The sequence below is a fragment of the Hordeum vulgare genome, chromosome 1H, assembly GCF_904849725.1.
Source record: "Hordeum vulgare subsp. vulgare chromosome 1H, MorexV3_pseudomolecules_assembly, whole genome shotgun sequence".
Taxonomy (NCBI): Eukaryota; Viridiplantae; Streptophyta; class Magnoliopsida; order Poales; family Poaceae; genus Hordeum; species Hordeum vulgare.
The window spans coordinates 510917493-510989581 of NC_058518.1; the positions used below are offsets into that span (position 1 = coordinate 510917493).

The 72089-nt window shown below is 47.3% G+C and overlaps 1 protein-coding gene across 5 annotated transcripts; it reads right to left on the bottom strand.

Moving 5' to 3' along the window:
* Positions 1–17834: 17834 nt before the first annotated feature.
* LOC123452170 lies at positions 17835–50446 on the bottom strand. 5 transcript variants are annotated; one of them, XM_045128782.1, is made up of 18 exons: positions 49886–50446; positions 49044–49419; positions 48886–48957; positions 48749–48811; positions 47664–47849; positions 45226–45613; positions 42214–42296; positions 40196–40906; positions 39706–39981; positions 39157–39312; positions 22030–22403; positions 21509–21923; positions 21101–21427; positions 19817–20627; positions 19660–19718; positions 18764–19201; positions 18365–18403; positions 17835–18274 (listed from the first exon to the last, which is right to left on the bottom strand). In XM_045128782.1, exons 1-18 carry the CDS (start codon positions 50260–50262, stop codon positions 18083–18085), a joined length of 5343 nt encoding a protein of 1780 aa, XP_044984717.1. In that variant the 5' UTR covers positions 50263–50446; the 3' UTR covers positions 17835–18082. The 5 variants fall into 5 exon arrangements, with proteins under 5 accessions (XP_044984717.1, XP_044984709.1, XP_044984738.1 ...); XM_045128774.1 differs by having other exon boundaries at positions 48707–48811; XM_045128803.1 differs by lacking the exons at positions 49044–49419; positions 49886–50446 and having other exon boundaries at positions 48749–48800.
* Between the last annotated feature and the right edge of the window lie 21643 nt (positions 50447–72089).

Below are 72089 nucleotides of genomic sequence, written 5' to 3' on the forward strand. Positions count from 1 at the left end.
AAATCTTGATCAGAGAGACCACACTTCTGAATACCATGGTGCAATTTGTATGCAACTTGGTGAAGGTGTTTGGAGCGGATTATCTGAGAGAACCAACTGCGAGGACACATAAAGGTTGATCGAAATCGAAACGGCAAGATGTTTTCCACGTATGCTTGATTCAGTTATTGCATGCATTGTCAAAGTAATGACTGCCCCAAAGATTTGGGCGGGCAGGGGCAACCATCGTACTTGCAGTGGCCAGTGGCATCGAAGAACTTGCTGATTTGGCATGTTTTCTTCAACATGCCTGATTCTAACAATGACATCAATATTCTACGACAATCTCCTTTGCCAAGATACTTTATGATCGGGAGACTCTGGCATGCAAAAACACCGTCAACAACAGGCACAACTACACCATGGGGTACTACTTGTCGATGGTATCTATCCTCAATGAAAGTGTTTGTGAAGATCATATCTAAGTCCCAATGGTAGGAAACAATTTTTCTTTGCAGAAATTGAAGAAGGTGCTACTAAGGATGTGGAGAGAGAATTCAGAGTGCTCCAAGCTCGTTGAGGGTATTGTTCGCCCAGCTACAATGATGTGGAACCGAAGACACTTTGTCAGCTCATGACACATTGTGTAATATTGCACAACATGATTGTGAAGGATGAGGACAAAGGGGCAGCATATGCACATGATTTTGGGAAGCCCGGAGTTCAGATCCGCTTCCAGGAACAAGAGACAGAGCATGTTTTCAACTTTCTTGAGGTGTATCAACAACTTCGAGATCAACAGATGCACGTGCAAGTTCTCAATAATCTTGTGGGCGTATGTGGATCTATGCTAGAAATTAATGAACTATGTATTTTCTATTTCAATTATGGACTGTGAACAAATTTTATGTTTGAACTATGTATTATTATGTATGAATAATTTTCATTTGTGTGAGCTATTCACTGTTTGTGTGTAATGATGGACGTGCATGTGAGCTATTCACTGATAGACACCCTCGTCGTCTATGCCCGCGCGATGTTCCTGAAGGAGGCCGCCTACCTCCATGCTAAGAGGCCACTGTGCCCGACGAACGAGCGCACCCATGCTACGCCACGGCCAACACCAGCACTGCCAGCTCCGGCGCAGCCCGACCTCGCCGCCGATGACGAGGATGTCTAGGTTTTTTTTTCCTTTTTCAATTATAATGTAATGGGGACGCATGGATTTTCACCGGTCTTCGTGGCCGGCTTTTAATGTTTAATTAATGCTTGATTATTATTTTTGTAAATGTTTTTTTCACGCGCTGGTAAAAATGAATCGGACCAGCGTTGGACGCATGCGCCGACCCAAATGCCGAAGCGGACGTTGATGTCCGTCAGACCGACCCAAAAGAACAAAAAGCGGACAAAATCGTTGTCCATTTGGGTCAACCCATTAAAGTTGCCCTAAGAGCATCTCTAGTGGATGGTGTAAATTTGAACGTGTATATCTTCATTTACACGTTCATATACACGTTGTTAAATTATACACGTTCCGGTTTTTCAGTGGAACGTGTAAATTATGACGTGTATATTCCAACGGCTATATTTCCAACGGCTATATTTGTAATGCAGCTATCAATAAACTAGCGGAAAGCATCAAATTGTTCTTACAACAACTAGCAGAAAGCATCAAATTATTCTTACAACAACTAGCAGAAAGCATTAAATTATTCTTACAACAACTACAGAACTTGTATTTGCCCATGCTGCTATGAGAACCTTGTCCTCGTCACTAGACCAATTTTTTCCTTTGTTGGATTTTCTTTTCTGTGTTATTGCAGAACGATGCTGAATTGATGGAGTTGTCTGCTCTCCAATTGGACTATCTGGTTGTGTTTGTATGTAACCAAAATCAATGATGTCCAAGAAGGTTTGGTCATCATTCATCTGCAAGCAATAGACAAATACAAATTTTAGACAGCTATTTTAGACATCAAATTGACAGCAATGGACAGCAATGAACAACAACAATGAACAGCAATGGACAGCAACAATGGACAGCAATTAACAGCAATGGACAACAACAATGGACAACAAATAACAGCAATGGACAGCAACAATGGACAGCAATTAACAGCAATGGACATCAAATTCTGCAATAGCAGCAATTAACAGCAATCCGACAGCAAATTCTGCAATAACAGCAATTGCAGCCCCGCCCCTGCATCTCGCCCCGCCCCTGCATCTCGCCCCACAACGCCGCCCCGCCCCTTCATCTCGCCCCGCACGCATCTCGCCCCGCAGCGCGCCCCGCACGCAGCCCCCCGCACGCAGCGTCGCCGCCCTCCCCCCGCACGCAGCGCCGCCGCCCTCCCCCCGCCCCTCTCTCCCCGCACTCCCCTCTCCATGGCGCGCGCCGCCGCCGCCAGATCTGGCCAGCGGTGCGGCAGCCGCCCGACGTCCCGCGCCTCCTCTCTACCGACGGGAATGGAAAATAGAAGGGAGGGAGAGAGCTTACCAGAGGGGAGTGGTCGCCGGCGAGCTTCGATGGCCTCTGGACGGAGGCGGGAGGATGGCAGGAGCAGGGCGGGAGGATGGCGGGAGCAGCTCGTTTTCGTCCACGAGCGTGGCCGAGGCGTGTTTATTTCCACGAGGAGTAGCCTCGTGGATGAACGTGTAAAACTTGCACGCCCGTATACACGATCCATTGAAAAGCGTTTTTCAGTTTGCATCGTGTATATTTACCATCCACCTTCATATACACCATCCACTAGAGATGCTCTAAGGAATAAAACGAAACAAACGAGAAAGGTTCCATACAGGGTCAAGTGACCAAATGAAGCATCGCAGTGCTAAACCGAGAGCCTCGACAAAAGAAGGTCAAATGAACACGGATAAAATCTACCGAGAGCCTAAGTTGCACGAAGGTACAGACCGATGACTCCCCTAGCCACCATAATCCTGTCTCGAGGCATCATGTAGGGCTTGACACTTCAACCGAAGCTTGTTGATGGGTCGATCATGTCGCAGTCGGCCGTGCTGTTTCCTAGCCATTCAGATAACCATGACCTTGTATCACGGTTGACTGACTCGACATATAATAAAAAAAATAACACGAATGCAACATCCATATAATCGGTCACTCCTTTACAATAACAAACATGACAAACCTATTCGGTTTGCACAACGAGCAACGGTCCAAACTGTAAGCGCGAAAATGGAACTCCTAGTCGCCCGCGATCACAGGAGACAAGTTTGGAGGAGAAATGGATGAACACAGAAGTTTTCCTGGCGCACAAACACCTTCGTCCGCGCATACGGCTTTTCTGTATTTTTCCTAGAGCACAAACTCCAACTTGACGCAGCGATACACAGGAGAGACTGGGAGCTCTTATACGCACGCACAGACACGCCACGAGCCTCCCACGATCCCCACGCTCCACACTCCCGGCTCGCGCGCCCGGCGCGCACGCACACGCCCGCACGGCCGAACCTGGCGCTCTGACGCGGTCACCCCTCCGAGCCGATCGCGGATGCTAACCAAACACACGCACGCACCCCCTAAGACGTACACACACATGCCCTAGTCCGCCCCGGCTGGGCTCTGTCACGCCCCCCGACGCGCGCACACACGCGCACCCGCGACGCAACACTCCGGCGCCCGAACGCCTCTCGCCAGCCATGGCTTATTTGCTCTATCATTCACCCCCTAAGGCGTGGCTTAGAGAAGTGCAGGACCGTCAAAGTCGTCACCGGCGTTCGCCAGCAGTGCCTGCTGCGCCGCCGCTGCCTCCTTCTTCGGCCGGGTGCAGTCGCGCTTGAAATGCCCCCTCTGGCCGCAGTTGTAGCAGCGACCTCGCCGTTCTCTTCCGCTGCCTGACGCCTCGCTCCTCTGGTCGTCGTCGTCGTCCCGAGCGCCGCCGTGTCGACGCTCCCGTGCTGCCCACTGCGCTGCCGTCAGCAGCAGCTTTTCGCCGCCACGCTCGCCGCCGTCTTGTCCACGATGATGAACCCGCTCTTCAAACGCACGCAGCCGCCCGAGTGCCTCGTCGAACGCCATGGTCGTCGTGTCGCAGAACTGGTCGATGCCGGCGACGACGGGGAACGGTCGATCCGGGACGGTGTCCAGCAGCTTCTTCACGAGCGCCTCGTCGTCCAACGTCTCCCCTAGGCTCGCGAACCGCGCCGTAATCCCTGCCAACCTCCCGGCGTACACGTCCAGCACCTCCCCGTCCGCCATCTTTAGGCGGTCGAAGTCCCCGCGCAGTGTCGCCAAACTCGCCGCGCGGACACGATCGGCGCCGACGAACCTCACCTTCAAGGAGTCCCATACCTCCTTGGCGGTGAGCTTCGTCGCCACCTGCAGCAGCACGTCCTCCGGCAACGCTCCCAGGAGCATCATGTGCGCCGCCTTGTCCTTCCTGGCGTTCACCGACACGTCGCCCAGCGCCACCGCCTCCCACACGGTGTGGACGTCGAGGATCGTCTGCGCCTTGATGGCCTACACCGTGTAATTGTCCGGCGTGAGCATCGTCATCGACACCGATCCGCCCGCGCCTCCGCCGTGTGGCACGATCGCCATTGTCGCCGGCGAGCTCCCGAACCGGAGGATCTGATACCAATTGTAAGCGCGAAAATGGAACTCCTAGTCGCCGGCGATCACCGGAGACAAGCTCGGAGGAGAAATGGATGAACACAGAAGTTTTCCCGGCGCACAAACACCTTCGCCGCGCATACGGCTTTCCTGTATTTCTCCTAGAGCACAAACTCCAACTCGGCGCAGCGATACACAGGAGAGACTGGGAGCTCTTATACGCGCACAGACACGCCGCGAGCCTCCCACGATCCCCACGTTCCACACTCCCAGCTCGCGCGCCTGGCGCGCACACACACACCCGCACGGCCGAACCTGGCGCTCTGACGCGGTCACCCCTCCGCGTCGATCGCGGCTGCTAACCAAACACACACATGCACCCCCTAAGACGTACACACACACCCTAGTCCGCCCGGCTGGGCTCTGTCACGCCCCCGACGCGTGCACGCACGCGCACCCACGATGCAACACTCCGGCGCCCGAAGGCCTCTCACCAGTCGTGGCTTATTTGCTCTATCACAAACAGAACACTAGAAGTTTCATGCTCGTGTGCTAGCATTAATAAGAGCAAATTTCTTTTGAAAGAACATTTTCTGTCAGCCAAATGCCGATAAACTGCACTTTTAAAATCAAGTTTCAGTGAACGAACTTCGATTACAGCTTGTTTGGAAAACGACACCGCTTAGCTCCACATATGAATACGCATCCAGGTTCCACCTTGCAGCGACACAATGAAGTAACATGCATGGAAGCATACATAACCAGTTCAACAAAAGGTACCAACAAAAAATTTAAAGAAGTATAGGCTCACATCAAAAACAAGATGTAGCCTTTTAAAACAATGCTTCCATGAGAAAATTATTACAGTTGACAATGAGTAGTCCATATTTAGACATTCAAATCGCAAACAAAGTAGGCACTCTCCATATGTATGCATATTCAAGAAGGGTTTCGATTCACATTGGATAACCCGGGTGATGCAAATGGTGATGAGTGGTAGGACTGTCATTAACATCAATGGCGAGGTCGACCCCTACTTCCCCACGGCTCAGGGCGTACGACAAGGGGACCCATTCTCCCCTTTCCTATTCAACCTCGTGGTTGATGCCCTGACCGCCATCCTTGACAGGGCCAAGGGGGCCGGACACCTCTCGGGTCTCTGCCACCACCTCCTTGGGGCTGGCGGAATGACACACCTCCAGTATGCTGATGACACGATCCTGGTGGTAGAAGGATCGTCTCGCGACATTGCCCATCTAAAATTCCTTCGGTTGTGCTTCCAGGAGATGTCCGGCCTAACAATTAGCTTCGCCAAGAGCGAAGTAATGGTCTTGGGTTATTCGGACAAGGAGAAGCTTAGTATAGCGAACAGACTTAACTGTCGTCTCGGGACCTTCGCGACCACCTACCTCGGCATGCCCATCAGTGACTCTCGAATCCTAGAAAAAGATTTGAGGCCCTCGGTGACCAAGGTCCAACACCGGGTGGAGCCATGGAAAGGACGTTGGCCGTCCAAAGCGGCTAGGGTTTTTCTGATCAACTCGTCGTTGACGAGTTTATTGATGTATCTGATGGGATTCTATAGTCTTAATGAATCCCTTCACCATGATATCGCCAAGTACCAGTCCCGATTTTTCTTGGCGGGAAAAGCGATAAACAGAAATATCACATGGTCAAATGGTCTGAGATATGTAAACCCAAGGACCCGAGCGGTCTTGGGATTATATCATCCAAACGGATAAATATTGCCCTCCTAGCTAAATGGCTATGGAGGATTGGCTCCGGTGAAGGAGGCCTATGGTTAGATATCATTCAGGCTAAATACCTTCGTGGACAGCCACTGGCGTTCGCCCCTAGGTATGGGGGATCGCAGTTCTGGCAATCCATTGTTTGGCTCATGCATGTTCTGCCGATAGGCTCCTCCATAGAAGTGGGACGGGGCAATTCCACTTTATTTTGGCTTGATCGATGGTGCGGCCCCCAGGCCTTCGCCACTTGTTTCCAGCCTCTCTTCTACATGTGCGCACAACAATTCATCTCAGTTGCACGCACTCTATCCAACCTAGCGGGTATCGCCTTCAGGAGGTCCTTCGGTCCCGCTGAGCGGGGCCTCTGAGATGAGTTAGTTCAGCGTGTGGCTCTACACTCTCTGTCCGTGGAGGAGGATGTAATCCACTGGCAGCTTAAGCCTAATGGAAGGTTTTCCACCAAATCTCTACGATCTTGCCAACTCTGGCACCGACCGAACTGAACTTTCTGTGGGAATTCAAGTTGCCGCTGAAGATCCGTATATTCCTGTGGTAGTTGGTGCGTGGTCGGCTCCCATCCGGGACAGAGGTGTTGAAAAGGCAAGGACCATCCGATGGGTTGTGTCCTCTGCGTAGGGTCCTAGAGGATTGCAACCATATCTTCTTCACTTGCCCGGCTGCTAGGTTCATGTGAAGCTATGTACGGGAGGTGATTGGGGGCAGTTGGTGCCACGACAACCTGCCTGACATGTTTGCCGAGGTGCTTGGGGCACACAGCGCCGCTGTGAGACCGACCTTCTGGGTTACCATCGGTGCCCTCCTGTGGACCCTATGAAATATTCATAATAAGCTTGTGATAGAGCATGTAATTCCTCTCCGTGCAACTGATGCAATTTTCAAATTGTGTGGCTTCCTACAGCTATGGCGGTCGCTTAGTCGGTGCAACGACCGACACTCCATCAACACGGTCGTCGCTGCATTGAGGGCCGTTGCCGCCCGCATGTCTTCCGCCGCAACACCGCTGCTTTCTTGGGATTGAAGTCTCTTCTACCTCTGAGGGCTTCTTTATATCCCAGGAAAAGTATATCCAGGATCTTCTTGCTCGTGCAGCTCTTACTGATGAGCGCATTGTTGAGACTCGTATAGAGCTCAATGTTCACCTCTCTGCTACTGATGGTGATCCCCTGCCTGACCCGACGCGCTATCGTCATCTTGTTGGCAGTCTTGTTTATCTAGCTGTCACTCGTTCGGATATCTCTTATCCGGTTCATATTCTGAGTCAGTTTGTCTCTACTCCCACATCGGTTCACTATAGTCATCTCCTCCGTGTTCTCCGATATCTTCGGGGCACGATCTCTCACCGTCTATTCTTTCCTCGCTCCAGTTCTTTACAGCTTCAGGCCTATTCAGATGCTACGTGGGCTAGTGATCCTTCAGATCGCCGTTCACTTTCTGCTTACTGTGTTTTTCTTGGTGGTTCTCTCATTGCCTGGAAGACGAAGAAACAGATTGCAGTTTCCCGTTCGAGTGCAGAGGATGAGTTGCGAGCGATGGCTCTTTTGACGGCAGAGGTGACTTGGTTACGATGGTTACTTCAGGATTTTGGTGTTTCTATCACAACACCTGTTGGGGAACGTCGCATGGGAAACAAAAAATTTCCTACGCGCACGAAGACCTATCATGGTGATGTCCATCTACGAGAGGGGATGTGTGATCTACGTACCCTTGTAGACCGTACAACAGAAGCGTTAGTGAATGCGGTTGATGTAGTGGAACGTCCTCACGTCCCTCGATCCGCCCTGCGAACCATCCCACGATCTAGTGCCGAACGGACGGCACCTCCGCGTTCAGCACACGTACAGCTCGACGATGATCTCGGCCTTCTTGATCCAGCAAGAGAGACGGAGAGGTAGAAGAGTTCTCCGGCGGCGTGACGGCGCTCCGTAGGTTGGTGATGATCTTGTCTCAGTAGGGCTCCGCCCGAGCTCCGCGGAAACGCGATCTAGAGGTAAAACCGTGGAGATATGTGGTTGGGCTGCCGTGGCAAAAGTTGTCTCAAATCAGCCCTAAAACCCCACTATATATAGGAAGGAGGGAGGGGAGGAGGCAGCCTCAAAACCTAAAGGTTTGGCCGAAATTGGAGGTGGAGGAGTCCTACTCCAATCCTACTTGGAGTAGGATTCCACCTTCCCACTTGGAAACTCTTTCCACCTTGTGTTTTTTCCTTCTCAAACCTTATGGGCCTTAGTGGGAACTTATTCCAACCCACTAGGGGCTGGTTTATCTCTTCCCATAGCCCATGAGACCCCTTGGGGGCGTGACACCCCTCCTGATGGTCCCCGGCACCCCTCCCGGCACTCCCAGTACACTACCGATGAGCTCGAAACTTTTCCGGTAATGCACGAAAACCTTCCGGTAACCAAATGAGGTCATCCTATATATCAATCTTCGTTTTCGGACCATTCTGGAAACCCTCGTGACGTCTGTGATCTCAACCGGGACTCCGAACAACATTCGGTAACCAACCATATAACTCAAATACGCATAAAACAACGTCGAACCTTAAGTGTGCAGACCCTGCGGGTTCGAGAACTATGTAGACATGACCCGAGAGACTCCTCGTTCAATATCCAATAGCGGGACCTGGATGCCCATATTGGATCCTACATATTTTACGAAGATCTTATCGTTTGAACCTCAGTGCCAAGGATTCATATAATCCCGCATGTCATTCCCTTTGTCCTTCGGTATGTTACTTGCCCGAGATTCGATCGTCAGTATCCGTATACCTATTTCAATCTCGTTTACCGCAAGTCTCTTTACTCGTTCCGTAATACAAGATCCCGCAACTTACACTAAGTCACATTGCTTGCAAGGCTTGTGTGTGATGTTGTATTACCGAGTGGGCCCCGAGATACCTCTCCGTCTCATGGAGTGACAAATCCCAGTCTTGATCCATACTAACTTAACGAACACCTTCGGAGATACCTGTAGAGCATCTTTATAGTCACCCAGTTACGTTGCGACGTTTGATACACACAAAGTATTCCTCCGGTGTTAGTAAGTTATATGATCTCATGGTCATAGGAACAAATACTTGACACGCAGAAAACAGTAGCAATAAAATGACACGATCAACATGCTACGTCTATTAGTTTGGGTCTAGTCCATCACATGATTCTCCTAATGATATGATCCCGTTATCAAGTGACAACACTTGCCTATGGCTAGGAAACCTTGACCATCTTTGATCAACGAGCTAGTCAACTAGAGGCTTACTAGGGACAGTGTTTTGTCTATGTATCCACACAAGTATTGTGTTTCCAATCAATACAATTATAGCATGGATAATAAACGATTATCATGAACTAAGAAATATAATAATAACTAATTTATTATTGCCTCTAGGGCATATTTCCAACAGTCTCCCACTTGCACTAGAGTCAATAATCTAGTTCACATCACCATGTGATTCCAACGAATCCAACACCCATATAGTTATGGGGTCTGATCACGTCTTGCTCGTGAGAGAGGTTTTAGTCAACGGTTCTGAAACTTTCAGATCCGTGCGTTCTTTACAAATCTTTATGTCATCTTATAGATGGTGCTACTACGTGCTATTCGAAAATGCTCCAAATATCTACTCTACTATACGAATCCGTTTCACTACTCATAGTTATTCGGATTAGTGTGAAAGTTTGCATCGACGTAACCCTTTACGACGAACTCTTTAACCACCTCCATAATCGAGAAAAATTCCTTAGTCCATTAGTTACTAAGGATAAATTTTGACCGCTGCTAGTGATTCAATCATGGATCACTCTCTGTACCTCTCAACAGACTTTGAGTCAAGGCACACATCAGGTGCGGTACACAGCATGGCATACTTTAGATTCTACGGCTAAGGCATAGAAGACGACCTTCGTCTATTCTCTTTATTCTGCCGTGGTCGGGTTTTGAGTCTTACTCAAATTTACACCTTACAACGCAACCAAGAACTCCTTCTTTGCTGATCTATTTTGAACTCCTTCAAAAACTTGTCAAGGCATGCATCTTATTGAAACTTTCATTAAGCGCTTTTGATCTATCTCCATAGATCTTTGATGCTCAACGTTCAAGTAGCGCAATCCAGGTATTCCTTTGAAAACTCCTTTCAAACAACCTTATATGCTTTACAGAAATTCTACATTACTTCTGATCAACAATATGTCAACCACATATACTTATCAGAAATTCTATAGTGCTCCCACTCACTTCTTTGGAAATACAAGTTTCTCATAAACCTCGTACAAACCCAAAATCTTTGATCATCTCATCAAAGTGTATATTCCAACTCCGAGATGCTTGCACCAGTCCATTGAAGGATCACTGGAGCTTGCATACTTGCTAGTATCTTTAGGATCGACAAAACCTCCTGGTTGTATCACATACAATGTTTGCTCAAGGAAACCGTCGAGGAAACAATGTTTTGACATCCTACGTGCAATATTTCATAAATAATGCAGCAATTACTAACATACTTTTAGCATCGCTACGAGTGAGAAAGTCTCATCATAGTCAACTGTTTGATCTTGTCGGAAACATCTTTGCGACAAGTCGAGCTTTTCTTAATAGTGACTTATCACCATCATCGTATGTCTTCCTTTTAAAGATCCATTTTTACTCAATAGTCCTATGACCATCAAGTAGTTCTTCCAAAGTCTACACTTTTTTTTCATACATGGATCCTCTCTCGGATTTCATGGCTTCCAGCCATTTGTCGGAATCTGGGCCCACCATCGCTTTCTCCATAACTCGTAGGTTCACTGTTGCTCAACAACATGACCTCCAAGACAGGGTTACCGTACCACTCTGTAGTAGTACGCGACCTTGTCAACCTACGAGGCTTGTAGTAACTTGATCCGATGCTTGATGATCACCATCATCAGCTTCCACTTCAATTGGTGTAGGCGCCACAGGAACAACTTCCTGCGCCCTGCTACACACTGGTTGAAGTGATGGTTCAATAACCTCATCAAGTTCTACTACCCTCCCACTCAATTCTTTCGAGAGAAACCTTTCCTCGAGAAAGGATCTGTTTCCAGAAACAAACACTTTGCTTTCAGATCTGAGATAGGAGATGTACCCAACTGTTTTGGATATCCTATGAAGATGCATTTATCCGCTTTGGGTTCGAGCTTATCAGACTGAAACTTTTTCACATAAGTGTCGAAGCCCCAAACTTTCAAGAAACGACAGTTTAGATTTCTCTAAACCTCAGTCTATACTGTGTCATCTCAACGGAAATACGCGGTGTCCTATTTAAAGTGAATGCGGTTGTCTTTAATGCATAACCCATAAACGATAGTGGTAATTCGATAAGAGACATCATAGTATGCACCATACCAAATAGTGTGTGGCTATGACGTCCAGACACATCATCACACTATGATGTTCCAGGTGGCATGAACTGCGAAACAATTTCCACATTGTCTTAACTGCGTACCAAAACTCGTAACTCAGATATTCATTTCTATGATCATATCGTAGACCGTTTATCCTCTTATTACGACGAACTTCACTCCGAAACAGAATTGAACTTTTCAATATTTCAGACTTGTGATTCATTAAGTAAATACTCTTGCATCTACTCAAATCGTCATTGAAGTAAGAACATAATGATATCCACTGTGTGCCTCAGCACCCATTGGACTGCATACATCAAAATGTATCACTTCCAACAAGTTACTATCTTGTTTCATCTCAATGAAAATAAGGCCTTGCTCATGTGGTATGATTTGCATGTCACTAGTGATTCAAAATCAAGTGAGTATGAAGATCCATCAGCATGGAGCCTCTTCATGCAATTTATACTAACATGACTCAAGCGGCAGTGCCACTAGTAAGTGGTACTATCATCATTACCTCGTATCTTTTGGCACCAATATTATGAACATGTGTAACACTACGATCGAGATTCAATAAACCATTGAAGGTGATTATTCAAGCAAACAGAGTAACCATTATTCTCTTTAAATGAATAATCGTATTGCAATAAACACGATCCAATCATGTTCATGCTTAACGCAAGCACCAAATAACAATTATTTAGGTTTAACACCAATCCCGATGGTAGAGGGAGCGTGCGATGTTTTGATCATATCAATCTTGGAAACACTTCCAACATGTATCGTCACCTCGCCTTTAGCTAGTCTCCGTTTACGCCGTAGCTATCATTTCGTGTTACTAATCACTTAGCAACCGAACCGGTATCCAATACCCTCATGCTACTAGGAGTACTAGTAAAGTACACATCAACATCATGTATATCAAATATACTTCTTTCGACTTTTGCCAGCCTTCTTATCTACCAAGTATCTAGAGTTGCTCCGTCTCAGTGACTGTTCCCCTCATTACAGAAGCACTCAGTCTCAGGTTTGGGTTCAATCTCGGGTCTCTTCATTAGTGTAGCAACTGTTTTGCCGTTTCACGAAGTATCCCTTCTAGCCCTTGCCTTTCTTGAAACTTAGTGGTTCTACAAACCATCAACTATTGATGCTCCTTCTTGATTTCTACTTTCGCAGTGTCAAACATCGCGAATCGCTCAAGGATCATTGTATCTATCCTTGATATGTTATAGTTCATCACGAAGCTCTCACAGCTTGGTGGCAGTGACTTTGGAGAACTATCACTGTCTCATCTGGAAGATTAACTCCCACTTGATTCAAGCGATTGTCGTACTCAGACAATCTGAGCACACGCTCAACGATTGAGTTTTTCTCCTTACTTTGTGGACAAAGAATCTTGTTGGAGGTCTCGTACCTCTTAACAAGGGCACAAGCATGAAATCACAATTTCATCTCTTTAGAACATCACTTATGTTCCGTGACGTTTCAAAACGTCTTCGGCGCCTTGCTTCTAAGCCATTAAGTATTTTGCACTGAACTATCGTGTAGTCATCATAAACGTGTATGTCGGATGTTCACAACATCTACAGACGACGCTCGAGGTGCAGCACGCCGAGTGGTGCATTAAGGACATAAGCCTTCTGCGCAGCAACGAGGACAATCCTCGGTTTTACAGACTCAGTCTGCAAAGTTTGCTACTGTCAACTTTCAACTAAATTTTCTCTAGGAACATATAAAAACAGTAGAGCTATAGCGCAAGCTACATCGTAATTCGCAAAGACTATTAGACTATGTTCATGAAAATTAGTTCAAACTAATCATATTACTTAAGAACTCGCACTCAAAAAGTACATCTCTCTAGTCATTTGAGTGGTACATGATCCAAATCCACTATCTCAAGTCCGATCATCACGTGAGTCGAGAATAGTTTCAGTGGTAAGCATCTCTATGCAAATCATATCAACTATACGATTCATGCTCGACCTTTCGGTCTCATGTGTTCCGAGGCCATGTCTGCACAAGCTAGGCTCGTCAAGCTTAACCCGAGTGTTCCGCGTGTGCAACTGTTTTGCACCCGTTGTATGTGAACGTTGAGTCTATCACACCCGATCATCACGTTGTGTCTCGAAACGAAGAACTGTCGCAACGGTGCACAGTCGGGGAGACCACAATGTCGTCTTGAAATTTTAGTGAGAGATCACCTCATAATGCTACCGTCGTTATAAGCAAGATAAGGTGCATAAAAGGATTAACATCACATGCAATTCATAAGTGACATGATATGGCCATCATCACGTGCTCCTTGATCTCCATCACCAAAGCACCGGCACGATCTTCTTGTCACCGGCGTCACACCATGATCTCCATCATCATGATCTCCATCAACGTGTCGCCATCGGGGTTGTCGTGCTACTCATGCTATTACTACTAAAGCTACATCCTAACAAAATAGTAAACGCATCTGCAAGCACAAACATTAGTTTAAAGACAACCCTATGGCTCCTGCCGGTTGCCGTACCATCGACGTGCAAGTCGATATTAACTATTACAACATGATCATCTCATACATCCAATATATCACATCACATCGTTCGCCATATCACATCACAAGCATACCCTGCAAAAACAAGTTAGACGTCCTCTAATTTTGTTGTTGCATGTTTTACGTGGTGACCATGGGTATCTAGTAGGATCGCATCTTACTTACGCAAACACCACAACGGAGATATATGAGTTGCTATTTAACCTCATCCAAGGACCTCCTCGGTCAATTCTGATTCAACTAAAGTTGGAGAAACTGACACCCGCCAGTCATCTTTGAGCAACGGAGTTACTCGTAGCGATGAAACCAGTCTCTCGTAAGCGTACGAGTAATGTCGGTCTGAGCCGCTTCGATCCAACAATACCGCGGAATCAAGAAAAGACTAAGGAGGGCAGCAAAACGCACATCACCGCCCACAAAAACTTTTGTGTTCTACTCGAGAATACATCTACGCATGAACCTAGCTCTGATACCATTGTTGGGGAACGTCGCATGGGAAACAAAAATTTTCCTATGCGCACGAAGACCTATCATGGTGATGTCCATCTACGAGAGGGGATGTGTGATCTACGTACCCTTGTAGACCGTACAACAGAAGCGTTAGTGAACGCGGTTGATGTAGTGGAACGTCCTCACGTCCCTCGATCCGCCCCGCGAACCGTCCCGCGATCAGTCCCACGATCTAGTGCCGAACGGACGGCACCTCCGCGTTCAGCACACGTACAGCTCGACGATGATCTCGGCCTTCTTGATCCAGCAAGAGAGACGGAGAGGTAGAAGAGTTCTCCGGCGGCGTGACGGCGCTCCGTAGGTTGGTGATGATCTTGTCTCAGTAGGGCTCCGCCCGAGCTCCGCGGAAACGCGATCTAGAGGTAAAACCGTGGAGATATGTGGTTGGGCTGCCGTGGCAAAAGTTGTCTCAAATCAGCCCTAAAACCCCACTATATATAGGAAGGAGGGAGGGGAGGAGGCAGCCTCAAAACCTAAAGGTTTGGCCGAAATTGGAGGTGGAGGAGTCCTACTCCAATCCTACTTGGAGTAGGATTCCACCTTCCCACTTGGAAACTCTTTCCACCTTGTGTTTTTTCCTTCTCAAACCTTATGGGCCTTAGTGGGAACTTATTCCAACCCACTAGGGGCTGGTTTATCTCTTCTCATAGCCCATGAGACCCCTTGGGGGCGTGACACCCCTCCTGATGGTCCCCGGCACCCCTCCCGGCACTCCCAGTACACTACCGATGAGCCCGAAACTTTTCCGGTAATGCACGAAAACCTTCCGGTAACCAAATGAGGTCATCCTATATATCAATCTTCGTTTCCGGACCATTCTGGAAACCCTCGTGACATCCGTGATCTCATCCGGGACTCCGAACAACATTCGGTAACCAACCATATAACTCAAATACGCATAAAACAACGCCGAACCTTAAGTGTGCAGACCCTGCGGGTTCGAGAACTATGTAGACATGACCCGAGAGACTCCTCGGTCAATATCCAATAGCGGGACCTGGATGCCCATATTGGATCCTACATATTCTACGGAGATCTTATCGTTTGAACCTCAGTGCCAAGGATTCATATAATCCCGTGTGTCATTCCCTTTGTCCTCCGGTATGTTACTTGCCCGAGATTCGATCGTCAGTATCCGTATACCTATTTCAATCTCGTTTACCGGCAAGTCTCTTTACTCGTTCCGTAATACAAGATCCCGCAACTTACACTAAGTCGCATTGCTTGCAAGGCTTGTGTGTGATGTTGTATTACCGAGTGGGCCCTGAGATACCTCTCCGTCACACGGAGTGACAAATCCCAGTCTCGATCCATACTAACTTAACGAACACCTTCGGAGATACCTGTAGAGCATCTTTATAGTCACCCAGTTACGTTGCGACGTTTGATACACACAAAGTATTCCTCCGGTGCTAGTAAGTTATATGATCTCATGGTCATAGGAACAAATACTTGACACGCAGAAAACAGTAGCAATAAAATGACACGATCAACATGCTACGTCTATTAGTTTGGGTCTAGTCCATCACATGATTCTCCTAATGATGTGATCCCGTTATCAAGTGACAACACTTGCCTATGGCTAGGAAACCTTGACCATCTTTGATCAACGAGCTAGTCAACTAGAGGCTTACTAGGGACAGTGTTTTGTCTATGTATCCACACAAGTATTGTGTTTCCAATCAATACAATTATAGCATGGATAATAAACGATTATCATGAACTAAGAAATATAATAATAACTAATTTATTATTGCCTCTAGGGCATATTTCCAACAACACCGACTCTGCTCTTATCTGATAGTACAGGTGTTATTAGCATTGCGCGCGATCCTGTGAAGCATGAGCTCACCAAGCATATTAGCGTTGATGCTTTCTATGTGCGCGCTGCTGTGCAGGATCAGGTTGTTGCTCTTCAATATGTGCCTTCCGAGTTACAGTTGGCGGATTTCCTGACGAAGGCCCAGACTAGAGCATAACATGGCTTTTATCTCTCCAAACACAGTGTTGTTCATCCACCATGAGTTTGAGGGGGGTGTTAAAGTTCTAATATAAGTCATGTGCCCTTTTGTATTTATCCCAATATATAAAGGGTTTCCTGCATATGGTCCATCACCTGTACATGTATATATACTGGCCTATGGCCTCATGGAAATACAAGTTGCGGAAGATCAGTATGTGCTGCTAGTTCTTTGGGATGGCGATCATACCAGGGTCAGTGACCATCGGGATTAGCACAAGCGTGTCCAAAGAGGCGTTGGGATTAGCCTGGTATACATCCTCCGTGCACGTGTACGTAGGACGTAGGCCTCTCATCTCCATTTCGGCGACGAGGTTGAAGAGATGCCGCTTCCTGGTGTCCATCTCCGCCATCTGTCGGGTTCTCTCGGGGTCAGGTAGTAGCTCAGCTTCGACGCACACAGGCTGGCCGGAGGAGGAGGACAGAGATCGCAGCAGAGGAAACGAGGCAGCTCGGCCACCGTGGGTGAGCAGCGGCGAGGCGACGACCTTACAGACCGCCGATGAGCTGTCAGACCCAAAATGGTCTGAACTCAACATGTTTCTTTACTAATTCAGAGGAAAGATTGACAAGTTCGAACACGTTATAGATGAACATGAGCCGGCAAGGAACACTGGCTGCGGAAGGGGGGAAACCCTAAAAACATCAAGATAAGATTTCACAGTCTATGGCACCTCGCTTTATAGCCTTACAAGTTACAACACGAGAGGAAAGAAGAAAAAGAGAGTAGAGTGGTTGTGGCACTGTTGCATTTTTGCCGGAAATGGTACAGGGATGCGCAAGTCCTTGATGACCGTTCGATGCGGGATCAACGGCTACAACGTCTCCATAATCCTGATGTAGCATCATGTCAGAAGTTCAGGTGTATTCAACTGATATTCTAAACTTTAAACGACCCATTGTCCAATAGGTAATGCAAACATGTTTCATGGTAACGTATCCTTCTAATAAACTAATGTCCATTGTTCCCATCTGTATGCTATAAAGATTATATCAGTCCGCGGTCTAAGTCGAATACTATATATATACAACCTCACTTGTATATACAGATATAATATGCACACAGAATCAATAATTCTAAGTTATCTCACATATATATGCAGCATACTATAACTTATTAAGACAAAACTAAAATGACGTACCCTCTCTGATCCATATTAATTGTCGCTGATTTAGTAAGCGATAGTTAATATGGATCGGAGGGAGTAGCATATTTTACAAGGGAGGGAGGGCACTAATAAATATAGAACAGGCCATCCATATATATCCTACAGCATGAAGGTGCTAAAATATATATAGAACAGGCCATCCACATATATCCTACAGCATGAAGGTGCTCATCGGATTAGCGAAGTAGCGCCGCCTTGCAGACCTGGAGCGTTCTTCATGGTGACCTTGCTTCAAAAGACCCCAGAGCATGGTGGGAGCACTAGGCACATCTTCATCAAACAATCCAACATGAACATATAGGTGTTTGTCAATTGTCAGCTTCCCCAGCAAGGTCCTGCATGTCTGCAGATGGATAGGGTAAACTAGTTACTAAAATTTGAATATCGAATGTATAGTACAAACATGATAGTATAATGTAGCCAACATACGTACCTGAGGATTCAGTACATCCATCCGACGGATTCCGTCCTCCTGATACACGTAACGGCATAGCAGAGCAATTTTTAATTCAACAATATTGACAGTTATAGGTAGAATCATGACTCCATAAGGAAATGCAAACATCTTTCAGTAACTAATAACATTCAGAACAACTGTCTGATGGATTTAGAAAACATTAAATATGAGTGTTTTAAGTGATATTATGATATGAAGTTTAGATTTGCAACACCCATAAATAAGATCTCCCTACAAGGTTGCCTATTTTGAAAGTCGATACAAGCGTACTTTCTTCATAGCATTAATACAACTGACCCAACAACTCACAAATCCAATTGCATATATAGACCTTCCCATAAGGAAACAAGCAGGTCTAAAAATAAACACGCTCACCTCAGAAATTCCTGGATATTGCATGACATATCCAATAATTCGACGACTTAAACTTTCATAGACAGTGCTATTCATACTGCCATCACCATTTATCCATGGTAATATTGGATGATAAATATGGCTTTTGCAAACATGACAGCAAGTAGATGGCCTTCCATCATCTCCAGGACTTCGACCGTGCAGATGAGAGCTTGACTTCCTTTCAGCATTAACAACTGTGACAGTGTGCCCCTCGCCAAGCTTCCTTACAGTTTGATACAAATTAATAGGCATCGTCGAGTGCTTCTCTTTCAGTATATTTCTGGTGTCTCCAGTTGATGCCATTTCAGGAGCAGGAGCTTGCAAACAGCTGCAATGGCTGTATTCAGCGAGTGTGGTTACATGATACTTTGGCTTATGCAATGAGTCAACAATCTGCACACCATCATATGCATTGACCTGCCATTGACCAAATTTAGACTCCTATGTGTTAATTGATGTCCTGGAAATAACAAATGTAGTCTTCAGAATACTTGATCTTCTACAACTTCTACACAATTTTGGCCATTTTTTACGACCTTATCCTTCCTTAATTGAATCACTAAGTTCTTCCACCATATGCACACCTTAGAGAGGACTAATTGAGGGTCAGATATTCTTAGTCGTTGTGCCCAACTCTAGAACAAGTACTGTGAAGCAAAGGAGTACATATTTAACAATGTTGATGCCAATTTTCAGTGAACAATACTCAATATAGAAAGAAAGGAATATCACTATCTGTCTGTTGAATTGATGCGGAACTAGGGATAAGAAAGGAAACAAAAGAAAGAATGTAAAACAACAGAAGTAAATTTTAATCAGTAATAAATAATAAAAATAGGTACACCAATCTACCATATACATATGCACAGATTTACCTTAATGGCCAGCTGAAATCTCTCAAGCATATCAACAACCAAACTGATAGATTGCATGCCTGCATGCAGTGGATAAAACCAAATAAAATGAATCATAGCAAAAAGGATGTAGATTTATACAACTTCTACAAAAACAACACCAGTTTTTAAAGAGTACCTAGTGGATGCAGTGCCTGTGACATTTCCCTCAGATTAACTCCTTGTTCACCAGTTTGACGAATAATACAAAATGCATTTCTGAACAGGTCAGATGAAAGAATGATCGGTTTACTTTTATTACAAGATAATGATGGTAACTGTTCGGCATATATTTTCATAGCATCCCAGGGCCATCCGCTATAAGAATTCTCCAAATGAGATGCAGACAATAAACAGCGACATGAATTCAGATCGTTTAAGTCTAGCAACATGTCATAGCTTTCTACCTGGGAATCAACATCCTTGCTGCCCATTTCCCTAGCTAAAGTAAACATAAGGCATTCTTTATGATGTAACACTTGCATGGGATTGTTTGCTTGAATACTCTCTTGATTCAAAGCCACTTGGATACCAGGGAAACCTTTCTCTCGGCGGCTATCTATATGGGGCAAAGGTTTGTGTCTCTTAGTCCTACTGCTTTCCAACTCTGTACCCTTGCGTTTATGAGTACAGTCATCCAAATCACTGGTATCCTCGATTAAAGGACTGAAGCTGTTAGGTTCATCAGCCTCACCAACTCCTTCACTTGGCAAAGAAGGTGAAATGAGTAGCTCTCCTGACAACACCAGAGAAAAGAGATGAACAATTTCCCCGCACTGTGGATCTGGATGCAAATAAACTGTACTGTCCACAATATTCTTTCGCTGCCCTACAAGCCATTTCAAAAATTCAGAAGCCTTTTTCCCTGAACCATATGGGAAGGGTGAATAAGAAGCATCAAAGAAGAATTTTCCAGAAAGGGTTACAGGTTTCATTCCATTTCCAGTAACCTGCAAAACAGGGGGTAGTATGTAGAAGTCAGAGACAGTGGTGCAGGAATGTAATTACACACATTTATACTTTGGCTTAACATAGTTCTAGCCATCCACATTAGAACCAACATCGATATCCACCATAGGCAAGCTTACAGTAGTGCGTCTAAGTTGTACAAAGCTAATCTCCTAATGATGATTTGTGATACGACCACGTTTCAGATATATATTATGTTTAATCCTATGAAAATGCAACCTAAATGTAGAAATCGGCCTCTCACGCAAAAAGAACAATCTTCTTTTTCAACTAATGAAACTCAACATTGCATATAAGATACTGATATTAAATTTTAATGATATTATCAATACATTTGATTTTTCAGATGCAGGTCTCAGCAAGGGGAGCTACTACATATCAAAACATATAGAGCATAGTGAAGAAATAAATAAAAGAGAACTGATATACTGATGGATAAATTACACATACTAACCAAGAAGTTCTTCCCTCTCAGAAAGGAAAGGGCAGTAAAAATTTCACTCTCTGAATAAAGCTGAAAGGTGGCTTTTAATGCAGCTTGTGCTTCTGAATCCGATGATGAACTCAGAAGAAACACCTTCAGGAGCTCCAATGCATTGGCAATTGCCAAGGATTTGCATACACCTCTTCTAGTAATTTCAGCTTTGTTGAGTCTAATGTCGTTTTCATGAACACTGCAGGGAATTGCCATGTTTTTACTTGGATGCATTGAATTGGAACGTGTACACAATTCCACATTCTCTGGAGCTACAATGCTTGTGCTGCTTGGACATTGCATGACCTGATTATTTGGAGGTGAAAAGTCAATATTAAATAGTTTATATTGGCTGAAGAGAAATGTAAAATTACTGACCGGTCATACCTGCTCAGTAGGAATTTCCTCAGGGACATCATCATTGCTCCTTTCATTCTCTGGACTAATCCGATTGGTCTGGCCCATGTTTCCTAGTCGAATGAATTCAAGGATTTCATCAAGTGCATTTCTTATTTCTGGATCATCGAAATTATCCCAATTGAATTGCTCAGAATCTGAATCTGCAGAATTCTCATAACTAGAATTTGATAATTCTTTTGCTTTTGATCTCTTATACCGTATTGCAAGAATGTTGCAGATTCGATTCACAGCTGTTCTTATGTTTGTTTTAGCTCTTAAGGTTGACATCCTTTTACAACATGCAGCTGGTAGAGCTGGAAGATCAGAAATAGAGTTCCAAGCTACACGGGATATTTTTGCTCCACGTCTTGTGCGGTATCTAGTGTATGCCATGAGCAATTTTCTGAAAATAATAAAAATAGATCAGGCCCCAAGCATCATGGAAAACTTTGAATCATTATCAAGTGTAACTGATTTTTTTTATATACAAGAATATGGATGGTCAATACCTGTCAGATTCGGATGTCCAAAAGAAAATTTTCTTTCCCATGCGTCTGCTGTCCCCCTTGTCTTTATTTGTATGCAAGAAAGTACCAACAATGTTGTTTGTGGGAGTGCTGCCAGCTCGATGACGTTGTTCTGGTAGGTCAGTGGGTGATGGAGAGATTTTCTCTGTTATTTCTTCATCCAGAATAGACTTGACTAACCTCTGTGAGGATGATCCACTAGCTTCGACTTTTTGCTTAATAAACTTCATGGCAATCTCATTAGCCGATCTTTTCCTTTTCTGAGAGGTTGATCTAGAATTAGATTTTTTATGTTGTGTATCAGAAATGCTTGCCTGTCCATGAAGCTGTCTATTCTTGGAGGAAGCATAAAGCACCTACATCAGAAAAACAAATCCGTCCAGTGAGTGATATTGAACAGCAACCATACAGATAGTATACAAAACTAAAAATACTACTCAAAGGAAAAAAGATTAAAACAACTAGGCAAAAATAATGAAAATGGGATGTTGTTCTTAATTACAAAAGAATGATCTAAGCAAACATTATAAATAGCTCATTCTGTTATGGAAACAACTTATTGTATTGCAAGTGTTAAGCTTCACTCACTAGCCAATGCAACCAAAAGTCCGAACTGATGAAAAGGGATAGGCAATCCACATATACTGTTCAACAACAAATATATAGTATACAAGACCTGAGATGCAAGAAAGGAAATATAGCCTAATAAGGACTCCTAGACCAACACTAATAATCCTGAACACTCCCCCCACCCCCACCCACCCACCCACCCAAATGGAAAGCCTGTGCAACAGCACAGCACTTGGAAGAAGTGTAACACTAGGGGGAAATGATAATCCAAAATCCATGACCAAGTCCCTCAGCTCTCCCAACTGGACACTCCCTTCTCTCCGCAGGAGATCCAGGATGCCTTTTTCCAAATGAACCCTCACGCTAGCCTCGGCCCAGATGGGCTGGAGCCAGGCTTCTATCGCAGATTCCAGCACTCAGTTAAACACTCTGTCCTTCCCTTTTTTAACGATTTCACCAACCTGCAGGTCGATGTTGAATGCTTCAACCGGGTTCACATGATCCTTCTGCCTAAGAATGATTCCGCCAGAACTGCCGACGCTTTCCGCCCTATCTCTCTGCAAAACTGCCCCCTCTAAAGCTATTGCTAAGGCCACACCATTAGGTTCAAACCCTTAATCCCTATGCTAGTGCATGACAACCAAACCGACTTCATCTCTGGCAGAAATATCGCAGAAAACTTTATCTACGCCGCAGAACTCCTTAGTGCCTGCCACATCAGAAAGGCCCACGCTATGATTTTCAAGCTCGACTTCCGGAAACTTTTGACTCCGTCTGTTGGGACTCCCTGCTGCTCATCCTCATGGCACGGGGTTTCCCACCTACGTGGGATGATCCTACAGGCTTTCAAACCAAATGATTTCTGCCACCCGATCTACCCTGACCGCCCTCCCGATGTTCTGCAATACGCTGATGACACTCTTATCATCACTCAGACCTCGTCCTCGGCACCACAAATCTAAAATCCGTCTTGGATGACTTCGCCCTGGCTACGGGCCTATCCATCAACTTCCACAAAACAACTTTCGTTCCCATCCATACCGAGCCAACGCTTGCTCAAAATATCGCACACACATTCGGCGTTGACCTTTCCTGCTTTCCCCAGATTTACCTGGGACTCCCCCAATCTCACACTCGTCTCCCCTCATCTGCCTTTGAACCGCTGGTACAACGCATTCTAAAGTACCTCACCGTCTGCGCTGCCCGCCTGCTCTCTCGGGGTGGCTGCCTAGCACTAATCTCCGTCACTCTCGACCCTCTTGCCCCTCTTCATGTCCGTCTTCAAACTCCCTAAGAAAATTATCAAAAGTTTAGAAGCGATTCACCGGTCCTTCTTTTGGGTTGTCGAGGAAACCTGCTCGAGCGCCAAGTGTCTTATCGTTTGGAAAAATGTGGGCAGGGAAAAAAGGCATGGTGGTCTAGGCATCAAAGATTTGCAGCTTCAAAACAATTGCCTTCTCCTAAAATTTGCTTGCAAACTTCTTAAAAAACCAGACTTACCTTGGGCTAGATGGTCCCTTCAACACCGCTCGCTTAATTTCTCTTACACCCTCAAACCCCTCCTTCATTTGGAAGATTATTAAAAACCAGATCAAAAATCTTTTCTCAAATTCCTTTGTTTTAATAAACAGTGGCACCTCCACCTTCTTTTGGTTTGACTCTTGGCTCACCAATACACCGCTAGCCCAAAAATACCCTAACCTTTTCTCCCACTCCACATACCCCTCCGGTTTAATCACAGAGGTTGTGCATGATGGCCTACTTACTAACATGTGGAACCGCCTAACCCATGCTGCTTCCGCCGAGCTTGCTGTTGTTCTATCTTTGCTGCAAGATGTCGCTACCAGGGATGCTTCCGATGATAGATTCTCCGCAAGGTGCACCTACTCGCTACTCTCCTATGCCGACGAGGTCGACATCCACGCCGTCAGCATTTGGAGTTCCCAACGCACCCATCAAGGTCAAGATTTTTGGCTGGACCCTCTTTTGGGATCAACTAAATACCAAGGTGAACCTGCACCACGAAACCATTGCTTCTAACTCTTCCTGCCCGAGGTGTGCCTACCACTTCGAGGGTGCCTCACCTGGCCATCTCTAAAGGGGAGGCAGCAGCGGGTATCGATCTGGAGGTGGTGACCTTGAGCAGGAAGACCCATGGGTTGTTGTGTATGTTGGCCGAACAAGAATGAATCGATCCAATTGGGAATAGATGGATGTGGGCCTTCCCACCTTCCTGGGAGAACGAAACGAGTCAACGACACGGATATAATCTGGAGGGGACTACAAGCTATCGCTCGCATAGGGACAAAAAAAATAGATCGAGATTGGATGAGCACGAGTTGTGCTTGTGGAAAAAAAGTGTGGCTTTAATACCATGTTATGGAAGCAACTTATTGTATTGTAAGGCATGTGGGGCAAATATATGGTACAGATTATCAGCAACGAAGGTTGACACTTCTTGTGAATGGGATGGCTCCGCTCTCGCTCCCGCTCCGCCCCTGCCCTCGCGCCTAGTCTAGCCTCGCCGCCCCCCGCCGCCGTTGCTCGCGCCAGCGCTCAGCCCGCTCCCGCCCCTCTCAGGGCCCGCGTGATGGCCGCCTTCGCCGCCGCTGTCCCTGCTGGCTCCCCAGAGACCCCCTCCGGCGAGCGCGTCTCCTACGGGGAGCACTTGAGCAGCTCGGAGGGAGAGACCTCGTCGAGGTCGTACAGCGACGTCGCGCGCTCGCTCCCCCCAGGCCCACCGGCCGCCGCCGCTCCCAAGCGCGCCGTCGCCGCCTCCGGACGCGCCGCGCCCGCTCCCCGACCCGCGGTGCAGGACCGCCTCGAGCCTCGCTCGGAGGTGCGCCGCGCGACGTGCGGGCCGGTGCTCGACGCTGACGGGTTCCAGCAGGCCCGCCGCAGGCACCCCCATCGCCGTCCGCGCCGCGACGCCCCGCCCTGCCCAGCATCTCCGACACCGCGCCGCAGCCCGTCCCCGGAGGAGGCCGCCGGCCTCTGCTTCCGCTGCCTCGACCCCAGGCATCACGTGCGCGACTGCCCCAACGACGTCCGCTGCCGCCGCTGCCTCATCTTCGGCCATGCCTCGCGCGCCTATGGCGGCCGTCGCACGGCCGACGTGGCCCGGCAGCCACCTCGCACGGACGCCGCGCAACCCCGCGCCAAGGACGCCCCCAGGCTGCCGCCTCGCGCGTCTGCGGCCGCACCGCCCCCTCCTCGCGGCGTGGTCGCCCGGATCCCTGCCGCCGCGCAGCCTCGCGTCGCTCCCCCGGCGCCGGCGCTCCTCTCGGCTCCTCCCGCCCCGTCGCCCGCAGATCGCCCCGCGCGGGTCATCATGGCGCAGACGACGGAGATGGACGATGCGGAGCTCGTCCTTGCCCGTGCCATGGTGGCCACCATCACGGGCAACCGGCCGCGCGTCTCTTCGCCTGAGGTGGTCGAGCTGCTCCTGACCTCGCTGGACCTTACCGAGGGCGACTTCACCGTGCACGCGCACCACCCAGAAGACTTTCTCATCATCTTCTCCTCCATGGCCACCAAGCGCCGGCTCAATGGCGCACGCCACCGCCGATGACCCCGGATATCGTGTCGAGCTGGAGCTCCGCGGCATTCCTGCGCCTGCGTGGCACCTCTCCGTGGCTGAGCACGTTCTCGGATCGAGCTGCTGGATCGAGCGGATGCACCCCCGCACGCGGTCGCGAGCTGACCTCGACGTCTTCCGCCTCTCCGGCCGGACTCACGACCCCGCCGGCATCCAGCACGCGGCGGTGCTGGCTATCGTCGAGCAGCTCCCGGCCCGCGTGCCATCTGAAGCCCCGGCCGTCCGAACCCTGTCCTACCCCATATCCATCGAGCTCACCGTGGCGGAGCGTATCAGGGGCACGCCGGACGTTCCTCAGGCGGCCGGCGGGCATACCGGCGACGACGCAGGCGAGGGCAGCAGGCGCGGCCAGGGCAACGGCCAAGGCCCAGCCCCAGGACGCGCGCGCCGCCGTGGCCGCAAGCGCAGGCGTGCCGACGAGGTTCCGGCCGGCCGCGCGGATGGCATGGCCATCGACGCGCCGGCATGGCGCGTGCGGCGCCCCGGCCGCGCTGATGGTACGGCCATGGCGGCCTCCTGGCCCGACGTGGCGGCGCCGTCGAGGGACCCCCGTCCTGCCAGACTGGGCATGCAAGCCTGGCCCAGGACGCTGGGACCTGCGCACCGCCGTCATCGCGTCAACAAAGGAGAGGGTGACCGCGTCACCAGCCTGCAAAAGGGAGGTTCGGCCGGGACCCGCGCGCACCTGCCTGCGCTACCCCTGATCCGCGGCAGAACGGCCCCACCTTCGGCGCCACCTGGCGCCCCGCCATCGGCTGGAGACGACCCAATTCCTCCTGCCGTTTCAAACCCCCGCGCCCCCACCACGACCAGCGCAGCCGCGCACGAGACAGCACGCCCTCCCGTACTGGAAGATCCCATCGGGGCCACACCTGCTTCGGCTGAGATCACGCTCGCCTGCCATGCGACGGATCCCCAGCCAGAGGCCCAGACCGCGCCAGTCTCGCCTGCCGCCCGGTCGGGCCAAAGCTGCGCAATCCCCACCGCGGCGCGGGCCCCGCCTGACGCCTTGGATCAGACGCCGCGGGCCAGCGCGGGCAGCGCTTTACCATGCGCGGGAAACCCTTCGGAGCCGAGGCAGCACGCCAGCGCGGGATGCGCCTCGTCGCTTGTCGCCATCCACCCAAGCCTGGCTCCGGGGCCCACAACAGGGACGCCCACCTCCGAGCAGGCCACGCCCGAGCCAGCTCCGCCTGGGCAGCCCTCCCCACAGGCCTCTCCTGCAGCGGCTGCCGAAGCCCCAGGCCGACCCGGCCCAGTCCCGATCACCATCCTGCAGCGGCCCACTCGGCCTGATCGGGAGGGCACTGATGCAGCGCCGCGCGTGACAGCGCCGAGTCGGTTTGCCTCGCCCCCGATCACCCTGCGCCGATTGCGCAGCCAGCTAGCCCCGGTTACTTCTTCCTGGACGCTGGGGCAATTCCTGTCTGCAGCCACGAAGCAGCTCAAAGCTGCCCTAACGTCCCCTGGGAAACGCCAGCGACCACCACTGAACTTCAGCCCGCGGAGGGGCCGGTCGGCTTCGGCTCACACAGCAGTGGCTACGCCACCAAAGGTCGAGAGGCGCGCCCAAGTGCAGATCCTCCGCACCCTTGGCATAGTTGGCATCCATCAGCCCATCTCCGTTGCGGCGATGAAGGCCTACGACGACCTATTCGCCACGCCACTGCAGATGTCGGTCTTGTAGGCTATCGCGGCCCTCGTCGACAGTGAGCTCCCGGCCTGTCTGACGGCCGTGCCCAGCACCGCGGCAGCCAGTGAGTGTTAGCAGCGCCGCTCGCCACGCGTCGACACCCTGCTCATGGATCACGGCTTGCAAATTGTTGTATGGAATGTTAGAGGCCTTAACTCACGCGCCAGGCGCTGCGCGATTCGATCGTTACTCTGTACCACCCGCGCATCTATTGTATGCCTGCAAGAAACTAAGATGGCTTTGATCTCGTCGTCTGTTGTGCTGGAAACGCTTGGGTCTGAATTTGATGGGTCAACTTACCTCCCGGCCGATGGCACGCGCGGCGGCATTCTCCTGGCTTGGAAAACCAGGGCTGCCACGCTCTCTGACCTTCAGTTCACGCAGCACGCGGTGACTGCAAAGGTGCGCGCGCCCAATGGCAACCCCTGGTGGCTCACCACGGTCTACGGGCCCCAAAGCAACCAGGACAAATTGCTGTTCCTGCAAGAGCTGCGCGACATTCGCGATACTAGCCCAAGCCCATGGATGTTGTGTGGGGACTTCAACCTGATATGTCGTGCCTCGGACAAAAGCTCGGGCAACGTAAACCACCGCATGATGGGTAGATTCCGCCGCGTCATCAACGACCTTGCCCTCAAGGAGGTTTACCTCAATGGGCGTCGTTTCACGTGGTCCAACGAGCAATCCCCTCCTACGCTCGTGCGCCTCGACCGGGTGCTCTGCACCACCGATTGGGAGGACAGTCATGGCGAGTGCCACCTCCGATGCCTGGCATCCGTTGTCTCCGATCACTGCCCCTTGCTCCTGGACTGCTCGCCCATGCCATCAGCTCAAAAGCGCTTCCACTTCGAGGAGTTCTGGATGCGCCTCGACGGCTTCCACGACACGGTTGCTGCGGCCTGGGGTTCGGTGTCCGACCCAGACCCCTTCAGGCGGCTGGTGCATCGCCTGCAGGCTACGGGCCGCGCCCTCACGAGCTGGAGCGCCAAGTCCACGGGCAACATAAGGGACAAGCTTGCCATCTCCCGCGAGCTTATCCTGCGCTTCGACGAAGCCATGGAGACCCGCACGCTCTCCCCATCAGAGGATTGGCTGCGCAAGCAGACCAAGCTTTCCTACCTGGGCTTGGCTTCGCTTGAGCGCACTATTGCCCGGCAGCGCGCTCGCATCTCCTCCCTCTCGGACGGCGACGCAAACACGAGCTTCTTCCACAGGCAATGCACTTATCGGCGGCAGAAAAACAGAGTGTACGGCTTGCTTGTAGATGGGCAGACGATCAGCGACCACGACGAGATGGCCCAGGCGGCCTTTGCCCACTTCGACGGCTGCTGGGCACAGCGGCTGACCGTGCCCACACGCTGGACTTTGAGCACCTAATCCAGCCAGCTGATCTGTCTGGCCTAGAGGCGCCGTTCAGCCCCGACGAGATATGGGAGGCTGTGCGGCGCATGCCGGCGCATAAGGCACCGGGGCCGGACGGCTTTACCGCGGAATTCCTACGAGCGTGCTGGAGCACCATTAAGCAGGACGTGCTTGAGGTGTTTGAGCAGCTCTATGCGCTGAGAGGGCGTGGATTTCACAGGCTCAACCAAGCACTGCTCACCTTGCTGCCAAAGCGCTCCGATGCTCACAAGCTCGGCGACTACCATCCGATCTGCCTGATACATATTGTGGCTAAGCTCTTTGCGAAGGTCCTCTCCCTGCGCTTGGCACCGATGCTCGACGGCCTAGTGAGCCGCTATCAGAATGCCTTCATTGCCGGACGTACACTCCACGACAACTTCGTCCTAGTCCGGCAATCCCTCAAGCTCCTGCACCAACTGGGCGCGCCGAGGATCATGCTCAAGCTCGACCTCACCCGGGCCTTCGACTCCATATCTTGGCCCTTCCTCTTTGAGGCCCTGCACCAATATGGCTTCGGAGCGAGGTTCCGGGAGTGGCTGGCCATCCTCCTCTCCTCGGCTAGCACCCGCGTCTTGCTCAATGGCGTGCCGGGACCCCCGATCTGGCATCGCCGCGGGTTGAGACAGGGTGACTCGACATCCCCGCAGCTCTTCGTGATGGCCGTCGACACGCTCAGCCGCCTCATGCAGCGGGCGCTCCAGGCCGGCATCCTCCGGAGACTCCACCCCCGTCGCAACATCCCGGCTATCTCACTTTACGCCGATGATGTGATGTTGTTCTGCCATGCCTCGACCGACGAGGTCCTCGCTGTGAAGGGCATCTTAGGGATCTTCGGCTCCGCTTCCGGCCTGCTCGTGAACTACGACAAGAGCTCCACCACCGCACTGCATGGAGATGAGTCGACAGCCGAATCACTGGCGATTCTGGGCTGCCAGGCAGCGGCTCTGCCCATCACGTATCTGGGTATCCCCCTCTCCACGCGCCGCCCCACCGTGGCTCAGATGCAGCCCCTAGTCGACAAGGTGGCCGGCCGCCTACCATCATGGAAGGCATGGCTCATGAACAAGGCCGGGCGGCTGGCGCTCGTCAAGTCTGTGCTCAGCGCCATCCCCGTCCATCAGATGCTCGCCCTAGCGCCCCCGAAGAAAGCTTTGAAGCAGCTTGAGAAAATTCAGCGTGGGTTTCTCTGGGCCGGGCGCGAGGCGGCCCACGATGGACACTGCCACGTGAACTGGCGACGGGTATGTCGGCCGCTGGAGTACGGCGGCCTCGGTGTCCGAGACCTAGAGCGCACGGGGCTGGCCCTTCGGCTCCGATGGCTGTGGCTCTCACGGACGGACACTACCCGAGCATGGCACGGCCTGGACCTGCAGTTCACCCCCGAGGAGTATGGCCTCTTCTATGCCTCCACCACCATGCAGATTGGAGATGGATCGACTGCGCTCTTTTGGGAGGACAGATGGCTCCTCGGCCTCTCCATCCGCGAGCACGCGCCCTCGCTTTACATGTGCATCCCCAAGCATCGCAGAAAGTCCAGGACGGTGGCAGCAGGCATAGCCGGCAATGCCTGGGCGAGGGACATTCACGGCACCATTGGCCTCCAGGAGATTGGGCAGTATCTCCAGATTTGGCTGTTGGTGTCCCGCATCACCCTATCCGCAGAGCCGGACACGCTCTCCTGGAAGTGGACAGCCAGCGGCAGCTACTCTGCCAGGTCCGCTTATCTTGCCACCTTCCACGGTTCGATCACTTGCCGGTCCTGGAAGTTGATCTGGAAGGGTTGGGCCCCGCCTAAGGTCAAATTCTTCCACTGGCTCGCCAATCAGGACCGCTGTTGGACTGCGGAGCGCCTTGCTCGGCATGGCCTAACGCATCACCCTCGGTGCCTTCTTTGTGACCAAGAACCGGAGACGATGCAGCACCTGTTGCTCTCCTGCCCATTCGCGAAGCAGGCCTGGCACGGGATCATATCCTGGCTGCGACTACCGGCACCTGTGCCCGACCAGGACGCCTCGCTGCAGGACTGGTGACTACGCGCTCGCGATGCCACGCCTCACCCGCTCCGCAAAGCGCTGGTCTCGATTGCGCTTCTCGTGCCGTGGATGATCTGGAAGCATAGGAACGCGTGTGTATTCGACCATGTAACCCCATCGCTAGTAGAGCTCGCCGATGCGATCAAGGACGAGTCCAGGAATTGGGCGCAGGCAGGGGCCAAGGGGCTTAGGGTCACCCTGCCACCCACCTGGGACGTGCACTGATCTGGTTGTAACACCTTTGTACTAGCCTCCTAGGAGGTTGTCTTCCCCTCTTTTCAATAGAATGAAACGCAAAGTCTTTTGCGTTTTCTCGAAAAAAAATATATGGTACAAAAGACTTGAGTTACAAGAAAGGAAATGGACTCCCAGAACATTACTAATACGCCTTAACATATTCATATGAGGGCTGGAGACAAAGATAAGCCTGGAGACGTAAAGTGTCAGCTAAATATCCCAACAATAATCATCAGGGGGGGGTGTACTTAGCTGGATCACCAGATGAGAATCACACAAGGGTTTACCCGGGTTTGGACCCTCGTGGAGGTAACACCCTACTCCTGCTTTCGTGTATAGTATATGACCAGCCTCATATGAGAGCTTGGATTTGAGTACAATGGTCAGCTTGCAAGGATCGTGTAGGTAAGATAGAGTCATTGAGAGAGGACCATAGACATGCCTTACATATGGGACAGTGCTAGGGTTCCTGGTGGTTACAATCTAGCCTAATCCGGATAGGACACTAATAGATCTCTAGGACGATAGTCTTTTTCATAAGTTGGTGATACGCCTCTGGTGTACATCGTCAGTCGGGCAACGGGCTTGGGCCGCCTCGTGGCCTTATGGGCCAAGTCCTGGCCCGCTCATACACCCAAGGCCATGGCACCACCAGTAATTCCAGGATCCAAACTAAACGCACCGTCTTGGATTGCATAGTGAGGTCTTGATGGACTCCTGGAACTGTTGAATAACAATTAAACCCAATAGCATTTACCCGAAGGGCAGGAATGGCAGGATTAGTAGTGTGGAGGCACCCATAGGTGAGGCCAGCTGTGCGCACGTAGGACATGCTCGGCAGCCAAATCATTTGCCTTGTCGTAGTTGTACCAAGGGCCAACCCATAACGAGCCGACCGCTCTATGCAACAAAGAGCACCCAACTCAATCAAGCTTGGTCGAGGCCACACAGGAAGCATGAAGCGCCGTGAATCTTTGATGAGGTCATCACCAATGTCATGGCTGGTCAGGGTCAAGTCCGATCTGACTATCGTCAAGGAAAAGATGGCCAAATCCATATACTCGGGTCATCATAGCTCAAAAGGGTGCACAAGCGCGCATGTCCCACCGCCTGCCACATTAAGTAGACGACACAACGGGCGTACGGAGAAGAAGCAGGAAGCAAAGAAAAAAAAGGACTAAAGGAAGCTTGCACTGTTGTTGTTGGCTATTGCTTTGGTGAGTCAGTTGTTGCATCCCTTGTTGTTGTTGCTAACTAGGGAGGGGAAGGTGGAGCAACTGGAGCAGGTGGCGCAATAGCAGTAGGAGCAGAAGAGGTGAACACTGTCATGGGGAGCGAGGGCAGAGCTGCTGCGTCAAGGCGGCATGAAGGCACATGTGGGCTGCGGTGGCGTCGAGGGGGGGTGAATGCGGCTAGAGGCCATGACCTGAAGAGGACATGTGCCAAACGGTTATGAGTTGCGCGAGGTAGAGGAGGCGGCGATGAATGGCATTGGTTTGCTACAGACATGTGCAACAAGTATGTGGCAGCAGGCGTATGTTGTTGCTTTCCCTTAACAACAGGGTAGCTTTGTTGCTTTCTAAGCAGGGTCGGCCCTGAGGGGGGCGGGAGGGGCAGCCGCCCCGGGCCCCCGGGACCAAGGGGCCCCATCCCAAGTAAGTGCAAGCACCCCTTCATATTTGTTCTACTGGTCGCCATTGGAGCAAAGCTGCTTTTCTGTCCGTCGGTGTCTCCAGGAAGAAGAAGAAAGACAAAACATTATCTCTTCTAGCGAACTGGGCCTTTGGGCCATTTTTTCTTCAGCACCAAAAACGTGGATTGTTAAATGATGGTGGTCCATTCTCTTAAAAAAGGTGATTGTGACCACACAAAATCAGGGCATGGAGCTCTTTGATTTAGTAATAATGCTTGCATCTTCTAAAAAAAAGTAATGCTTGCATTTGTCTAAAAAATGGTAATACTTGCATGCTTAGATATTTGCTCAGACTACCTAAAAGAAAAGAAAAAGATACTTGCGTGGAATTAAGGATCTAAAAAAGGAAGATGCTTCAATTACCTAGTAGGTGTTTATTCAAAGGAACTAGGACTTAAGCATCGATTGATAGATACTTGCATTCTTGCCACAAGGGGCAACTTTAGCAAACTTCTTCCTTCGTCTCGGTTTGTTAGACCACTCCTATTTTGAGTCAAATTTTGACTATAAATTTTAATAAAATGTAAACTATCATTTTTGCTTTGGTACACCCCCCTTCCCCCACAAAACGTAGAAGGGGAAACGTATACCCACCTCATATTGTATACTATTGTACACTACAGGCAACCATATGTATACCTACCTTACCTCGTATTGCATACGTACGACGGCCTGTAGTGTACAATAAGAGGTGGGTATACTCCTTCGTACGTTTTGTGGGGGTGTACCGAAGCACACCTCCTAAACTATATGTCATAAAAAAAATATTATGGAAAATTTATTTAAAATAAAAATACAAAATGTAATTTTTTGAAACGTCACCGCATATTTTGTTAATTATTTAGATGGTCCATGTTTGACACAAAATATGATGAGGCCCAATAAACCGAGATGGAGGAAGATATCCAGAAAAACTAACAAAATAAAATATGATGACAAAGAGTAAGAAGCAACACACATGGTCAACGATAGGACGACAGACTTACACATACCTCGGCAATAGCAAAGCAAGAAGAGACAACTGATATTAACGGATCAAATATTATGTCATAGAACGTTTTCTTATGCAATTGGTTTCATCATACCAAGCATATAATTTGACCTGCGCCACCCACACGACAACACAATTGGGCTTGTAGGAGGGTAAAGGCAAGTCAACATGATCCCCCGTCTGATGGTTCCCTACGTGATTGCCTACGACCAATGTGTGATCTCTTGTGCACCCTGGACAGAGACACCCATCAGCAGCTCCATGCCGTCACGCTGATAGGAGACCTCACAACACCCATTTATCGGTGTGATGACGGCATTTTAGGGAAGACATGCCTCATTTTCTCTTTCTATTAATTGATACCGTCGATGACGACTTTATATCTAAGAATCTTTGTTTCTAAGGGCCCCGTATTATCATCTCGCCCAGGGCCCCTAAAATCTTAGGACCGGCGTTGTGAACTGATCCAAGAAGTGGAGCATACCAGTGGGAACGAATAGCATGATAGCCAGTTTCGAAGTACAAATGAAGGCAACACTGAAAAGGCCACAATTTTTGCTGACAAAACTAATCCGGAGTACGTTCTAGGCTTTGGTGCTTCTACACGTGTTGCAAGTGACTTCAAGGAACCTAAGTCATATGATCAGCTCCCTCCCTCTCGAAGTTACACGATATGTACTGCTGACGAGACATCGCAATCTATTAAGGGTATTTTGGGACAATTCAATGTACACCGACTATTAAGTTATCTTCAGTCCTACATGTGCCAACTTTCCCCATCAATATGTTGTCTATGAGTGCTCTAATTGACGAGGTGCGTTGTATGGGAGTTGACAAAGGAATGTGCTTGATTGAGGACATGCCGACTGGAAGGAGGACTGGGATTGGAATAAGGCGTAGGGGACTGTGGTACATGGACCGTGAGGGACTTGATCATATGGGCAGCCCAATGTTTGCGGCAATTGTATAAGGAAGAGAGTTGATGGCGATAAAACATCACTGCGGAATGGGTGTACAGGTTGTTTCTTGATGTAATGCATGGAACACACGAGGACTTATGTGAGCAAGGGACTTAGAAGTATATCCCCATTCATGCTTGTTCACTCGAATGTGTGGAGAAGTCTTGTGGTGTCAGTTAGTGGTGCAAAGTATTTTGTGACCTTTATTGATTGCCATACAGTGGTAAATCTGCTGCCTTGTGACCATGAGGTCGCTGGTTCAAGTCCTGGAAACAACCTCTTGCAAAAATGTAGGGAAAGGTTGCGTACAATAGACCCAAAGTGGTCGGACCCTTCCCCGGACCCTGCGCAAGCGGGAGCTACATGCACCGGGCTGCCCTTTTTTATTGATTGCCATACACATATAACATTGGTATATTTGATGTGTCACAAGGATGAAACTTTCCAATGCTTCAAGACTTTCCATGCCTATGTCAAAAATCACTTCAATGTTCAGGTAGAAGTGATAAGTGACAATGGCACTGAGTACGTGAACAAAGTGTTGGGGCTTTCTCTTATCAAAGCAAGGGATTTTGCACCAAACCTCATGTCCGGACATTCCTTAGAATGGAGTGGCAAAAAGGAAGAATCGACATATTATGGAGGTTGCTCAATCGTTGATGTTTACTATGAATGTGCCGAAATTCTTGTGAAGTTAAGTTGTGATGGCTCTGACATACCTGATCAGTCGCACATCATTGAGAATACTGGGTATGAAGCCACCTTTTGAGTTACTTTTGGGAAAGAATAATTTCATAGGGGATCACATCCCAACTGCTAAACGTGTATTAGGCGAGGTGATTCACAAGCCAACTGCTAAAGGTGTATTCACGGAGGTGAGGTGATGATGTTGCACGTCAAGGGAAGCAACTAGATCAGCCACAGACGAAACAACAACAGGGTAGTACTCGTGTAATTTCAATCTCCTCTGAACTCGCTGCAGACCGGTCAATTGATGGGAAAATTGCTTTGAGGACAAATACTCGAGCAACAACAAGGATACCATAGAAATGATAAGGGCTCAATGCAAATGATATTGGAAATTATGTCTTCTATGAAGCATTATCTCTTACCTACCAAGCATTTGTTGCTTTGTTTCAACTCGTGTCTCTTCCAACTGATTGGAAGGCAGCAAAAGCGGATCCAAAGTGGCGAGCAGCTATTATAAGAGGAGCTAGACACATTGAGTAAGAACAAGATATGGGTACTAACACCTCTTCCAACGCGAAAGAAGACAGTCAGTTCAAGTGGGTATAAACTGTGAAGCAGAAAGTAAAAGGAAAGATTGAAAGATTGAAAGGTACAAAGCAAGGATTGTGGCGAGGGGGTAGAGAGAGACCTACGGCATTGACTATGAGGAGGCTTTTGCTCTAGTAGCAAAGATGCACACACTGAGGATTATGATCTCATGTGCAGCAAATTTCGGGTGGTCTTTACATCAACTTGTTGTGAAGAAAGCTTTCTTGCATGGGGAGCTACAAGAGGAGGTCTAGATGGAGATTCCACCTAGGTTCTCTACTTCACAGACAGCTGAAAAGGTATGCAGGTTGAAGAAAGCTCTTTATAAGTTTAAAAAAAAGGTCTTTATGGTCTGAGACTGAGGATTATGATCTCATGTGCAGCAAATTTCAGGTGGTCTTTACATCAACTTGATGTGAAGAAAGCTTTCTTGCATGGGGACCTATAAGAGGAGGTCAAGATGAAGATTCCACCTAGGTTCTCTAATTCACAGACAGCTGAAAAGGTATGCAGGTTGAAGAAAGCTCTTTATAGGTTAAAAAAAGCTCTTTATAGTGTAAAACAGTCTCCGAGAGCATGGTTCGACAAGTTCAAACATGTTGTATGTAATATGGGTTATGGGCAGTGCAATGGTGATCATACACTGTTCTATAGACATGAAAAGGGGGAAAACACTACTTGATGTATATGTGGATGATATTGTTATCACAGGGGATAACAAAGAAGAAAATAGCAAGGCTAGAAGAGTGCTTCGGTAAGGCCTTTGAAGTTAAAGATCTGGGCCGACTCAAATACTTCTTGGGCATTGAGCTGGCCAGGACAGCCAAAGGGATTGCGCTGTCACAGATGAAGTATACTTCAGATCTCCTAAACGATGTAAAAATGATAAGATTTCGGGCAACATCAACTCCAATAAATCAAAACCACAATGTGACGGCTCAGACTAGCCAGTGAATAAGGAGATATATCAAAGATTAGTTGGGAGGTTGTTGTACTTACGTCATACATGCCATAACATTGCCTTTACAGTAAGTATGGTAAGCAGATATATGTATGAACCTAAGAGTGACCATCTTGTAGTAGTGTACAGAATTCAGAGGTACTTGAAGGCGACTCCGGGAAGGGGACTATTAATTGAGAGAAATGTGCATCTCGTGGTTGATGGATATTGTGATGCGAATTGGGCAAGTTGCCTAGATGATCATAGATCAACCTCGGGATTTTGTGTCTTTGTTAGTGGGAACTTAGTGGGGTCAATGTTGTAGAAGAACGGAGATATCGATGAAGATGTGAATCATCAAAACAAAGCCGGATGGATGAAGTGGCGCCAAGCTTCTGGCATTCTCTGTGACAAGAGAGTGCCACAAAAGCTAAAACACAAGTTCTATAGGACGGCGGTTCGACCCGCAATGTTGTATAGCGCTAAGTGTTGGCCGACTAAAAGGCGACATGTGCAGCAGTTAGGTGTGACGAAGATGCGCATGTTGAGATGGATGTGTGGCCCGGAATGATGATATACGAGATAGAGTTGGATAGCACCGATTGAAGAGAAACTTGTCCAACATCGTCTGAGAGATGGTTTGGGCATATTCAGCGCAGGCCTCCAGAAGTTTCAGTGCATAGCAAGCGGCTAAAGCATGCTGATAATGTCAAAAGAGGCCAGGGTAGACCGAACTTGACATGGGAGGAGTCTGTAAAGAGGGATTTGAAGGACTGGAGTGTCACCAAAGAACTAGCCATGGACAGGGGTGCGTGGAAGCTTGCTATCCATGTGCCAGAACCATGAGTTGGTCGCAAGATTTGATGGGTTTCACCTCTAGCCTACCCCAACTTGTTTGGGATTAAAGCTTTGTTGTTGGTGGTGGTGGCGGTGGTGGTGGGAACTTAGTATCATGGAGAAGTAAGAATCAGGTTGTTGTGTCTAGGTCGATTGTCAAGACCTAATATATAGCTATGGCTCAATGGCTAAGTGAGATCTTGTGGACCAGAAATTTATATTAAAAGAATTGAAGATACTAAAGACTAATTCTATGAATGTGTGGTGTGATAACCAATCAACAATTAACATAGCACACCATCCAATGCAACATGATAGAATCAAACTTGACGCTGTGATCATCAAGATTGAGCATGTGAGTTCCGGGACTAAAGGATTAGGAACTAAAGAATGCAATCTGGCATGTGACAAGCTGGGAATGATAGACATCATCACCCTTCTTAAGGGGCAGTGTTGGATGAGGGGGCCATGTATTGCTGGCCCAAGTGGCCCGACCCATTGTGACTGACCTAGTAGAAGAGGAGGACGGGGCAGTGGCAAGGAGCTCGACTAGAAGACTGAGAGAGCCTCTCCCGCACTGCACAGTTGCCTGAGCTGTCGACAAGGTACGCCCTCAACACATAACAATGACACTGGGAACATACTTTAGGATCACTGCTACAACATGAAGCATTCCCATATTTTTGGTTGAGGTTCTATTGATTCTTTAGCAGATTTGTGTTTGCCCTTTTCTTAATATACTTTGCATGTGTCTTTTTTTATTTGTTATTTGATAGGTCAAGGAAAAGCATTAGTACAGAAGTTGAATAGACATGGTAAAAAAAGAGTAATCCGTACGAATCTCCAAATGGAAATGGACGACCTTCAAACACATACCTGTTGCACAGAGAGATTCAAATCCTTTGCAATTATACGGCAAACTTTGTGAGGAGGTGTCCCCTTCTCGTTTTCATTCATGAGACGCGTTTGTAATTCCAGACGTTGTTTGGTAGTCATTACTCTTACTGAACTCCATGACCGTACATGAGAAACCTACAAGGACAGTATCATATAAGAATTTCTACAGATGAAAGTCGCAAGTTCATAACTCAGGTATGACAGGTCTCAATAAGATCGCAAAATAGCCAGTGTCAACCAGTATTGCTTACAGTGGGTATAATTACCAGGGAAGACTTTGTGAGGAGCTTTGTACTAAACAAGCGACAAGTAATATGGATTGGAGGGAGTACATGAATATTTGGTATCAATCAATCGCCTACGTACATTAGGGGCCTCCCCTATGTATTCTTCTCAAAAAATCAGTCACCTATATATGATTAAAGAATGCTTTTTTTTGCACATGATATTGCAAACAGCACTGCATGTCTATAAATGTGTAGCCGCAAAAGATCTTCAGGGGTAAGGGTTGAGCGTAGAACACACTACCTCAGGTAGACAATTACCAGGGAAGACACTTGGCTCAGCCGAACCAGCTGTTAGATAACAGTACTTTAATGTTTCCCAGTAAGCATCGACAGATTCCTGCTTTGAAAGCACAAAATCATGCCGAATTTTTGGATGATGGTTCACACTGACTTGTGATGACTGAACAATGATTGGTGTCGGTTCTTCAATGTAAGGCCTGAGCTCCAGCGAATATGTAGGGATATCCCATGATCGCACATCAGAATCTTCTACATGGTTGCTTACAAGTTCAATCAACTAGCAAACAAAAAAAAATGGTCACTGTTGCACTCGCCAGTCCAGATAGCATGCAAGCTGACTTGCATTAAACATGAAGAGGAATTGCTATAACAAAAGAAATATCAGCCAAATGTCAACCCAAAAAACCCAGCTTTGTAATGTTAGTTTTATGAGCACACTTCAGATTTGAGATTCTTGCAACACAATTGAAAATAGCAAAGGCAAATGTTACCTTGAGCCTATTTAAAATAGTTATTAAGCGTGAGAGGCGGCCCTTGGCATGAGTACCCATGAGCTGACTGTATACACTGATAGGAATCTCTGAAAGTGTTTTCCCACAACACTTAGTTACAGTGCTGCTGTCAATCTTTGCTGATCCCACAACTTGTAGAAAGAATTCAAGAGGCATTTCTTTTATAGCTGCTGTGATTGAAAACTGACATGATTGATTAAGGTTCTTGTCACGTCGCCCTTCTTTAGCACAATCAAGATTTGGTAAACCACTAACATGTTCCCACAGAAATTTATGTAACAGCTTTGCCCGGATCATCTTTGCACCTATGAATCCATTGGCATGAATAACTTCTGATATTGGTGTTTTTTTAACTTTGGCTCTGCGTTGAACCTTCAATCCATGTACGGCAAGCGTATGCTTTTGCTTCAATTTAGCTGCTGCACCTGAACGTCTTTGAGAATCAAAAATCATTAGTCTGTTCCTAATTTGATCCATGAGTTCAGGTGACATGATCTTGACAGAAGGATTCAGTATCACATCAACGGAACGACTGCCAGTGTAGTCTGTAACAAGAGGGGCATTAACTTTGGTACACTTCAGCTGAAGCTTATTCAAAGTGCGAATCAATGTCTTCCTGTCCATTATTTTTCCATTTTCCTTTTTCTCTAACCATTTACGTAACTCCGCCATTAGTACAAAATTCTTTTTCTGCACAGGGAAAGAGGAAGGTGCTACATAAGATGCAGACAGATATGCAAAGGGTGTACATACACAGGGAATGAACATGATACGTGCACACGCACAGATTGCTTCTCGCAATTCTGATTAAAATAAAACTACAGATTATTCTCTTTGCATTTGCAGTTCTGCACCAGTGTGATAGGCTGTGCCTACCTCTATGTATCCTTCATTGGAGTGATAAAGTTAAACAAAACTATCAATCCAGTTTCACTCAAATGAAGAACATGAAACAGAGAACTAAACATCACTGCAACAAAGCTGTCACACTCAAGAAAATTGGAGCGTACTGCAAGCAAACATGCCTAGGGAATATAGAACCTACAATCTGAACCTGCAGACCATTTAAACTAAAAAGAGAATAAAAATAATAGTGTGTAACTGACCCTTGAATAAGTTATTTTGGATTATTAAAATCCCCAGAAATCATGTTATCTTGTGTAAATATCACCTATAACTCTATTTTCATCATTCTATCGCAAATTCCTTGTGTCTGTCATCAAATCTTGACATATTAGCAGCCATAGAACTGTCCCAACCATGACATATGGACGTACTAGGGGCATTGCCAACGCCGACAGTAAAATAGTGAAGAGGGAGGCTATAGATGACGAAAGCAGAGATGATAGAACAAGACACCCGGTGCATCCCATGTGTTCACTGTTCATGGCTGCAGGTGTGCCACAGTTTCATGAGAATCACAACCATAGCAAGATGAGAAAAAATAACAGTATTTGTACAGGAAAATAATTTGTAGGGGTGTCAATGACCCATAAAAAGCTTGTCGAACAGATTTATGTTTCAAATGATTGGTGCTGAAAGTGAATAAGCGACTGGAGTCCTATATAGAGGGTACAAATAGCACAAAGTAACACTTACAAAGTATGTAAAGTGCTCCTATAAAGTGGAGGAATTTCTAGACAGCCTTACCCTTGCATAATGATTCTGCAAGGAGGCTGGTTCGAACCAAGGACCTTCAGGCCACAAGTGTAGAAACTACCACTGCACCAGGCCCGCCCTTCAGGAAATGTGCAAATACCACAGACATTTATATAAGTGCATCTAATACGATTAGCAGTATACATAACAGGGCACAGACAAATCCATGATCCTATAAAGTTTGTCAACCAATAGCAAATTTTTGAGTCAATATCATAAGACAAATCAAGCTCATAGAAAGTCAAGGACATATAAAAAAAGAACGACTCCTAACACATCAGTAACGATGGCAGATGGTTCATACAAAAAGATTAATTAACGAATACTCAGCAACCAACCTCTAGTATGTGAAGAATCTTTTTCTGTCTCCCATCATCAGAAGTTGACGAGGGCCAGCGACGCCTCTTGCTCTGAAAGGCAACTTTATGTAGAAGAAAAATAAAAATAGGATCACTTCAATTGAGCATAGAAGTACTATTTTTCTTTGTAAGCAAATACAGTACGTGAGAGCCCTACTCTGCTACTTATACATTTATTATATAAAGAAAGGGAATAAACAGCCTATGCAAGGGAAAAAAGGATAAGAAACAAAAAAGTCTTAACAAAAGTTTAGAAGTCGCTGCAACTAAACCTATATTTTCATTCCCAATAACTGTGTTGGTGAAAAAACTAAAGTGTCTAAATACATAAAAGAAGTCGTGATATTCCAGTCCTTCAGATCTCTCTTTACGGACTCCTTTCATGTCCACTTTGGTCTACCCCGACCTCTCTTGACATTATCAGCTGGCCTTAACTGACCGTTCATACGATCATTGCATCAAATTATTAAAGAAATTATAAAAGAGTTAACTGCTAAAGTTACAGTTTCATAGACTGAGCCAAGTCAAACCACACATTACTGGTACCAATAAAGGAACCACATACAGATAAATAAAACTTCAGAGATAAATCAAAACAAGTAAACAAAATCAAGCAGAGCAGTATGTTGAACAATAATAATTGGAAGAAATATATTTTTTTCGAGAAAACGCAAAAAGCCTTTGCGTTTCATTGCATTGAAAAGGGGGGGGGGAGAACATCCTCCTAAGAGGCCAGTACATCGGTGTTACAAGTGGATCAATGGACGTCCCAGGAGGAAGGCAGGGTGACTCTAAGCCCTTTGGCTCCTGCCTTAGCCCAATTCCTGGACTCGTCCTTGATCGCAGCGTCTAGCTCGACTAAGGATGGGGCTACATGGTCGAATACACACGCATTTCTATGCTTCCAGATCATCCAAGGGACCAGGAGCGCTACGGAGGCCAACGCTTTGCGGAGCAGGGGGGTGTAGCATCGCGAGCTCGCAGCCACCAGTCGTGTAGCGTGGCGTCCTGGTCGGGCACCGGCGACGGGAGACGCAGCCAGGACATGATGCCGTGCCAGGTCTGCCTCGCGAATGGGCATGCGAGCAGCAGGTGTTGCATGGATTCCGGCTCTTGATCACATAAGAGGCACCGAGGGTGGTGAGTGAGGCCATGGCGGGCGAGGCGCTCCGCGGTCCAACAGCGGTCCTGGCTGGCGAGCCAGTGGAAGAATCTGACCTTCGGCGGGGCCCAGCTCTTCCATATCAGCTTCCAGGAGCGACAAGTGATAGATCCGTGGAAGGTGGCCTGGTAGCAGAACCTAGCTGTGTAGCTGCCGTTGGCCGTCCATTTCCAGATCAGCTTGTCTGGCTCGTGGGAGAGGGTGGCGCGGGACACCAGCATCCAGAGTTGGAGGTACTGCCCAATCTCCTGGAGGCCAAGGGTGACACGGATGTCCCGCGCCCAAGCATTGCCGTGAACGCCCTCCGCCACCGTCCGGGAATTCCTGCAACTCTTGGGGATGCACATGTACAGCGCGGGCGCGTGCTCGCGGATGGAGAGGCCGAGAAGCCATCGGTCCTCCCAGAAGAGCGTTGTGGTTCCATCCCCGAGCTGCATAGTGGTGGAGGCGTGGAAAAGGCCGTGCTCCTCGGGGGTGAACTGCATGTCCAGGCCATGCCAAGCGCGACCAGTGTCTGTCCGCGAGAGCCATAGCCATCTGAGCCGAAGGGCGAGCCCCGTGCGCTCGAGGTCTCGGACTCCCAGGCCACCAAACTCGATCGGACGGCATACCCGGCACCAGTTCACGTGGCAGTGCCCTCCGTTGGCTGCCTGGCGTCCTGCCCAGAGGAACCCGCGCTGAATCTTCTCGAGCTGCTTCAGGGTTTTTTTCGGGGGGGCGAGGGCGAGCGTTTGGTGCGTGGGAATGGCGCTTAGCACCGATTTGACGAGCGCCAGTCGCCCAGCTTTGTTCATGAGCCACGCCTTCCACGACGGGAGGCGGCCTGCCACCTTGTCGACGAGTGGTTGCATCTGGGCCGCGGAGAGGCGGCGTGTGGAGAGGGGGATGCCCAGGTATGAGATGGGCAGGTCCGCCGTCTGGCAACCCAGGGTCTCCAGCACTGTGGCAGTCATCTCGTCCCCATGCAGTGCCGTGGCGGAGCTCTTCCCGTAGTTCACGTGTAAGCCAGAGGCGGCACCAAAGACTCCTAGGATGCCCTTCATGGCCCTGACCTCGCTGGTCGTGGCGTGACAGAACAGCATCACATCATCGGCGTATAGCGAGATGGCCGGCACCTCTCGACGGGGGTGGAGGCTCCGGAGGATGCCGGTCTGGAGCGCTCGTTGCATGAGGCGACTGAGGGTGTCGACGGCCAGGACGAATAGCTGCGGAGACGTCCAGTCACCTTGGCGCAGGCCGCGGCGGTGCCATATCGGGGGCCCAGGCACTCCGTTGAGAAGGACCCGGGTGCTGGCCGAGGAGAGCAGAATGGCCAGCCACTCCCGGAACCTTGCTCCGAACCCATATTGGCGCAGGGTCTCGAAGAGGAAGGGCCAAGATATGGAGTCGAAAGCCCGGGTGAGGTCGAGCTTGAGCATGATTCTCGGAGCTCCCAATTGGTGCAGCAGCCTTAGAGATTGCCGGACTAGGACGAAGTTGTCGTGGAGGGTGCGCCCGGCAATGAATGCATTCTGATATCTAATTGGAAGAAATATTACATCTGACATGCCTATAAAAGACTTGTTTTCAGCTACCATCTGCCGTGCGCCCTCTCAACAGAATGTGCAGGGTTTGAAAATAGATCATACTGCCTGGTTGCATAGTTACCTGAGTGGAATTATGAAGCCATTTGGATCTATGGGTGCTCAAAAGTCAAGGCCAAATTAAGTCCAGTTTCAGGCAGCACAAATACCACAGGATCTTACAGCAGCATGGCAATTCCAAAACAGGTACTGAGCACAGCTTTTACAGAAAAGTATAGGAATTCACGGGAATTTAGATTACCGTACCTTGTTCAACTTGAGAAACTCCGACAGAAGCTTCATGGTTATTCGGGAGATGATGTACCAGTACAACTGGTTTTTCAGAACAATCTTCTTCAGACAAGAGTTTGTCATCAACAAATGAATCACCCTGTGGGCTAAAAGAATCTGATTCTTTAGATGGAATAGAAAGCCACAAATCAGGATGATGGTCATGATCAGCTAGTGCATCACAATTCTGCATAGCAGTATTTGCTTTGTGCAGTGAGAAGTTTTCTGAAGTCCAAAATCGGTATTGTGTTGTTTTATCTATGACTTCACCCTGCGAAGCCAAATTGAATTTTTTAACCATTAAAGACACTCGTCTACCAAGCTCTTTTGGATTGCTGTGCTTGCCCCCAAGACGTCTGCCAAGCTGGTTGGAAGTTTAATGAGAACATGAGTTGCTAATTTCAACAAATAAAGAAAACTACCAGCATGAGATAAATAATATTTCTTATTACACTAGCAACTTGCGCATGGTTTGCGAGTTGCGATGGATCTTAAATAAATACACTGTAAATCACAGAAGCTCAAATAAAAAATAATTCTCCTCTCGTTGAGAAAAAGGATGCATAGTAGAGAAAACAACGACCAACTTTATATAATAACTATATTCATGCCAGAGTTTTGTTCTATTTTTGTTACAGATTAGAGTCAAGAATGATAATTTAATGGCAAGAATTTCATGTCTTTATTCTCATTTAAGTTGACCAGTGAATAAATATTAACGTATTAATGCCATTGAAGCTAAAACAAAAGTAATTGTGATGCTAGAAATGAGCCAGGTACAGCCTAGAAGGAAGGATGGGATGCAAATATGCCAGTTAGACACCTGCTTACATGAAACGATATCAAAAATTCTGCCAGAAACGATTCAGGGCTAGAACTGGCTAACATCTTGTGATAATCGGCACTCAATAGACTGTATTGTAGAACTGGCTAATATCATGTGATAAGCTTGGCCGTGTAATATAAGGTAGAGAAAGTAATGATAGCTCAGATTATAAACTAAAGTCATTTTCTACTACAGAAAAATAGATTTTCTTTCTTTTGAGTCTATACCTCTGTGTTTCAGACAGAAACCACACTTGCAAACTATACAACCCGCATGTCCCAAAAGGCTGATGGCCACATCACAGTGCCATTGTGGCTCATACGTAGTAAGGCTTGAGAACTACTTCTGGAATTTAAACCCTGGTGAGATGCCCAAGTCATCCCTGGCGATGGTGTTGGTGTTGGTGCTGGTGTGCTGTATGTTGAGCTTTTGTGGATGGAAACATGTACACAAGTGTGTCACTTCTAGAATGATTAAAAACAATTACATCATAAACAACTGCACATGTGTATATGTAAGAACTACGCGGATGTGTTGCGTGAAGATAGTTAGTATACAGAGCAGGTGCAGAGAGCCATAGAAAAGGACACTAATGGTGTGTCGACAAGGGAGTTGTGTTAGATAGGACAAGGAAGACGAGGGAGCCCTGGTGTGCTGTAGCCATCGTTAAGCCCCCTATCCTTGAAGAACAACCGCTGTGACGCTATGGAGAGGACCTTGCGCTTGTATTGCTGCACGCCATGGTGAGGTCCTACTCCGACTCCAGGTACCAGTTCAAGGAGTTGCCTTTGCAGCCCCTGCTCTGGCACAAGATGTGCCTGCTCCGCTCTGCTCCAGGCTAAGTAAAGCAAGCAGATGAGTTCGATGGGGTTGACGACTTCTTCATGACTATTGATGGCAATTTGTTAGCAATGATAGGCCGAAAAGGAAACACTGTAGAACCTGCCTAACTTAATTACCTTACAGGCAGGTTGGTTTTTCTATAAAAACCAGTAGAAACCATGGACAAACAGGACTAACCTACACTACAAAGAAACACCACCGTGGCAGTCCACATGACGCCTCAACCACTACGCACAATTGATGTTGCACCCTCAGCCTACCGCCACACTCAGTCGTCGCTGTTGCTATAGTGTGAGACTGATCGCAGCCACTGAACCTGTAGAAAGGGCCTCACATGGCAACAAGGATGACCTATGATCCAGTGATGGCAGCTAGGACTCACAAACCACTATTTGTCCAAGGGAGATAGAAGTTGGTAAGTGTTTATTTATTTCGTCAGAAGGTGTTATTTCATTTTTGTCGTACAGTTTTATGGAAATAAAAGGGAGAGGATTAAGATTACTGCTGTCCTGCAGGTTGCTAAACTAAATAACCAGATGCGGACATATCTTTTAAAACATTATAATATTTTCTACCTGGTTGCAAACAGCTACGACAAGTTAGGTGAAGAATATGCATCACTGAAGTGAAGCTCTAAAAACAAGAAACATGAAGGTGTTCTTGATGTTACGATGAAAGTTAGCATCCCATTTCAAAAAGAACACTGCACACCACAATTGCCCTGCTGAAAGTTTCAGGGAGGTACCTCAACAAGAGTTGCACCTTTTGGCCCTTGGGCATGGATCATATCGTATATGCAGTTGTCTAATGGAAGCTCCATAAGTTGATCCGTTTCCAGGCATTTCATCCCAAGTTTGTAGTTTAAGGCTGTACTTTTTGGCTTAAACTCATCTTGATTAAATTTCTTCAGAAGACGCAAGCAGCCAACAACCTGGAAAAAGAATGATTTAGACAGCTTGTAGGTTGCACGAAGCATGCAACTGCGTAAATGATTGAAGCTCGAACAGGGCCCTGCAGATTGAACTAACAGTGTCACTACATGCCCGACAGATTTTACTAGGCCTTTCATAGCAGTTTCAAAAGAAACTATTGCATACATAGTTGCAGTCCCCAAATAGGTCAGATTATTGAATGGAACTGCTACAATCATTGAGGTAACGTGTAGTTGCAGTCCCCGAATAGGTCAGATTATTGAATGGAACTGCTAAAATCCTTGAGGTAACGTGTGGGCATGCTACCCATGGTTTCTTTTTTTAATTCATGCTTTTCTATCTCATGGAAGTCTCTAGTCTGGCATTTCATGTCTTTAAATTGGACTATTTTATCTGGACTCTCGGGTCTCGGTTCGGTCAAATTACACCCTGGAAAACAAACTGTGGCTGTAGCTTCCTTGTGAAAAAGAAAATCACCAGCATACTGAATCATCATTATGGTACAGTCAATAAGTAACTAGCGTTTATAAGAAAATAAAATAGACCAACAGGGGACGAGCCCTGCATATTTTTAATAACAAAAGAGAAGTGTGAGACCCATGTTCGAACCAACAAATTAAATCTCGCTCACAGGGTTCGAACCAGTGTCAACTGGGACGCACAGTTGCGCTCCAACCACTGGGCTCTTAGCCCATCCACAGTAACTAGCATTTATGAAGGATGAAAAAAAAAATCCTGAATTGTTTTTATTAATAAAGGTTATTATGTCAATTCGTGAATTCTCATCCTTAAAAAGAAGCACCATGAACCAGAAGAATTAAGCTGAAAAACATTAGGAAATGGTACGAGATAATACCACCAAATGATCAGAGAACAAAGGGGCAAGGTCAAACATCACCTTATCGTCAACTTTGGCACTGATTTTTTCAACAAGCTGTGCATCTAAAAGCCTACACAGTACCTAAGAAAAGGGTGTTTCAGTAGAATCCAGGAGTACAGAGAACATTTGCAGCAAGTGATTCCACGAATACCTACATTTCTCCATGCCCTGTGTCCACGTGGCTTGCTGTAACCAAGATCCTTTTTTATATCTGAAATAGCAAGAACCTATACATATATAGAAAATAGTTGCACAAAGTTAGAAAACTGAAAACAAAAGGTAACACACAAACTAAAGGAAGAGAACAGGCAACCTTTCCGCTAGCTTCTTCAAGTTTGTCACATATGGCTTTCATTGCTGGAAGATGGTCGTGAATAGAAACATGGCTCTTGTGATGTACACCAAGGCTCTCATCTTCTTGTAAAGCGTCTACGTTTGTAGCATCTATTCTTTGATGTGAGTTCATATTCAATCCTTTGGCGTATCTTGAGAGATACAGTAAGTTGGTACTGCCGACAAGGCTTTTCCCTGAATCATCTTCACACTGACCCCCGACGTCATTAGACTTTACAATTGCTTGTTTTGCAGCAATTAACCCCTGCGACTGCAGGGTCTTGACAACAAAATAAAACTTGTTTGGTTCTATGTGGAACCTCTTCGAGAGAGTCCTTTGTGCTACACCGGAAGTCCTATGACAAAAAAAAGTTATTAATTGCACACATCATTAACCAAAGACATTGTTATATTCTCGTTACCGGTGCACATATGTATGTATTTTTGAACAGAAAGGCACACGATATCGCCAGACGGCGAGAAAGGCATAACAAGCAGTAATTCCCTTCCAAAAAGTTGATTACAGTACTAATCTGCAGAAAACTGGAATGAACATAGCCACATAGGCAGGGTGTGAGTAAACACACTTGGCATGCCAAATTGATTCCCACACGGCCTGCATATGGATATGGTGGTCATACTTAAAGAAATAGTAAATCTTATAATCTTCCTAAGCCAGTAAGAGTGAGCCAATGTGGGCCTGAAACATCAAGCTCAACTTCTCCTTTTGATTGAGTAAATAAAAGGACCATGTGGCATCCAATTACTTAATTCATTAACCGAGTCAAACAATATAGTAGTACAATATTTCCAAATTCACACCTGCTTGCCGCGACATGTTCCAGCGTCTTCCTCTGGTTGTCGCTGAGCTTGGAACCGGAGCACCGGTGGTCGTAGATCCCGAGGAAGTTGTCCCCCAGGGCCGGGCAGGCGACCAGCCGGGCGCCGCGCCGCTCGGCCGCCTCCACGTCCTTCTCCGGGGAGTGGACGAGCGCCCCCTCCCCCGGCTCGCCCTCCATGAGACGGATGACGGGGAGGGCGACGAGGCGGGCGAAGAGGACGCGCCTGACGGGCAGGCCGGGGGGGAGGCCGGCCGCCCGGAACGCGCCGGAGAGCGCGGCCCAGAGGTCGGCCACCGGGAGGCCCAGGGAGAGGCGGGCGCACACCTCCTCCACCGCCGCCGAGACGAGCGCGTCCATCGCCCGGCACCGGCGCGAATCGAACGCGGAGCAGAACCGTCGGCGTCGAGCGGGCTAGCAACCGGGGAGGGAGCAGGGTGGAGACTGCATTGCCTGGCGGGAGAGGGAACCGGCCGGCGGAGGACGTGGCGACTGGCGGCGGCGGTGCCTTTGCCCTTGTGAAGTTTTTTTCTTTCTCTCTTTGGATGAGACGAAGGTGCTCTGGTTGCTGGTCTTAGAGCAACTTTACCAGACCCCGCGTCCCGTCCCGACCCGCAAAATAACCGTCAAAATGCGGGTCAGGACGAAAAAACCTGTTCGATCAGACCTCGCATCCCGTACTAGTCCGTAAATATTGCGGGACGCAGCAAAAATTCCACACAACCTCTAGTTTCACGGGCCGGAAGGCCGACCCGAGCACAGCCTCTATCCGCAGCAAGATTTGACGGGAGGGACATTTCCGCGCGGCCTTCCTCGCTCCCCCCACCCGCCGCCACCATTGCCTCGCCACCGCACGCTCCGATGCATCCTCCACGGTCGTCCCTCGCCGCCATGGACGCCTCCTTGCTGTCCCCCGTCACCGTCGAGGTCGCGCACGCTCCTTCCCCTCGGGCGGATCTCCTAGCCGGCCATGTTGGCCTCGCCGTCGCTCAAGCTAGCGCCGCGCCTGTCCGCAAGCGGCGGGGCAACGTGGTCGTGTCGAGCGGAAATCCGACAGCCCCCGCCGCGAAGGCTCACGCTCCGGGCGCTAAGGCTATTGTTCGATCTCGGCCGGCGGCGGAGAAGGTCACCAAGGCCGCGGGCATCAAGAGGAAGAGGATTCACGCTCCTCCTTCATCCTCTCACTGCATCCCGGAAAGAGATTCCCCGGCGATGCCGTTCAACGGTTTCGCTCACCCCGCAAGCGAGGTGTTCGACGAAATGGTCGGAAGGTATGCGTCTTCGGTCATGGTCATTTCCTTTCGTTTTCGCCATTTGTTGCGATAGCTCGTGACTTGTCAATCTTTCAATATAGCCAAAGATCGAAGAACTATACGATCTTGGAAGATCAAGCTTTGATCCAAGCATGGAGTGCGGTGTCTCTTGATGTATGCACGGGTACATTTCAAACCGTCAAGAGATAATGGCAAAGGATCGAAAATCAATACTTCCGCATTATGGCAAAGTATCCCAATAGGACTCCACGCACATTTCGGTCGCTTGAAGGGCGTTGGGAGAATATCAAGCCTATGTGCAGCCGTTGGGTAGCTTGCTTGGAGCAAGTACGCAATGCACTTTCAAGTGGGACCGTTGAATCCGACTATGTGAGTTTGTTTTGCCTTTGTTCAATGTGTGTAATCATATTTGCATCATGAGAATTGATTACATCACTTTGTTCACATTGTGTAGGACAAGATTGCCCAACATAGATACAAAGACATGGAAGCTTCGGAAGGCAAATTCTTCAAACTAGAGCATTGTTGGGAGTTGCTCCAAACGTGCGAGAAGTGGAAGTTGATCGACAAAGAATCTTTCTTGCTCGTCGAAAAGAACAAGATCATGTCAATGAACCGCGATGACATGGACGACCTCACCAAAACATGGCATGATATGGCAAGAAGAGAGATATTGAAGAAGAGAATGGAAGACCCTCCTCCATATGGTGGCATGATATGGCAAGGAAATAGATCTTGAACATGGCATGATATGGCAAGGAGTGAAGATCGACCAAGATGATGCAAGATCCTCTTTTACGTTTGTTCGTACTGAACTTGGCTTTTATTTCCGAGTAAAACTGTGTTATGTTTGTTTGAATTTGAACTTATTTGTGAGAACTTATGTCAAATGTGAGAATTGAGTGTTTTCTGTTTTCGGGGCGACGCGGCCGTGTCCGAACAGACCCCGCAAAAGCCGACCCGTATAAAAGCATATCCGGCGAATATACTTTTATACGGGTCCGTTTGGGGGTCTGCATCCATGCCAGGCCGCGCTGGCCCGCAAAAGGGGTTTTGCGCGAACTGCAAACGCGTTTTGCGGGCCTGCATTATGCGGGGTCTGTTGTTTAGCAGATCTCTGGCAATGGCTAGACAAATGCTATTCTCGATTGCTCAACAATTAGAAATTGTCTTGCAATGACCCACCAGCGCGTGGGATCGAGGCAGTTTTCGAGGGTAGAGTATTCGACCCAAATTTGTTGATTCGCCAGACAGGAAGTGAGAGGATACTCTCAAGTATTAGCAGCTGAATGTGTCAGATTCAACCACACCTGAAAGATTAGTATCTGCAAGCAAAGTATCAACAACAAAGTAGTATGATAACAACGGTGTCAGAAACGATATGTTGACGACAGACTATTCCTAACAATTATATCAATGGCGCCAGACAAGTATTGTAGCACGTAGCAGCAGTGTAACGAGTAACAGCAGTGGCAAGAAACAATAGTAGTGACGACAGTAGCAAGTAGCAACAGTAGCAAGTAATAGCAGAGCAAGCAAGTAACAGCAACAACAACAGTAGTAACAGCAGCAGAGCAAAACAAGTAACAACAGCAGTGGAACAAACTCGTAGGCAATGGGTTGGTGATTTGTTTGGATGATATTCATCATGCAACAGTTATAACACGGAGAGATATGTGGCTAGTTCTCGTTCGTCAATGTGACGTAGGCATGCATTTTGTGTGTCGTCATACGTGCTTAGGGAAAAGAACTTGCATGTCATCTATTGTCCATCCCTCTCGTGGCAGCGGGGTCCAAAAGAAAACTACGGGATATTAAGGTTCTCCTTTTAATAAAGAACCGGACCAACGCATTAGCACTTGGTGAACACATGAACTCCTCAAACTATGGTCATCACCGGGAGTGGTTCCGGTTATTGTCACTCCGGGGTTGTCGGGTCATAACACATAGTAGGTAACTACAACTTGCAAGATCGGATCTAAAACACACATATATTGGTGACAACATAATAATTTCAGATCTGAAATCATCGCACTCGGGCCCTAGTGACAAGCATTAAGCATGGCAAAGTAGTAGCAACATCAATCTCACAACTTAGTGGATACTAGGGATCAATCCCCATCAAAACTAACTCGATTACATGATAGATCTCATCCTACTCATCACCGCCCAGCGAGCCTACGAATAGATTACTCACGAACGATGAAGAGCTTCATGGAATTGGAGAGGGAAGAAGGTTGATGATGACGATGGCGATGATTTCCCTTCTCTGGAGCCCAAAACGGACTCCAGATCTGCCCTCTAGATGAAGAACAGGATGTGGCGGCGCCTCCATGTCGCAAACGCGACGAAATCTTCTCTCCTTATTTTTTCTGGGACGAAAGTGAATTTATAGAGTTGGGATTGTTGGGGAACGTCGCATGGGAAACAAAAAATTTCCTACGCGCACGAAGACCTACCATGGTGATGTCCATCTACGAGAGGGGATGTGTGATCTACGTACCCTTGTAGACCGTACAACAGAAGCGTTAGTGAACGCGGTTGATGTAGTGGAACGTCCTCACGTCCCTCGATCCGCCCCGCGAACCGTCCCGCGATCAGTCCCACGATCTAGTGCCGAACGGACGACACCTCCGCGTTCAGCACACGTACAGCTCGACGATGATCTCGGCCTTCTTGATCCAGCAAGAGAGACGGAGAGGTAGAAGAGTTCTCCGGCAGCGTGACAGCGCTCCGGAGGTTGGTGGTGATCTTATCTCAGCAGGGCTCCGCCCGAGCTCCGCAGAAACGCGATCTAGAGGAAAAACCGTGGAGGTATGTGGTCGGGCTGCCGTGGAAAAGTCGTCTAAAATCAGCCCTAAAACCTCCGTATATATAGGGGGAAGAGGGGGAACCTTGCCTTGGGGTCCAAGGACCCCTAAGGGATTCGGCCGAGCCAAGGGGGGCAGCCCTCCCCTTCCAAACCGAGTCCAACTAGGTTTGGAAGGAGGAGTCCTTCCCCCTTTTCCCACCTCCTCTTTTTTTTCTTTTCTCTTTGATTTTCTTCCTATGGCGCATAGGGCCTTCTTGGGCTGTCCCACCAGCCCACTAAGGGCTGGTGTGCCACCCCCAAGGCCTATGGGCTTCCCCGGGGTGGGTTCCCCCCCCCCCCCCCGGTGAACTCCCGGAACCCATTCGTCATTCCCGGTACATTCCCGACAACTTCGAAAACCTTCCGGTAATCAAATGAGGTCATCCTATATATCAATCTTCATTTCCGGACCATTCCGGAAACCCTCGTGACGTCCGTGATCTCATCCGGGACTCCGAACAACATTCAGTAACCAACCATATAACTCAAATACGCATAAAACAACGTCGAACCTTAAGTGTGCACACCTTGCTGGTTCGAGAACTATGTAGACATGACCCGAGAGACTCCTCGGTCAATATCCAATAGCGGGACCTGGATGCCCATATTTGATCCTACATATTCTACGAAGATCTTATCGTTTGAACCTCAGTGCCAAGGATTCATATAATCCCGTATGTCATTCCCTTTGTCCTTCGGTATGTTACTTGCCCGAGATTCGATCGTCAGTATCCGCATACCTATTTCAATCTTGTTTACCGGCAAGTCTCTTTACTTGTTCCGTAATACAAGATCCCGCAACTTACACTAAGTCACATTGCTTGCAAGGCTTGTGTGTGATGTTGTATTACCGAGTGGGCCCCGAGACACCTCTCCGTCACACGGAGTGACAAATCCCAGTCTCGAACCATACAAACTCAACGAACACCTTCGGAGATACCTGTAGAGCATCTTTATAGTCACCCAGTTACGTTGCGACGTTTGATACACACAAAGTATTCCTCCGGTGTTAGTGAGTTATATGATCTCATGGTCATAGGAACAAATACTTGACACGCAGAAAACAGTAGCAACAAAATGACACGATCAACATGCTACGTCTATTAGTTTGGGTCTAGTCCATCACGTGATTCTCCTAATGACGTGATCCAGTTATCAAGCAACAACACCTTGTTTATAATCAGAAGACACTGACTATCTTTGATCAACTGGCTAGACAACTAGAGGCTTGCTAGGGACAGTGTTTTGTCTATGTATCCACACATGTATATAAGTCTTCATTCAATACAATTATAGCACGGATAATAAACGATTATCTTGATACAGGAATTATAATAATAACTATATTATTATTGCCTCTAGGGCATAATTCCAACAGTCTCCCACTTGCACTAGAGTCAATAATCTTGCCCTCACATCATCATGCGAATTACATTGTAATAAATCTAACACCCATACAGTTCTGGTGTTGATCATGCTTTGCCCGTGGAAGAGGTTTAGTCAGCGGGTCTGCTACATTCAGATCCGTGTGCACTTTGCATATATTCACGTCCTCCCCTTCGACGTAGTCGCGGATGAGGTTGAAGTGTCGTTTGATGTGTCTGGACTTCTTGTGAAACCGTGGTTCCTTTGCTAGGACAATGGCACCCGTGTTGTCACAAAACAAGGTTATTGGATTCAGTGCGCTTGGCACCACTCCAAGATCCGTCATGAACTGCTTCATCCAGACACCCTCCTTAGCCGCCTCCGAGGCAGCCATGTACTCCGCTTCACATGTAGAATCTGCTACGACGCTTTGCTTGGAACTGCACCAGCTTACCGCACCCCCATTAAGAATAAATACGTATCCGGTCTGTGACTTAGAGTCGTCCGGATCTGTGTCAAAGCTTGCATCGACGTAACCCTTTACGGCGAGCTCTTCGTCACCTCCATACACGAGAAACATCTCCTTAGTCCTTTTCAGGTACTTCAGGATATTCTTGACCGCCGTCCAGTGATCCACTCCTGTATTACTCTGGAACCTGCCTGCCATACTTATGGCCAGGCTAACGTCCGGTCTAGTGCACAGCATTGCATACATGATAGAACCTATGGCTGAAGCATAGGGGACGGTGCTCATATGCTCTCTATCCTCATCAGTTGCTGGGCACTGAGTCTTACTCAATCTCGTACCTTGTAAAACTGGCAAGAACCCTTTCTTGGACTGTTCCATTTTGAACCTCTTCAAAACTTTATCAAGGTATGTGAATTGTGAAAGTCCTATCAGGCGTTTTGATCTATCCATGTAGATCTTAATGCCTAGAATGTAAGCAGCTTTTCCTAGGTCCTTCATAGAGAAACTTTTATTCAAGTAATCCTTTATGATCTCCAAAAACTCTAGGTTGTTTCCAATCAGCAATATGTCATCCACATATAATATTAGAAACGCCACAGAGCTCCCACTCACTTTCTTGTAAATACAACATTCTCCAACCACTTGTATAAACCCAAATGCTTTGATCACCTCATCAAAGCATTTGTTCCAACTCCGAGATGCTTGCACCAGTCCATAAATGGATCGCTGGAGCTTGCACACCTTGTTAGCATTCTCAGGATCGACAAAACCTTCGGGTTGCATCATATACAACTCTTCCTTAAGGAACCCGTTAAGGAACGCCGTTTTGACATCCATCTGCCAGATTTCATAATCGAAAAATGCAGCTATTGCTAACATGATTCTGACGGACTTAAGCATCGCTACGGGTGAGAATGTCTCATCGTAGTCAACTCCTTGAACTTGTGAAAAACCCTTTGCCACAAGTCGAGCCTTATAAACGGTCACATTGCCGTCAGCGTCCGTCTTCCTCTTAAAGATCCATTTGTTCTGAATAGCCTTACGGTCCTCAGGTAGTACTTCCAAAGTCCACACTTTGTTCTCATACATGGATCCTATCTCGGACTTCATGGCTTCTAGCCATTTGTTGGAATCTGGGCCCACCATTGCTTCTTCATAATTTGCAGGTTCATTGTTGTCTAACAACATGATTGACAAGACGGGATTACCGTACCACTCTGGAGCAGCACATGGTCTCGTCGACCTGCGTGGTTCGAGAGAAACTTGAACCGGAGTTTCATGATCATCATCATTAACTTCCTCCTCAACCGGCGTCGCAACGACAGAGGTTTCCCCTTGCCGTGCGCCACCATCCAGAGGGATGAGAGGTTCGACAACCTCATCAAGTTCTATCTTCCTCCCACTCAATTCTCTCAAGAGAAACTCCTTCTCGAGAAAAGCTCCGTTTTTAGCAACAAACACTTTGCCCTCGGATTTGAGATAGAAGGTGTACCCAACTGTCTCTTTTGGGTAACCTATGAAGATGCACTTCTCCGCTTTGGGTTCCAGCTTTTCAGGCTGAAGCTTTTTGATATAAGCATCACATCCCCAAACTTTAAGAAACGACAACTTTGGCCTTTTGCCATACCACAATTCGTATGGTGTCGTCTCAACGGATTTTGATGGTGCCCTATTTAAAGTGAATGCAGCTGTTTCTAATGCATAACCCCAAAACGATAACGGCAAATCGGTAAGAGACATCATAGATCGCACCATCTCTAATAAAGTACGGTTACGACGTTCGGACACACCATTACGCTGTGGTGTTCCAGGCGGTGTCAACTGTGAAACAATTCCACATTGTCTTAAGTGAGCACCAAACTCGAAACTCAGATATTCACCCCCATGATCAGACCGTAGGAACTTGATCTTCTTGTTACGATGATTTTCAACTTCACTCTGAAATTGCTTGAACTTTTCAAATGTTTCAGACTTGTGCTTCAGTAAGTAGACATAACCATATCTACTCAAATCGTCAGTGAAGGTGAGAAAATAACGATATCCGCCGCGTGCCTCTACGCTCATCGGACCATACACATCGGTATGTATGATTTCCAACAAGTCACTTGCACGCTCCATTGTTCCGGAGAACGGAGTTTTAGTCATCTTGCCCATGAGGCATGGTTCGCACGTGTCAAGTGAATCAAAGTCAAGTGACTCCAAAAGTCCATCAGCATGGAGTTTCTTCATGCGCTTTACACCAATATGACCTAAGCGGCAGTGCCACAAAAATATGGCGCTATCATTGTTAACTCTAACTCTTTTGGTCTCAATGTTATGTATGTGTGTATCGCTATCAAGATTCAATATGAACAATCCTCTCACATTGGGTGCATGACCATAAAAGATGTTACTCATAGAAATAGAACAACCATTATTCTCTGACTTAAAAGAGTAACCGTCTCGCAATAAACAAGATCCAGATATAATGTTCATGCTCAACGCAGGCACTAAATAACAATGATTCAAGTTCATAACTAATCCTGATGGTAAGTGGAGTGAAACTGTGCCGACGACGATTGCATCAACCTTGGAACCATTTCCTACGCGCATCGTCACTTCATCTTTCGCCAGCCTTCGTCTATTCCGCAGTTCCTGTTTCGAGTTGCAAATATGAGCAACAGAACCGGTATCGAATACCCAGGCACTACTACGAGAGCCGGTTAAGTACACATCAATAACATGTATATCAAATATACCTGATTTTTCTTTGGCCGCCTTCTTATCAGCCAGATACTTGGGGCAATTGCGCTTCCAGTGACCCATACCCTTGCAATAGTAACACTCTGTTTCAGGCTTAGGTCCAGCTTTGGGTTTCTTCGTCGGATTGGCAACAGGCTTGCCGCTCTTCTTTGATTTACCCTTCTTGCCTTTGCCGTTTCTCTTGAAACTAGTGGTATGATTCACCATCAACACTTGATGCTCTTTACGGAGTTCAGACTCTGTGATTTTCAGCATCGCAAACAACTCGCCGGGTGACTTGTTCATCCCTTGCATGTTGTAGTTCAACACAAAGCCTTTATAGCTTGGCGATAGTGATTGAAGGATTCTGTCAGTGATAGCCTCTTGCGGGAGTTCAATCCCCAGCTCAGCTAGACGGTTTGAGTACCCAGACATTTTGAGCACATGTTCACTGATAGACGAGTTCTCCTCCATCTTCCAAGCATAGAATTTATCGGAGGTCTCATACCTCTCGATCCGGGCGTTCTTCTGAAAGATAAACTTCAACTCCTGGAACATCTCAAATGCTCCATGACGCTCAAAGCGACGTTGAAGTCCCGGTTCTAAGCCATACAAGACTGCACATTGAACTACTGAGTAGTCCTCCTTACGTGCTAACCAAGCGTTCTTAACATCCTGATCAGCCGTAGCGGGTGGTTCATCTCCTAGCGCAGCATTAAGGACATAATCCTTCTTCCCAGCTTGTAAGATTAGCTTAAGATTACGAGCCCAGTCTACAAAGTTGCTTCCATCATCTTTCAACTTAGCTTTCTCTAGGAACGTATTAAAATTCAGGGTGACTGTCGCGTGAGCCATGATCTACAACACAAATATATTCAAAGTGGACTTAGACTATGTTCAAGATAATTAGAGTTTAACTTAATCAAATTACTCGCTAAACTCCCACTCAAAAAATACATCTCTCTAGTGATTGGAGTGGTTCATGATCCACTTACACTAGCTCAAGTCCGATCATCACGTGAGTTGAGCATAGTTTCAGTGGTAAGCATCCCCATGCTAATCATATCATCTATATGATTCATGATCGACCTTTCGGTCTCATGTGTTCCGAGGTCATGTCTGCACATGCTAGGCTCGTCAAGCTTAACCCGAGTGTTCCGCGTGCGCAACTGTTTTGCACCCGTTGTATGTAAACGTTGAGTCTACCACACCTGATCATCACGTGGTGTCTCGAAACGACGAACTGTAGCAACGGTGCACAGTCGGGGAGAACACAATTTCGTCTTGAAATTTTAGTGAGAGATCACCTCATAATGCTACCGTCGTTCTAAGCAAAATAAGGTGCATAAGAGGATTAACATCATATGCAATTCATAAGTGACATGATATGGCCATCATCACGTGCTCCTTGATCTCCATCACCAAAGCACCGACACGATCTTCTTGTCACCGGCGCCACACCATGATCTCCATCAACGTGTCGCCATCGGGGTTGTCGTGCTACTCATGCTATTACTACTAAAGCTACATCCTAGCAAAATAGTAAACGCATCTGCAAGCACAAACGTTAGTATAAAGACAACCCTATGGCTCCTGCCGGTTGCCGTACCATCGACGTGCAAGTCGATATTATCTATTACAACATGATCATCTCATACATCCAATATATCACATCACATCGTTGGCCATATCACATCACAAGCATACCCTGCAAAAACAAGTTAGACGTCCTCTAATTTTGTTGTTGCATGTTTTACGTGGTGACCATGGGTATCTAGTAGGATCGCATCTTACTTACGCAAACACCACAACGGAGATATATGAGTTGCTATTTAACCTCATCCAAGGACCTCCTCGGTCAAATCCGATTCAACTAAAGTTGGAGAAACTGACACCCGCCAGTCATCTTTGAGCAACGGAGTTACTCGTAGCGATGAAACCAGTCTCTCGTAAGCATACGAGTAATGTCGGTCCGAGCCGCTTCGATCCAACAATACCGCGGAATCAAGAAAAGTCTAAGGAGGGCAGCAAAACGCACATCACCGCCCACAAAAACTTTTGTGTTCTACTCGAGAAGACATCTACGCTTGAACCTAGCTCATGATGCCACTGTTGGGGAACGTCGCATGGGAAACAAAAAATTGCCTACGCGCACAAAGACCTATCATGGTGATGTCCATCTACGAGAGGGGATGTGTGATCTACGTACCCTTGTAGACCGTACAGCAAAAGCGTTAGTGAACGCGGTTGATGTAGTGGAACGTCCTCACGTCCCTCGATCCGCCCCGCGAACCGCCCCGCGATCAATCCCACGATCTAGTGCCGAACAGACGACACCTCCGCGTTCAGCACACGTACAGCTCGACGATGATCTCGGCCTTCTTGATCCAGCAAGAGAGACGGAGAGGTAGAAGAGTTCTCCGGCAGCGTGACGGCGCTCCGGAGGTTGGTGGTGATCTTATCTCAGCACGGCTCCGCCCGAGCTCCGCAGAAACGCGATCTAGAGGAAAATCCGTGGAGGTATGTGGTCGGGCTGCCGTGGAAAAGTCGTCTAAAATCAGCCCTAAAACCTCCGTATATATAGGGGGAAGAGGGGGAACCTTGCCTTGGGGTCCAAGGACCCCTAAGGGCTTCGGCCAAGCCAAGGGGGGCAGCCCTCCCCTTCCAAACCGAGTCCAACTAGGTTTGGAAGGAGGAGTCCTTCCCCCTTTTCCCACCTCCTCTTTTTTTTCTTTTCTCTTTTATTTTCTTCCTATGGCGCATAGGGCCTTCTTGGGCTGTCCCACCAGCCCACTAAGGGCTGGTGTGCCACCCCCAAGGCCTATGGGCTTCCCCGGGGTGGGTTGCCCCCCCGGTGAACTCCCGGAACCCATTCGTCATTCCCGGTACATTCCCGGCAACTCCGAAAACCTTCCGGTAATCAAATGAGGTCATCCTATATATCAGTCTTCGTTTCTGGACCATTCCGGAAACCTTCATGACGTCCGTGATCTCATCCGGGACTCCGAACAACATTCGGTAACCAACCATATAACTCAAATACGCATAAAACAACGTCGAACCTTAAGTGTGCAGACCCTGCGGGTTCGAGAACTATGTGGACATGACCCGAGAGACTCCTCGGTCAATATCCAATAGCGGGACCTGGATGCCCATATTGGATCCTACATATTCTACGAAGATCTTATCGTTTGAACCTCAGTGCCAAGGATTCATATAATCCCGTATGTCATTCCCTATGTAGACACGCAGAAAACAGTAGCAACAAAATGACACGATCAACATGCTACGTCTATTAGTTTGGGTCTAGTCCATCACGTGATTCTCCTAATGACGTGATCCAGTTATCAAGCAACAACACCTTGTTTATAATCAGAAGACACTGACTATCTTTGATCAACTGGCTAGCCAACTAGAGGCTTGCTAGGGACAGTGTTTTGTCTATGTATCCACACATGTATATAAGTCTTCATTCAATACAATTATAGCATGGATAATAAACGATTATCTTGATACAGGAATTATAATAATAACTATATTATTATTGCCTCTAGGGCATAATTCCAACAGGGATTGGGGGCGGCAGGGCCATGTGGGCCCCACAAGCTTGCTAGCCGCCACGAGGGGGTGGCGGCTACACGGCTTGTGGCCCACTGGTTTGGCCCCCAAGCCAGCTCTCAGGCCTAGTATTTTTCAAATATTCCAGAAAAAATCATACTAGATTTTCAGGACCATTGGAGAACTTTTATTTTCAGGGTATTTTTCTCCGGGGCGCTAAAACAGAAAACAGGAAAAACTAAACTAAATCTATCATTTTCCTTCTAAGCAATAGAAAGTGAAAGCTTAAAACAGAGGTATGTGACTCTTTGATTCATCCATTTCATGGTCATAGAAAGAAATCCGTCAATGGGGTTGATCAAACCCTCATGACAAAACCTTTTTGAATCGCAAGAAGAAACGGAGAATTGTCGAATATCCACTAAGTCACCTCAATGGGGATATGAATCTCCCCAACAAGCAAATCATACTTCATCTTGACACGAGGAATATGGCATTCAAAGCTCCCAATAAGAATCGGTGAAGTCTTTTCGATAGCATTGATGCAATGTACTTGACATCGTTTCTTTGGAAAGTGCACTGTATGCTCATTACCGTTGACATGGAAAGTGACATTGCCTTTGTTGCAATCTATAACAGCCCCTGTAGTGTTTAAAAGGGGTCTTCCGAGGATGACAACCATGGCATCGTCCTCGGGAATATCCAAGATAACAAAGTCTGTTAAGATAGTGGTGTTAGCAACCACAACAGGCACGTCCTCGCAAATGTCGATAGGGAAAGCAGTTGATTTGTCGGCCATTTGCACAGAGATTTCAGTGGGTGTCAACTTATCCAGTTCAGGTCTACGATAAAGAGAGAGCGGCATAACACTAACACCGGCTCCAAGGTCACATAAGGCAGCTCTTACGTGGTTTCCTTTAATGGAGCAAGGTATAGTGGGCACTCCGGGATCACTAAGTTTCTTAAAAGTTCCACCTTTGAAAGTGTAATTGGCAAGCATGGTGGAGATCTCAAGATCTGGTATCTTTCGTTTATGGGTCATGATATCTTTCATGTACTTGGCATATGGAGACATTTTGAGCATATCAGTTAACCGCATCTGCAGAAAGACGAGTCTTATCATCTCAACGAAGCGCTCAAAATCCTCATCATCCTTTTTCTTGGATGGCTTAGGAGGAAAGGGCATAGGTCTCTGAACCCATGGCTCCCTTTCTTTACCATGCTTCCTAGCAGTGAAGTCATTCTTATCGTATCTCTTAGGTTGTGGGTTATCAGGATTAACCATAGGTTCAATCTCCACATCCTTACCATTGCTAGGTTGAGCATTATTATGAACATCGCTGTCCATATTGTCACCAGGTTCATGTTCATCACCAGATTGTGTTTCTGCATCAGACGCAGAAATATCATTAGGTTCTTCAGGTGTGATAGTATTTGGTGAACTGGCATGTAGGTTTCTATCATCCTTCTTCTTCTCCTTACGATGACTGGGTGTATCAGCATTAATTCCTTGAGAATCTTGATCAATTCTCTTAGGATGGCCTTCAGGATACAAAGATCATTGACATTTCTGTCTACACAAGCACTTAAATGGCTAAGCATACGAGTACTTTGTTCCAAATGTCTGCTAACATAATCATTGAAACTTTGTTGTTTGGCAACAAAGTTGTCAAATTCATCAAAGCATAGGCTAGCAGGTTTGTACGCAGAGAATTCACTTCTACTACTTGTATCGGGTTATCGAGACCATGGATCTCTTCGATAGGTGGTAGATTTTTGACATCTTCAGATCTAATGCCTTTCTCTTGCATAAATTTCTTGGCTTCTTGCATATCTTCGGGACTGAGGAATAGAATACCTCTTTTCTTAGGAGTTGGCTTAGGAGGTGGTTCGGGAATAGTCCAAGCATTATCGTTGATCAAGATGTTATTCAGAAGGATCTCAGCTTGTTCGATAGTTCGTTCCCTAAAAACACAACCGGCACAACTATCTAGGTGGTCTCTTGAAGCATCGGTAAGTCCGTTATAGAAGATATCAAGTATCTCGTTCTTCTTAAGAGGGTGATCAGGCAAAGCATTTTGTAGCTGGATGAGCCTCCCGCAAGCTTGTGGGAGACTCTCTTCTTGGAGTCGAGCAAAGTTGTATATTTCCTGCAAGGCAGCTTGCTTCTTATGGGCAGGGAAATATTTCTCACAGAAGTAATAGATCATATCCTGGGGACTACTCACACATCCAGGAGCAAGAGAGGTGAACCAGGCTTTAGCGTCATCCTTTAGAGAGAAAGGAAACAGCTTAAGGATATAGTAGTAGCGGATCTTCTCCTCACTAGTGAAAAGGGTGGATATATCGTGTAGTTTGGTAAGATGGGCTACGACCGTCTCAGACTCATAACCGTGGAAAGGATCAGATTTGACTAGAGAGATTATCTCAGGGTCGACAGAGAATTCATAACCCTTATCGGTGATAAAGATAGGTGAAGTGGCAAACTTTGGTCGTATTTCATCCTAGCTTTCAGAGATTTTTTCCTTCCACTAGAGAAGTAATTTCTCAGCGTCATAGGCATCCTTACACGCAAGAAAATCCTCAGCTATCTCTCCCTCCATAACATAACCCTTAGGTATATCAGGCAATTCATATCTAGGAGAGCTAGATCTAGCAGGAGCAAAAGCAGGTTCTATCTCAATAGTATCGGCAGTTTCAGAAGCATCACGAGCATTGGCAGTAACTCTAGCAATATGAGCATCAAGGAACACCCCTAGTGGCACATCAGGCAAAGTAGCATCTCTAGCAGTATCAAGCACAGCATCATCAGGCAAGGCAGTATCAGGCATAGCATCTCTAGCAGTATTAGGCAAAGCAGTATCAGGCATAGCATCTCTAGCAGTATCAGGCAAAGCATCTCTAGCAGTATCAGGCATAGCATCTCTAGCATCATCAATCAGAGGCGACATATCAAGATTTCTAGCAGGAGGTGATGTCACAAACTTACTCATAACTGAAGGTGAATAAAGTGCAGAGCTAGATGGCAATTCCTTACCTCCCCTCGTAGTTGAGGGCAAAACTCTGGTTTTGGGATCCTTCAGATTCTTCATAGTGATCAGCAGATATAAATCCCAAGTGACTCAGAGAACATAGCAATCGCCTCCCTGGCAACGGCGCCAGAAAAATGTTGTTTAGTAGATCTCTGGCAATGGCTAGACAAATGCTATTCTCGATTGCTCAACAATTAGAAATTGTCTTGCAATGACCCACCAGCGCGTGGGATCGAGGCAGTTTTCGAGGGTAGAGTATTCGACCCAAATTTGTTGATTCGCCAGACAGGAACTGAGAGGATACTCTCAAGTATTAGCAGCTGAATGTGTCAGATTCAACCACACCTGAAAGATTAGTATCTGCAAGCAAAGTACCAGCAACAAAGTAGTATGACGCCAGACAAGTATTGTAGCACGTAGCAGCAGTATAACGAGTAATAGCAGTGGCAAAGAACAACATTAGTGACGGCAGTAGCAAGTAGCAATGGTAGCAAGTAACAGCAGAGCAAGCAAGTAACAACAACAACAACAGTAGTAACAGTAGCAGAGCAAAACAAGTAACAGCAGCAGTGCGACAAACTCGTAGGCAATGGGTCAGTGATTTGTTTGGATGATATTCATCACGTAACAGTTATAACACGGAGAGATATGTGGCTAGCTCCCGTTCGTTAATGTGATGTAGGCATGCATTCCGTGCATCGTCATACGCGCTTAGGGAAAAGAACTTGCATGACATCTATTGTCCATCCCTCCCGTGGCAGCGGGGTCCAAAAGGAAACTACGGGATATTAAGGTTCTCTTTTTAATAAAGAACCGGACCAACGCATTAGCACTTGGTGAACACATGAACTCCTCAAACTATGGTCATCACCGGGAGTGGTTCCGGTTATTGTCACTCCGGGGTTGCCGGGTCATAACACATAGTAGGTAACTACAACTTGCAAGATCGGATCTAAAACACACATATATTGGTGACAACATAATAATTTCAGATCTGAAATCAGGGCACTCGGGCCCTAGTGACAAGCATTAAGCATGGCAAAGTAGTAGCAACATCAATCTCAGAACATAGTGGATACTAGGGAACAATCCCCGTCAAAACTATCTCGATTACATGATAGATCTCATCCTACTCATCACCGCCCAGCGAGCCTACGAATAGATTCCTCACGAACAATGAAGAGCTTCATGGAATTGGAGAGGGAAGAAGGTTGATGATGACGATGGCGACGATTTCCCTTCTCCGGAGCCCAAAACGGACTCCAGATCTGCCCTCCAGATTAAGAACAGGATGTGGCAGCGCCTCCGTGTCGCAAACGAGACGAAATCTTCTCTCCTTATTTTTTCTGGGACGAAAGTGAATTTATAGAGCTGAGATTGGGGGCGGTGATGTTTGCTGTGTATCCCTTGCAACGGCGCCAGGAAATAGTTGTGTCGACGGCACCAGGAATCCTTCTGCTATGGCTACGCCTTAAGGGACTTCCTAGGCAAGTATGCAAAGGATTTACCCTGTGGCCTTGGAGCCTTGCGTTGGTGTTCCCTCGAAGCGGAAAGGGTGATGTAGCATAGCTACGGTAAGTATTTCCCTCAGTTTGAGAACCAAGGTATCAATCCGGCGAAGAATATCTCAAGATCCTGCACAAACACAAAAGCTTGCACCCAACGCTATGAAGGGGTTGTCAATCCCTTATAGATTGTTTGCCAAGTGAGAATTGGAAGCAACAAAGTAACAAAGAAAAGTAAAAGCGGAGGTGTAAATGATGGATGTGAATAGACCCGGGGGCCGTAGTGTTTACTAGTGGCTTCTCTGATAAAAGCAAGTAGACGGTGGGTGAACAAATTACTGTCGAGCAATTGATAGAACTGCGCAAAGTCGTGACGATATCTATGCAATGATTATATTTATAGGCATCACGTCCGAAACAAATAGACCGATACTTTCTGCATCTACTACTATTACTCCACACGTCGACCGCTATCCAGCATGCATCTAGTGTATTAAGTCCATAAGAACAGAGTAACGCCTTAAGCAAGATGACATGATGTAGAGGGATAATCTCAAACCAATGATTAAAACTCCATCTTTTTACCCTTGATGGCAACTACTTGATGTGTGCCTTGCTGCCCCTACTGTCACTGGGAAAGGTCACCACATGGTAGAACCCAAAACCAAGCACTTCTCCCATTGCAAGAATCATAGATCTAGTTGGCCAAACAAAACCCAAGACTCGGAGAGACTTACAAGGATATCAAATCATGCATATAAGAAATCAGCAAAGACTCAAATATATATCATAGATAATCTGATCACAAATCCACAATTCATCGAATCTCGACAAACACACCGCCAAAGAAGATTACATCGGATAGATCTCCATGAAGATCATGGAGAACTTTGTATTGAAGATCCAAGAGAGAGAAGAAGCCATCTAGCTACTAACTACGGACCCGTAGGCCTGAAGTGAACTACTCACGAGTCATTGGAGGGGCGATGATGATGATGAAGAAGCCCTCCAACTCGAAAGTCCCCTCCGGCAGGGCGCCGGGAAGGGTCTCTAGATGAGATCTCACGGAAACGGAAGCTTGCGGCGGTGGAGAAGTATTTTTGAGGCTCCCCTGATTTTTTGCGGAATATTTTGGAATTTATAGGCCAAAGACCTAGGTCAGGGGGCGGCCAGGGAGGCCACAAGCCTGCCCACCGCCGCCTTCCCCCCTGGTGGCGTAGTGGGGGCTTGTGGGTTCCCTGGAGCCCACCTGGCTTGGCCCAAAAGCCCCCTGGTCTTCTTCCGCTCGGGAAAAAAATTATTTCGGGGTTTTTCTTCCGTTTGGACTCCGTTCCAAAATCAGATGTGAAAGAGTCAAAAACATGGAAAAAACAGGAACTGACACTTGGCACTGAATTAATAAGTTAGTCTCAAAAAAGATATAAAAGATACATAAAACAACCAAAGAAGACAAGATAACATCGTGAAACCATCAAAAATTATAGATACGTTTGAGACATATCAAGCATCCCCAAGCTTAACTCCTGCTCGTCCTCGAGTAGGGAAGTGATAAGAATAAATTTTTGATGCTTTCATGCTACCTAGCATAGGTGTCCTTTGTAATTCCTCTTATGTGACGTGAATGTTCAGATCCATTAGATTCAAATCAATAGTTTTCTATTGACGTGGAAACAATAATAATTCAAGAAAACTAGCAAAGTAATCATGAACTTTCAAAATAACAAGGCCAAAAGAAAGTTATCCCTACAAAAGCATATAGTCTGGCTATGCTCTATCATCATTGCACAACGAATTTAAATCATGCACAACCCCGGTATTGGCCAAGTAATTGTTTCACACCTTTACTTTCTCAAACATTTTCAACTCTCACGCAATACATGAGTGTGAGCCATGGTTATAGCACTATAGATGGTGTGGAATGTAGTGGAGGTTGCAAGACAAAAAGGAGAAGATAGTCACATTAACTAGGCATATCAATGAGCTGTGGAGATGCCCATCAATATATATCAATGTGAATGAGTAGGGATTGCCATACAAATGATGCACTAGAGCTACGAGTATGTGAAAAGCTCTTAAAGAAAACTAGTGGGTGTGCATCCAACTTGCTTGCTCACGAAGACCTAAGGAAATTTTGAGGAAGCCTATCATTGGAATATACAAGCCAAGTTATATAATGAAAATTTCCCACTAGCTATATGGTGACAAAACGAGAGACTCTCAATCATGAAGATCATGGTGCTTAATATGCACAAGTGTGGAAAAAGTGGTAGCATTGTCCCTTCTCTCTTTTTCTCTTTTTTTTTATTTGGTGGGCTCTTTGGCCTCTTTTTTTTGGTGGGCTTCTTTCGCCTCTTTTATTTCCTCACATGGGACAATGCTCCATTAATGATGATCATCACACTTTTAACTCAAAACTTAGAGTAACGAAGACTCTATATGAGATGCCTTCGGTAGTGTACCGTGGCAATGATCTAGCATGGCATAGACATCAATGGAAACATCATGCTAGCTATCTTACGATCATGCAAAGGCAAGTAGACGTGGTGGCACATGTCATGGTGGTAGTTGCATGGCAATATATCTCGGAATGACTTTGAAAAAGCCATAGTAGGTAGGTATGGTGGCTGTTTTGAGGGAGGCTAATGGTGGGTTTTGTGCACCGGCGAAAGTTGCACGACACTAAGAAGATAGTGATGGTGGAAGGTGAAAGTGCATCTAAACCATGGAGTCAACATTAGTCATGAAGAACTCATATACTTGTTGCAAAAGTTTTATTAGTAATCGAAACAAAGCATTCAACGCATACTCCTAGGGGAAGGGTTGGTAGGTATAAACCATCGCGCGATCCCGACCGCCACGCAAAGGATGACAATCAATATACTAATCATGCTCAGATTTCATCACATAGTGGTTCACCATACGTGCATGCTACGGGAATCACTAACTTCAACAGAAGTATTTCTAGATCCACAACACCTTACTAGCATGACTTCAATATTACCATAACCACAACTCAAAACTAATTGAGATGAATCAAACTTCTCTAACTATTCAATGCACATGAAGGTGGAAGTTTTCATATCCCTTTGGATAACTACCCCTTTTGAGACTACTTTCAAAGCATAGATCAACTACCAAGCCACGCACCGATGTGCTCTAAATGATATAAGTGAAGCACACAGAGCAAAAGTATCTAGCTCAAAAGATATAAGTGAAGCACATGTGAGCTGAATTGTCTACCAAAGGATATAAGTGAAGCTCGACAAAATCACGGTGTGTGCATGTCTCTCTCTCTAGGTGTGCAGCAAGGATGATTGTGACACAAAAAAATAAAAGACTCCTACAATACAAGACGCTCCAAGCAAAAACACATAACATGTGGTGAATAAAAATATAGCCCAAAGTAACGTTACCGATGGATTGAAGACGAGAGAGGGGATGCCTTCCCGGGGCATCCCCAAGCTTAGGCTTTTACGAAATCCTTGAATCTCTTGGGGTGCCTTGGGCATCCCCAAGCTTGAGCTCTTGCCACTCTTTATCTCTTTGTCATAAGAACTTCACCCAAAAACTTGAAAACTTCACAACACGAAACTTAAACAGAAACTCGGGATAACATTAGTACAAGAAAGCAAACCACCACTTCCTTAGGTACTATAACAAACTTAAATTCTACTTGTGTTGATGTTGGGTTACTGTACTTTTAATCTTCCATGGCTAATACCCCCCGATACTATCCATAGTTTCATCAAAATAAGCAACCAACACAACAAAAACAGAATCTGTGTTAACAGCAGACCAGTCTGTAGCAATCTGTATATTTCGTATACCTCTGGTACTTCAAAAATTCAGAAAAATTACGACAGTCTGAAGAATTTTCGTAGCAATCGGCAGCAAAAAGAATAAACTCCAAAGCTCTTATGGAAAAAATGAAAATTCTTTTCGTGCGCAGAAAGTTTCTGTCTTTTCCAGCATGACCAAACGATCGTCCCCACGACTAATCATAACGGTTTTGCTTGGCACAAACGCAAAAAGAAACACAAAAAACACAATCATAACAGAATTACGAAAGTGTGGAAAACACAAAACATAAAGAAAAATGATAGATTCGTTGGGTTGCCACCCAACAAGCGCTTTTGTTTAACGCCCTTAGCTAGGCATTCAATGACGCTCTCACAAAAGACAAGAATTGAAGCACAACGGAGCATCCTAAAGCATGTGAAAACCACATCTAAGTCTAACATACTTCCTATGCATCTGCATTTTATAGGAAAACAGATTGTCAAGACAACCAATAGTTGCCATATGCAAGGAAGAAGAAAGAGACAAGAGCAATCTCAACATCATGAGAGGTGATTTGGTAACATGAAAGTTTCTACCAAAATATTTTCCTCTCTCGTAGCAATTACATGTGGGATCATATTCAAATTCAACAATATAGCTATCCCATAGGATATTCTTGTTGGGTAACGTAGCATAAATTCAAAAAATTTCCTACGCATGTTCAGATCTTCCTATGGAGAGACCAGCAACAAGAGAGGGGTAAGAGCATCTTTGTACCTTTGAAGATCGCTAAGCGGAAGCGTTGTTAGAACGCGGTTGATGGAGTCGTACTCGCGGTGATTCCGATCTAGTGCCGAACAACGGCACCTCCGCGTTCAACACACGTGCAGCCCGGTGACGTCTCCCGCACCTTGATCCAGCAAGGAGGAGGGAGAGGTTGGGAAGAAGTCCAGCAACACGACGGCGTGGTGTCGGTGGAGAGACGAGGTCTCCCGGCAGGGCTTCGCCAAGCACCGGCAGAGAGGAGGAGGGAGAGGAGCAGGGTTGCACCGAGAGAGAGATGAAACCGTGTCTCAAACAGCCCCGAGTCCTCATCTATATATAGGGGGAGAGGGAGGGGGCGCAGCCCTTCGGGTTCCCACACCCAAGGGGTGCGGCAGCCCCAGATGGGAGAGGGGGCGGCGGCCAGGGCAGGGAGGAGGGGTGGCGCACCCCTCTGGTGGGCCTTAGGCCCACCTATGCTAGGGTTCCCCCCTTCCCCTTTTCTCTGGTGCGCATGGGCTGAGTGGGGGGCGCACCAGCCCACCTAGGGGCTGGTTCCCTTCCCCACTTAGCCCATCTAGCCTCCCGGGGTCGTTGCCTCCCTTCGGTGGTCCCCCGGGACCACCTCCGGTGGTCTCGGTGGTCCCGGTACATTACCGGTGACGCCCGAAACACTTCCGGTGTCCAAAACCATCCGTCCTATATATCAATCTTTACCTCCGGACCATTCTGGAGCTCCTCGTGACGTCCGGGATCGCATCCAGGACTCTGAACAACTTTTGGTAACCTCGTACAACAATTCCCTATAACCCTAGCGTCATCGAACCTTAAGTGTGTAGACCCTACGGGTTCGGGAGACAGGCAGACATG

Bases quoted from the DNA above. Each gene is read 5' to 3' on its own strand.
- LOC123452170 (XM_045128774.1), bottom strand. From the start codon at position 50,262: ATGGACGCGCTCGTCTCGGCGGCGGTGGAGGAGGTGTGCGCCCGCCTC. The intron at 48,812-48,885 runs GTAGGTATTCGT...CCCTTTTCTTAG, and splicing joins GACACAGGGCATGGAGAAAT to GTACTGTGTAGGCTTTTAGA. The intron at 20,628-21,100 runs GTTAGTATGTGT...CCTGTTTTGCAG, and splicing joins TGAGAGGGAAGAACTTCTTG to GTTACTGGAAATGGAATGAA.